The sequence below is a fragment of the Ipomoea nil genome, unplaced genomic scaffold (genome assembly GCF_001879475.1).
Source record: "Ipomoea nil cultivar Tokyo-kokei standard unplaced genomic scaffold, Asagao_1.1 scaffold0805, whole genome shotgun sequence".
Taxonomy (NCBI): Eukaryota; Viridiplantae; Streptophyta; class Magnoliopsida; order Solanales; family Convolvulaceae; genus Ipomoea; species Ipomoea nil.
This window is the reverse complement of record NW_017617233.1, coordinates 2,296,158-2,366,361: the sequence shown is the minus strand read 5'-3', so window position 1 is coordinate 2,366,361 and position 70,204 is coordinate 2,296,158. Positions and strand designations below refer to the sequence as shown.

Below are 70,204 nucleotides of genomic sequence, written 5' to 3'. Positions count from 1 at the left end.
AAAGCCTAATTAAATTTTAAATTTTAAAAATAAATTGAGTCAATATAGTTTTGAAATTCAATATTAAATTATACACTTATGTGTATAAAGAACTCATCATAAATCAAATTTCATCACACCGCTAAAAACAAATTTTAAGTTAGTGATGGATTATATTAAATTGATCCGACTCAAATAACCCAATAATCAAATTATAAATATTAAGGGATAAAGACAATGGTAGTGTAACGGAAAAGACAATGAATCACTAGTCACGCAGACAAATTAAAATTTGTATTAATGAATTGTGTCAAGCTATTACAAGAGATTTGAATGATATCTTAACGAGACAATTGAGCAGGAATATATACTAATCAGCTCCTAACCACCCTGTGAAAAGGGGGGCGGGAGATTGCAACCGTAACGGACCGTGCCCCGCCAACCGGAGACCAAGCACCCGGCCGCTGGGCTCAGCCTAACTGGCCGAGAGCTGGGCTCGGCCTAGCTGGCCGACTGATGGGCTCAGCCGAGGTCGGGCTCGGCTCTGAAGTCCCGTAGCTAGTTAATCGGGTCTGGTTTTCTCTGGGTTGATATGCTCCGGGTCTATTTGTAATATATCCATCAGTGAGATTTCTCATTCACTAGATCAATGTAGTGGAGCTTAATATAATAATATTATTTATATTTATATTGGAAGAAAATCAAATGTTGATTATGATTAGGAGCACCAGGCCAATTAACAAAGATTTAGTAATATAATAAGAGTGTTGGAACAAGCTTTGGTGGTTAAATTGGAGATAAGAATGATGGTAGGGCAGAACATCTATCACAATAATTTTGATGCATATCTTAGCTCTAACCAAGGTATATAGGGATACTTTTGATTCACTCTAGAAAAACATTACAACCTATGTAATCAATCGCCTAGGTATTAATTGCTATTGAGAGTTAATATATATTTAAAAAAATAGTCTAATTAATATATTAAAATTACTGATTTTCAATTTTTAATTGAATCAAGAAATGTTAATGTGAGAAGTTTAGATAGGAGGTATCAATATCTTCCACTTGACTTACCATACATTGAGTCGGTCAGCTATGATTAATCTAGATTGGTTTAATTCATTGTTATTTTTTACCAGCCAGGATAACAAGGCAGACTTCTTTTAGAATAATCAAAATGATAGTTGTACTATACGTTTTTTTGTTTTTTTGTTTTTTTTTTTTTTTCATTTTACTCTATATTCTTTAATATGTTAATTAATTTTGTGATAAGAAATAACATTTTTTCTCATTTATTTTCTTTTACTTTCACCCTATTAATATACGCCGCATGACAGAAGTATATACCCCTAAATAGTATTTTTAAATAAAAACTTACCGCATTAGATGAGAGTTTATATTTTAAATATTTTGTCTTCTAATCTCTTATCATCCCACCTTAAGTTTTTAATTAATAATTAATTAAAATGATCCAGTTGATAATAAGAACATTATATATTGAAGAAATGTTTCTACTTAATTAAGATGCTCCTTGTCGTCTGTTTACACAAGACATGCAACTGAGCGCCTTAGCTGCATTCGTTGTCTGATTTGTGTTTCCATAAGACAAAGATCTAGTGAATAGTGATCTACAAACCATCGTTTCCATAAATAAAGATATCATGAGGTTTGGAGAGTCAATCTAACATCTTGTCATCGAAATGTGACACTAACTGTTACATAAGTATAAATAAAAAAATCATGGCCCGACCTGTTTGGTAAAATATTAGTCTATCAGCCAATTTTAGTTTATTTGACCATTATTAATTGTTTAACTTGGTTAAAAAATCAACTTTAAAATGTTAAAATTCATAAAGATGCTCAAAGCAGCTTTTTCAATTAACTTTTTGAGAAAAGAAATTATACCAAAAAGCTATCAGCTAACAGTTAATTTACCAAATACTTTCCTACAATCAGTTAATGTTATCAACTAGCTAGTTATACCCTCTAATTAATCCAATCAGCTAACAACTAACAACTATCAGCTAACAGTCATTTACCAAATAAGACTTATATCTTCACTATTAGCTACATGTTTTTGTGTAGTGATAAACGCTTGATTTAACAATGTGTATCAAATTAAAGCAGATCATGGATTAAAAAAAAAAAAAAAAAAAACATGATTAGATCAATTGGGTTAAAAAAAAAAGCATCATTAGACTGCAGTCTTATTATTTAATGTACCACTGCACACGGTAGAGCAGCAAATGCATAGTACATGTTGTATACGTGAAATATTTTATACTTTATGATGCCAGAAATCATAGAAGTAAATAATTAAGGGGGCCACTGGATTCCTTCTTTAAAAAAATATTATCTTTTATTTCTTTCTAAAATTCCTGAAATAATAATTAAAAGAAAAAATGATAATAAACTGAGAAGAGATCGTATCTTTCTAAGCCCAGTTGGATATTTTCAATCAGAAATTAGGCACTTGGATTATTATATTGAACTTGGGCATATCTCAACATGTTACTTATATATGTGGGATGAATACTTCCTTTTAACTAAATCAATCAAATTAATAAGAAAAAAAGTCAAATAAATCATCAAATTTACACAAAAATACAATTAACTGTCTAAAAAAAAAAAAGAAAAAAAAGAGAAAAAAACAGTGTTCATGTAAGTCATTTGACCGGTAACTATCAAAGGCAACCAGCTTATTGCCGTAATTGCTTGATTTTAGCACGTTTGATAGATTAATTACTCTTTTCTTATATATGTGGGATGAATACTTCCTTTTAACTAAATCAATCAAATTAATAAGAAAAAAAGTCAAATAAATCATCAAATTTACACAAAAATACAATTAACTGTCTAAAAAAAAAAAGAAAAAAACAGTGTTCATGTAAGTCATTTGACCGGTAACTATCAAAGGCAACCAGCTTATTGCCGTAATTGCTTGATTTTAGCACGTTTGATAGATTAATTACTCTTTTCTTATATATGTGGGATGAATACTTCCTTTTAACTAAATCAATCAAATTAATAAGAAAAAAAGTCAAATAAATCATCAAATTTACACAAAAAATACAATTAACCGTCTAAAAAAAAAAAGAAAAAAACAGTGTTCATGTAAGTCATTTGACCGGTAACTATCAAAGGCAACCAGCTTATTGCCGTAATTGCTTGATTTTAGCACGTTTGATAGATTAATTACTCTTTTTTAGGTTTAATGGCTGAATTGTATTTTTGTGTTCAATGCAATAGGTTTAATGGATTATATTGACCTGGGTAGTACGATTCAAATAACTCAATAATTAAAGGACAATGATAAAATATAATATATAGTAAATGATAAAGATAAGGATGTTGATGGAAAAGGACAAGAATGTTGTATTTATGAATCATGTAATGCTATTACAAGTGGATTGAAGATACCCTAAGTTCCTAACTCCTAACAAGACAATGATGGCAACATTTATACTAACCCGCTCTCTAACCACATCCATGAGAATAGGGCGGGCGGTTGGAACCCCTTGATCGAGTCCACAGCCGCGGCCGGGCACTTAGATCGGCCTTGGCGCCCTGGACCGAGGCCGAGCGTTGGGCTTGGCCTTGGGCCTAGGGCCTAGGCCGAGCACTAGGCTCTACCTTGGCTGCCTGGGGTCCAGGCCGAGCGCTGGGTTCGACCTTATTGGTGACCTGAGGCCGAGCACGAGACATATATCCATTGGGTCAATTCACTCCGAGCCCAACTATAATATACCCATCACAACCTATAAAATAAGTGTATTTAAAGGAATATGGATATAAAATGTCAAACTTGTACCATCATTTTGTTAGGATATATTGATAGACAAGCATGTATGATCATTCATTACCAAAGTCCAAATGTAGTATAACTTCTATAACAACAAAAATAAAAATAAAAGTAAATCCTCCTTCATCACCACCCAAATATTGTCACTATGTTTTCCTAACCCTTGCTAGATCAAAGGATTCAGTCGGATTTGAACGCCATACTTAGGTTTGACACTGATGACAACCACCGGAGCATGACGATAATTGTCGGAGATGTCGAAGCTGAATCGGGAAATCAACATGGCCAGCACGATCTTAGCTTCCATCAACGCATAAGATTGGCCGACACAGTTCCGCGGCCCGGCGGCAAACGGAAGGAAAATCCGGCCAGGCGAGTAGGACCTTGAGATAAACCTTTCCGGCTTGAACTCGTTCACATCTTTTCCCCATATTTCTTCGCTGTGATGGATGGCAAGTACCGGAATCCATATTGCTAAACCCTTCGGAATGTGCAGATCCCCCAGCTTGAAGTCCTCAAACGCCATTCTCGGCAGCAGCGTCACCGGCGGATACAGCCGTAGCGCCTCGTTTATCACCGCACTCAACTGCAAATTAAAAAAAAAAAAGTTGGGAATTTTAACAAACAGTTGGTGTGCACTTAAGCAAATAAGAAAGCAAAAGTTGGGAATTTTGACAAACAGTTGGCGTGCACACACATAAATTGAGAATATCAATCAAAGCTTACTAAGGTTAGCTTGGAGAGTTGTTCAATGGAGGGAGGATCGCCATTGCAGACTTGCATCACTTCCTCGCGAACTTTCTCCTGCCAAGAAGGATTGGTAGCGAGAAGCATGACGGTCCAGGTGAGCAATAGCGCGGTAGTTTCATGGCCGGCGAAGAAGAAGGTCTTACATTCATCCATTATCAATGGCAGATTCAAACGAAATCCATTGCTATTCCCTTTATTCTCCTGCATCTCTTTCAGTAACAATCCCAGTAAATCATCCCCGTACGTGCTGATCCTCCCGATTTCTGCACAGTCTTTTCTGCTCTGTATGATCTCCATCAACAGCCTCTCCACCTCAATGTTTAACGTTTTTATCTCGCTGTTATATTTGCTTGGGTAAAACCTGTCGCCGTAAATAAGTAAATAAATTAAATTAAATTACTTACATAAAAATAGAGTTAATAATTTTAAGAGGTTAATGGGAAGAGAATAATTATTACCGGTTACCGGGATAACACAAGTGCCGTGTAGATTGAGAACAAAGGCGTTGTAAAACGGTCAGCAACTCAAAAATTCGCTTTCCCTTCTCGTAGCTACTGCCGAATTCCGTCCGGGATATGATGTCGGCGGCAAGCCGAGTCATGCAACTCTCTATGTCGAACTCGGTTTGACCCGTTTCCACTGCATTTTTCAGTGATCGGAGCATCTCCGTCGTACATTCTACCATGTACCGGGCGTAACTCTATAATTGTCATAGAATACAAATGTTTAGTATTAAATTATTAAAACTTAATAGGTTTTTGGGTGGTTAAGAAAAATTTGTTATCGCAATCTAAGAGTGTGCACGGGGTGGTTTTGTAATTTTGGTCGACAAAGGGTTACCAAAGATAAACTATTTTAGGTTGTCTATAATTGACGGACTCAAATCAAGAAAGTTAATAGGCTACTCCCACTGAAGAATTTGGAACTCTTTTAATTAGGGAAAAGGATCAAATAGGCTCTTAAACTATATTTGAAAGTGCAAGTAGGCCATTCAATTTCAAAAAAGGCACACTTAAACACTCAAATTTATCATTTTAGTAATCTAAACCCAATAATCAATAATTTTCCTGAAATAACCAGTCATCAAGATTTCGACGATAATTCCGGTGAAAAAATTCCGACGAGTGTTTGAATTAAAAAAATAAAATAAAATCCGGCGACGGTCGCCTTCTCCAGTGGAAGACGGCCGGAATTCGACGACCGTCGCCGGATTTTATTTTATTTTTTAATTCAAACACTCGTCGGAATTTTTTTCGCAGGAATTATCGTCGGAATCTTGATGACTCAGGTAAATTACCGATTATTGGGTTTAGATTCACTAAAATGATAAGTTTGAGTGCTTAATTGTACATTTTTGAACTCGGTTTGACCCGTTTCCACTGCATTTTTCAGTGATCGGAGCATCTCCGTCGTACATTCTACCATGTACCGGGCGTAACTCTATAATTGTCACAGAATACAAATGTTTAGTATTAAATTATTAAAACTTAATAGGTTTTTGGGTGATTAAGAAAAATTTGTTATCGCAATCTAAGAGTGTGCACGGGTGGTCTTGTAACTTTGGTCGACAAAGGGTTACCAAAGATAAATCAGCTTAAGTTGTCTAAGTGATGGACTCAAATCACAAAAATTAATAGGCTACTCCAACTGAAAGTTGAATTTGGAACCCTTTTAATTAGAGAAAATGATCAAATAGGCCCTTAAACTTTATTTGAAAGTGTAATTAGGCCCTTCAACTTCAAAAAGGCACAATTAAACACTCAAACTTATCATTTCAGTGCATCTAAACCCAATAATAAGTAATTTACTTGAAATAACCAGTCATCAAGATTCCGACAATAATTCCAGTGAAAAAATTCCGACAAGTATTTGAATTAAAAAATAAAATAAAATCCGGTGACGGTCGTCGGTCGTCTTCTCCAATGGAAGACGGCCGGAATTCGACGACCGCCGCTGGATTTTATGTTTTTAATTCTAACACTCGTCGAAATTTTTTTCGTCGAAATCATCGTCGGAATCTTGATGACGGGTTATTTCAGATAAATTACCGGTTATTAGGTTTATATTCACTAAAATGATAAGTTTAAGTGTTTAATTGAATATTTTTTAAGTTCAAGGGCCTAATTGCACTTTTAAATAAAATTTAAGGGTCTATTTGACCCTTTTTCCTTTTAATTATTCAAACTAACAACCCGACCAACTTTGCTAGGGTTGTACCATAAAATTTGAAAGTTTGAGGTTTAATTTTATAAATTTTGGGCTTGTTTTTTTTTTTACCTTGAGTTTATCACCCATGAAAGCTGGCGCGGCAATGTGACGCTGGTGATACCAATCCTCGCCGTTGGCCATCAACAGCCCCCGGCCGACGAAATGTTTGGACCCCTCCCGTTGCATCCATGATTTTCCGGTGACGGCGTTGTACTTGGAGAGAAGCTCCTTGATCAAATCGGTTTCCGTCAGGCACAGCCTGGGCTCCGCCCCATTCCAGTATATGAATCTCTTGCCGTAAATCTCCCTCCACGCGACGTAATGCGGCAGTAGCCTGGAAACGACGTCGTGGTGGACGGATTCCATGTCGCCGGCGGTGGATTTCGAGACCATCGACGCCACTTCGAAAACATTTCCGACCAGGAACCGAGGTTTCGGCCCACGCACTCCTTGTTTCTCCATCGCCTTTTTGATGCGTCTAGGAATCAGCCAGTAACATGAGATGGTTTCATAGGCAACTTTTAGCAACAACAAAAGACATGTTCCTAGGACTACCAGAGACGCCACCGGAAACCCTGCAGCCATGGTTTGTGATCGGAGAAGACGATGAAACTCTGCGGATTGACGTTAAAAGAGTCTGCTATTTATAGCTGACAAATATTCATTGTTTATGCATCATGTTGTTAAGCACTATATAGTAAAAACATAATTAAATGATTAATAAAGATACGCAATTGTTTAAGTATATAATTAAATTAAATAATTACAATTACAAATCGAGTCCTATACACGAATTAGCTGTAAATTAATCACGACCTTAAAAAGTTTGATGTATATACGCAGATATTTGGCAAGTAATTAAGTGGCAGTAAATGCTATTTACTAAAATAATCAGATTCTTTGATATATTTTCCAAGATCACACATGGACTGACGCGATTTGTTCACAGTTCTCACGCTGTTTGTTCTCATTTAAACAAGATTTCATATAAGTGAGAATTCATGTGAAAACATGTTCACAAATAAAAAGTGAAGACTGATATTGATCCCACCACTTGAGTAGCTCAACGATGGAGAGTTATTGAAAAATAAGAGAATAAATGAGCAAGTCAAGTTTTATAAAGATTATAAATTTAAAAGTTTACAATAATTATAAAATTAACTTTGAATTTTTTTATACTAAAATCATCAATCATTGATGAAACTTGATGAACGGTTATGATCAATCTCAACTTTAATTATAGGAAAACCATGTTCTATATATCACAATAATTTCAATGTAAATTGAATGCAATATTTCAGTAATATTTTTAATGAGAAAAAATATCAACAATTCCCTATTATGTAAATATATAAGTCAATACAATTTAAATAGATTTTGTTGGGATCAAATTAATTTTTTTACTAGAATTGCACCGGATTTTAAGTTTGGTATTAATTAGAATAATTGTAAGACAGGGAGGTTTGTTTTCTTTAATTAGATAGTATTTTATCCTTTGAAGGAAAAGAAAATATTATGATTTTTTTTTTTTGAAAAGAAAATGTTCCAATAACTCCATTATCATCAAATTAAGGAGTGAGAGTGAAATTATAACGAAAATAAAATGAATTGATTAAATTTTTGGTCCTAGATTTATAGGTAGCATTTCATTTTTAATTATCTTTATCGGAACATCGTCCTTTGGTCCTAGTACGTATTATTGTGGCATGACTATATAACATAGGGTTCAAGAATAGCACATCTGGTTCTAGAAATTGAGAGCTTTCTAGGTATGAGATGGTGATAGGAACATAGGGTTTTACCACAGGTCTACGATTCGACAATGTAACCGAGGGAGAGTCCAGGTGCTCAAAATTTATGGTGAGTGGATTTCCAATCCATCTTTTCTTAAGGATCACATATCTAATTTCTTTTCGAGTCTTTTTGATAGGGTGGCCACGATAAGGGGAGCCAGACGCTGACCCTGTGAGGGCAGGTTGTTTCCATGGGTGATGTTGAGAGGCTCAGCAGATACACTTGCATGGAAGAAGTTAGGAGGGTCATGTTTGGTATGAAAAGATTTGGGAGTTCAGGGATAGATGGGATTCAAGCAACCTTCTACCAAGATTTCATGGGGGTGGTCTCTCGAAACCCATTATAAACCTGATCAACATGGCTATTCACACGAGCATGGTTCCGATGAAGCTGCTCGAAACATTTATCACCTTTATCCCCAAGAAGGAGAGGCCGAAGAATAATGCGGGAGACTTCAAGCCCATCACGCTCTATAATGTCATCTACAAAATTGTGTCCAAGGTGTTGGTCAATATGATAAAACCAATCATAAAAAGGATCATAGGGCCTTATCAACATAGCTTCCTTTCGGGGAAGTACACTCTTTATAATGTGATCTTCTCCGAGGTAGTGCACACCGTGAATCGCAAGAAGGGGAATAAGGGTTTGATGCTTCTTAAGTTAGACCCTCATAAAGCTTAGAACAGTATTGATTGGGGTTCCAGGAATGCACTCTCCTCATCTTTGGTTTCTCAAGGTAGATTGTGAAGTTGATTATGTTTGCAGAATAAGATAACAATATTACCATCCTTTGGAATGGGGAGAAACGCCCACCTATCCAGCCTGGCTATGAGCTTAGGCAAGGTGACCCTCTTGCTTTTTACCTCTTCATTCTTGCCCTGGAATGGCTTTCCTGAGATCCAAGATGCAGTAAATCGAGGGGATCGAGTGGAGGTCCGTGAAGATAACTCATGGGTGCAGTGGGGTTTCTCACCTCTTATTTGCCAAAGACCTCATGCTAGAAGCTCCAGTTCATCAAATAAATCGAGTTATGCGAGTTTTGGAAGACTTCTAAGGTAAATTAAGTTTGCAAATTAATCTTAATAAATCCCAGCTCTTTTGTTTCCCTATATTGATTGCAAGCTAAAGAAAACCATTGGAGAGATAGCTAAGATTCTCATTACTTCTCAATTTGAGAAATATTTTGGGATTCCGATGTTGTAGAAATGAGTCACTAAAGACACATTCAATTACATTCTGGATAACATGTCGAAGACGCTCGCAAACTAGAAAGAGGAGTCTCTTAGCCTTGTAGGGAAACGTGTGTTGGTGCAGGCTTCCCTAGATAACATACATGTTTATTCTATACAAGTCATGGCTATTCTGGTAGGGGTCTATAAAGGCATCGACAGGATCTGTAGCAACTTCCTTAGGGGAGAAGCCAAGGAGAAAAAGAAAGTTCATTTGGTTAATTGGAATGAGGTCTACTCCCCCCAGGATAAGGGTGGGTTAGGGACTCGAAAAACCAGTGACATGAACACAACTTTGCTTTCCAAACTAGCTTAACGGGTAATTAAGTGTCCGGATAAGCCATGGGTTCGCTATGATGAATAAGTACATGAAGAATGGTAACCTCTTGGATGAAATGGTCCTTAAGGGAGCCTCATGGGGTTGGAAAAGCATTGTGAAGGGCATAATCGTCGTGGATCGGGAGGGCTAGTTGGAGAGTTGGTAATGTGCGGTCCCTGCACCTTTGGACGAACTAGCGGGTGGGTTAGACTCCCATCGTCTTCGACTTAGACGACGACATCGTGTCAAAGTTGGTGAGTATGAAGGTGAGCGAGGTTATCTTGGAAGGGGCGGGGGGGGGGGGGGGGCTGTGGGATATTCGGAAATTACATGAGATCTTGCTTCCCACGAAGATGAATGAGATTCGAGCCATCCTGCTTCTATTGAACGCAAGTATTGAAGATTCTCTAGCTTGGAATAGCTCCGGTACAGGTAAATTGTTTATTCCTCTCACCTTTAAAACCATTGCAGGTTATGACAAAGAAGGTGAAGATTTCTCATGGATTTGGCAGCTCAAGAGCATCGAAAGAGTTAAGATATTTCTCTGGATCGTCTTCAAAGGCAGGCTACTGGCGAATGTAGAGCACAAGCAGAGAGGGATGGTCGAAGAATGTAACACCCCCATTTTCCAAAACCAAAATAATTTATAAAAAGATAATGGTATCAGAGAGTTTAGATTATACACAAAAATTTTCATGTCAATCCAAGGTCTGGAAGTATTTTTCTCAAATTTTTTCCCAAAACTGCGCCAGACATAAATTTAACTGGCAGCACACTGCCAAAACTTTACGGAATTTTCTGGGATAACTGGAGCATATTTTCAACAAAAACTTTTTATAGACATCAAATATTTACAGGGATAAAGTAGGATTTTGGTTTGACATAAACACGTACTGGTTATGTGCATATTTTATATATTGAGTAATATGTGTATTCTTTAGAATTTGATTGTATTTGTAATTAATTGTAAGGAAAATTTGGTTATGGAAATGTGGGTGTTACAAAGAAGGCTCTTGTCCCAGATGTGGCATGGAGGAGGAAACTCTTTAGCATATCCTCGCAAATTGTTCTACATCTCGCGCGTGTTGGAGTAGATGTCTCAGTCCCGCCGCCTTCCAACTTACCCATCTAGAGGACGTGAAGGGATGGATAAAGTTCAATTACAACATAAATGAGAGGCTCTGAGATTGGTCTATTTGGGGTAATCAAATTCGATGAGTTACATGTTGTGGCTTATTTAGAAGAGGAGGAATGATTGAGGTTTTAAGGGAAATATGTGTTCAGTTGCCAAAATGGTTCGCAAGTCCACGATTTTGGGCCTTTGGCTAACGAGGCAGAGGATATTTTGGTTAGTAAGGGTGTGGTGGAAGGTTGTAGAACTCATTGGATTGGGTGGACCCTGCCTACAGGAGGTTAGGTCAAGCTTACTACTGATGGGGCTAGAAAAACGAACTCAGGTCTTGCAAGTGTGGGTGGGCTTGTAAGAGACCACAATGGGAACTGACTTGTAGGGTTTTTGTCGAAATGAATATTTACAGTGCGTTTGGTTGAAGGGAATTTAAATTCCCTTCCCACCTAATTCCAAAGGCCACAAAATTCCCTTGTTTGGTTGAAAGGAATTGCAATTCCCCCATTTTTATGGAATTAAAATCTCATGTCTCCCCCTGGGATTTTAATTCCTGGGATTTTAGGAAGAAAAAAAGATAGTGATGAGTCAAAATTACCCATTCATTTTTTAACCTAAAATTAATGCCTAACAACAACAATGGATATTTTTGACTTTATACTACTTATTCCCTTTTAATTCTCATGTATACCAAACATTGGAATTGAAATTCCAGGTAATTCTATTCCTGTAAACCAAACACTGGAATTTAAATTCTCACTCTATTCCCAGTAATTCATCTCCCATAGAATTACAATTCATTTCTCACGTAATTCCCCCTCTCCAACAAAACGCACTGTTAATGATTTTTGTTTTACAATCTATTTGGAAATGTGAACTTTTACAAGGCGTTTGGTTGGAGGGAATTTAAATTTCATCCCCACTTAATTCTCACCTAATTCCAGAGGCCACTAAATTCTTTAGTTTGGTTGGAAGGAATTGCAATTCCCTCATTTTCATGGAATTATAATCCCATGCCACCCCTTGAGATTTTAATTCTATGGATTTTAGGAAAAAAAAAAAGATAGTGATGAGACAAAATTACCCTTCCCCTTTTTAACCTAAAATTGATGTCTGACAACAACAATGGACATTTTTGACTTTATACTACTTATTCCCTTTCAATTCCCATGTATACCAAATATTGGAATTGAAATTCTCAGTAATTTTATTCCTGTAAACCAAACACTGAAATTTAAATTTTCACTTTATTCCCAGGAATTCATCTCCTATAAAATTGCAATTCATTTCCCACGTAATTCCCTCCCTCCAACCAAACGCCCCATTAGTGGTAGATGTAGTGGTAATAAGATTGAAACAGTTAAACCACTTCATTCCCACTGTTTCAACAAAAACCATACATCAAATAAAACTTTTATAGTTAAAGTGAAGAATTACTTAAATCATTCCAACTATAATTCATTTACTCTACTTTTTGAAAAATGAGTAAAACTTGGAACCATTTAACCGTTATTTAAAACGCATCCTTAAATCAAGAAAAAAGAGGAATGAAAACGTACCGTAGACTATTTTATTTGTTATTGTAAAAGCACCCTTAAATCTAGGATTTCTTTTCAATGACATATGGTAACGCATTTAATAGATATTGTCCGTATGATACAAATATAGTATACAATGGCAAATTATTGTGTGAACCGTAATCCACACAACTGTGTGGACGACGATTCAAAATGACATCGTGAATTTTATGAGTTAGAATAATGTATTTATGTATTAGAATATTGTACATTATGAATTATAAAAATGTATGTTGCAGTGGGTCACGTGACCACAATCCGGTTCCACCCAACTAATCCTTGTCCACTCTGAGAGTCGCTCCGAAAGGCCCCATGTTATCTCAAAAATTGTCTCCCCAAGGCCAAGAAGAAGCTCATTTGCCACTTGAGCTACTACCCTTTGGGTTCAGGTTCAAGTCAAATGTTATATGACTATAATTAATCGCCATTTAATTAGTACAAAAATCAATGCTCTATATATGCTTAATGAATTAATGTGAGTAATATACAAAGATATCCTATGTAATATGCCATGCCACTATTAACATACAGGCACATGGGCGGCACTTCTAGTTATGAGACATGTAATTGGTTACAGACTTTCTATTCACAATAAATAGTGTAAATTAAATTAACACATAGGCACATGGATCGGACTTATTGCGGTCTAGGGACCGTCTTTCACCAGCATTGAGGCCAGAGTTTACAGCGATCTAGGTATCGGAATTATTGTAGTCTAGAAACCGTATTTATCGATATTGAGATCGAATTTGACATCAATTTTTAATGGATTTAAGGCTTGACCCGGGGTGACGAACCCGATCTGAGACATATGATTAGAGGCTGCCCGGGGTCAAAATCGGGAGTGAAGGTCGAACGAACCATGATTGAAGTCTCTTCGCCTTTGGAATTTTGATGAGGATGCATGATCAGGGGCGCTGAGCCGATCCTGTGGCTAATAGTACCGGTCCCCACTGAAGACGCTAAAATGATGCGGTAAATATACTAGAAAATACAGTAGTATACGAGCTCGAGAATAATAGACAGTGGGTTAGAGGCTCTCGAGTTAATTTGAGGTAGGTGAAAAAAGTCCCCATGTCCCTCTTTCAAGCAATGAATGCACTATTTATAGGCCAGTAAAGCTAAGGATGGAGCACATGCCGGGAGTCTGGCATGGATGCCACGTGTTCTACATGCACAGGCGAGGTCGGTGGCCCTATCGATCTGAGTTTCGATTCCTAACAAACCTATTCATGGTGTGGTTGGGAGGAGCGATAAGCATAGAGATTTAATTTGCCTTTTAATTAATTTAAGATGTTGATTGGTGGGTCGGTCCGGTCATTATTTGGGCTTCGGGTTGGGACCGAGCTAAAAGGCATATTGCTTCCGGCTCGGGTCAGTATGATTCACAGATTGGGGTCGGTTCAAGTCCGGGAATCGTTCTTCTAATTACAAGGGACATAATCCGAGCAGGTGTGGGTATGTATGTCCGAGGTATATATCCTATCAGTCTAAGTTGCCTACTTGCCCATAGCTTACTGGCTTAAGCCAAGAAGTCCAATAATAGTCAACTCCACATGCTGGTGTTTAATTGATAGTTGTTAAAAAAAAAAAAAAACAAATTAGAAAAGAAATATAATTTATATATGGTATGAAAAACCTTATAAAAGTTATGAATAACCGACCAAAAATAATTGATTTGGACTATGGCTATAAATTATTGAAAGCCAGTATGAATATGAGATGAATATGCATGAACGTCACTGCGCCAGCATAAGTGCATGGAAGATTCGACTTACGTAGTAAAACATTCCATGCACAATCGAATTATTCCGACCGGCCGAACCCTAAGGGATCGGATCAAATTCCTGTGAATGTAAATTGCAATCTAGAAGAGGAACATAGGATATGTTCTGTCCATTGATGAAAGACAAAGATTAGATCAAGGCCGGCGCCAAAGAAGCCGCAGTTCATCTTTTATCTGATCTTTGTGGTCAAAGTACAAAGAATTGGAAGATACATTTTCTCATAATAAAAAGGTTGTTTGAATCAAACAGATTAAAAGTTGAAATTTATTCAAGTTTCACTCCCGGGAACTAATTATTCACTTTATTGGTTTGGGTTGGGCAACCTAAACTGCGGTTTGTGAGCGGGTTACTTTGGACAGGCAGCAACACGTGGAGATCCGAACCCATGACCTTTAGCATGGAGTTGGTAATGATACTAAATTGAAACATGTGTTTCATCTCAACTAAATGTCTACGCTGATAAATGGGATCAGCGGGTTGCACATTTATGTTTAATTGAAGAATGTGCTCCATCTCAACTAAAAACCTAAGTTGATAGTTGAATTGCACATGTATTTATGTTTAACTTATATATTATATGTTCAACACACCCCTCAAGTGTGCGAGCCAGTTACTTTTGACAAGCCCCAATTACAAGCGAGACGTGGACACATAGTCTCTTTATTTATCAGATAACACGGATATTCGAATCTATAAAATTTAATGTGGTTAGCTCTGATACCAAATTAAAGCATGCAGAATATCGTCCTTTTGCAAATGTCCGCGACTAGTTAGCCTGTGGTCCAACTGCATTTTTTTTCTCTAATGAATTTTAATTTTATAAATCTAAAAAACTTGTAAGAGTGAATCCCGGTTAGTATCCCTGATTTATGTCTATATTTTTATGTTTATTTAATTATATATAGCACTATAAATATTATACTATTATTTTTATTTGACAAATTTATCCTTACACCGTTAAACTTTCGTTAGTATATACGGAGTATTATTTTATAAAATCATTTCAATATAACTATAATTTTAATATTGAATACTAATATTAACATTTATTTTTTCACATTGCGTAGAAAAAACTAGTAGTGAAATAAATGTTAGAATAATCTTTTAATAATTTCGAAAAATAATTAATTGAAATTGAAAAAATGAAGATATCATGATTCTGCAAATTGCAAAAGATCCAAAAAAAAAAAAAAAAAAAAAAAAAAAAAACGGCTATCTTATAAGCATCACATGCTTTTCAAGTTTTGAATGAGGGTAAGGTTTTCGTTCATGTATGGCATGCAAAGTCCGTCACGGATAGTATTGATGCTTCCAGATTTTCCTTCTGATAGAGTTGACGACGACTAAGCTATCAAAGGATATTTCTAATTTCATCTCTGAATTTTGAGTTATGTTTAAATTTGAATTAAAAATCACTTTTATTTGGTCCTCTAATAATAATAATAATTCAAGAATACACCATTACTATTTTTAGTATTCTAGCCAGATACACTTGAAATTAGATTCGTTTGTATTGCCAACTACCATGTAGTGTGTGATGATATCCCAGTTATCATTCTAAATGGGTAGTTATATGTTCGAACTTCGATGGAAGCTTAGATTCTTTGTGTTGAGAATGTTTAAGAAAATAAAAAGTATAAAACACATACTACCTTGTAAAGAATCATGAGTATTTCAAATTTAAAAAAAAAAATCATTGGAATTGTAAACTGATTATGTTGGCTCAGTATTGTATTTTAATTTATTGAGTTATTTTATTATTAGATTATTACTAATGACTTGTTATTCGCGTCTCATTGATGAGGATTGAATTATCTAAATATCATTCACATGAAGGATACAGAATGTAAATATAAGTATAGTAGAAGAGTCCTACTAGAATACAAACAATATAGTCCTAACATCATTAACTTATTAAACAATTAAGTAATTTTTGAATATAGACATATCTACATATCTACAAACTTTACAATAACAAAGTTAATAAGAGCCAATAATGTTAGCTAGGTCCTTAACGGGAACTAAAAAATGTTGGTGTATTTGTTTGTTGGAATGAATGGTTTATGTTATTTTGATTTTAGTATTTTTAATTATTTTTTATATTTTACCTTCTATTATATCATTTATTTTTCCTAAATACCCTGCATTCTGTTAGTGTAAACTTTAATAACGGAATATTTCGTTAACTATTTATTATTGTTAACTTACTCATTGATTTTTATAAGGAAAGTCTTAGGTTCGAACCTCATCCCAATCAAAATTGACATAATTGTTAAACATATACTATGAATATGTTAGAATGTATTAATTAATTAGAATCACACATTAGGCATTGATGAAACGGTACACCTAATTTACAATATAATTCAACTTAGATGAGAAACTATGCTTATTTTCATTGTCTTTCTGGTGAAGGAGGATTTGGTTCTGTTTTTGAAGTGCATTGCCCCCAAGGCCCTAAAATTGCAGTGAAGCACATCAAGGGACTAGATCAAATCAAGAATTCATTTCTGGCGGAAGTGGCAACAAGAGAAAGCATGGATCACGCCAATTAATAGGGTTTTGTTTTGTAAAGAATATGCTTATGGTATTATCTAGTGAGGGTGCTTACTCCTAAAATTGCTATTGGATTATTTAATCCAACATTTCTGTCACATGTCATAGTTATGCATTCCTGAAATATTTATTTTTATAAAAAAATTGATAATCTTGTATTGATATACGTCGGGATACCGAAAGATACTTTTATAAATTTTAAAAAATTAATTTAATTTATACATTGGACATTAGACTATTCATACAATGCGTGTATGGTAAATAGTTTACATTCATGAAGTGACATTATTGTAGAAATACACACGTATTACTGCTTGTTTACAACTCTTCATATTATATTCTACTATTAAAGACTATCAGTGCCGATCTTGATCACGTGATGCAAGAGGCCAGAGCCCATGCATAGGGCCTCAAAAATTTGAAAGCCCATTTTCTTTTTTTTTTTTTTTTTTTGAGAACGGGAAGCCCATTTTCTAAAAATCTATATCTACTAATCTATCAATTGTTATATCGTGTCTCAAGGCACATAATGTATTACGTACCCTAGTCTAAAATGACGAAGTTTCTATAAGTTGGTGGGAAGTTGACGCAATGGACAATGTTTCGTCCGTCTAATTCTATTACAGTTTTTTTTTAACACTTGTGTTTATGTGTATTATGTTAAGAGTTTATGTGTATTATGTATTATGTTAGATTATGTATATTATATTAGGAGTTTATGTGCATTCTACTATACACATGTGTGACACTTTGTAGTTTTATAAAATAAAATTATTTCCCCAAAGCAAATATATAAAATGAACCCCGTCCACTCTTAAAAGTTTTTCAATAATTATAAAATTAATCTTATAACTTTTTACTAAAATAATTAACTATTGATGAATCATAGCGGACGTTTGAGATCATCCGTCTTCACTTTCTACAAGAAAACCATGCTCTCATTTAATCCCTCACACACACACACACACACACACACACACACACACACACACACACACACACACACACATATATATATATATATATATATATATATATATATATATATATCAGAGTGTGTGTGCCCACCCTTTAGGACGTCCTAGTTTTTTTACTCTTTCACTACAGCTATTGAGAGCATCTTATCTACTTTGTAAAAAATAAAAATAAAAATAAAAATTGATGATAGGCCAATTTTAGTCAAATTTATCGGACTTGAGTTGTCAGAAACCTTCAATTGAAGCACACTTCGATTTTATTTTCCTAAATAATATCCTTAATAAATTCCAGAAGACAATCCAAAGTCATCATGCCACGTTTATGGTAAAGGGAATAGCGCGCTAGTCTATTTGCCGTCCTATTATATTTCACGTAAAATACATATCACGTCTTTGAATTTATTTCCGATCTTTTATCTTGTTTTATTAGCTATAATTATTCTTCTACATTTATGAAGACTAAACCCAACTATATTAGACTTGGATAATAAACGACCCAATAATGTTGAATATAATTATTCAACCTAAATTTAATTAGTTAGCTATAGCTAGAAGACACGCACGGCATTTGTGGTTGACAATCTAAAACATCTTTCAATAACCTTATTATATGTTTTTTTTTTTTTTGGATGAATTTATATAGAGGCCCAGCCTATCATCATTGGCCAATGGCCACCTGTCACAATTGAATTTGGGTTTGGTTATTATCTGACAGTCAAACAAGTTAAATAGGACAACGATATTTATTATTGTAGTCCCTATTTTATTTTATAAACCAAGTTTCCAAATTTTATATTCCGTACTTATATTTTGGACACCAAAAAATAGGTAAATTTCGAGTTGTCAAATGATTTCAAATTCTTTTATTCATGTTGGTACACCTTACTAATAAATAGTACGGAGTATATCAAATAAAAAATAAAAGTTCAGTATACTAAAATTGAACTTATGTTAGTCGTTTATCGTATAAAGTGAAATATAGTTAATGATTGATTATTTTTAGTGGAGTGGTGAAATTGATAGGCTGATGGCCAACCTGAGGTTATGATCACTTTTACACATGCACGCATGCATGAAAGTTAAGTACAAGAGAAATATAGAAAAACAGCTGAATAGTGACTAAATACAATTTTACCCAGCATGTACATACGGACTTATTACAAGCAAACAGTAATTTTTTTTCTTAAAAAAGTACAAAAAGAAGTTGCAGCCTTTATATGTCACTGCAATAATAACCTTTTTTTTTTTTTTAACCGTACCCTGCAATAATAACGTGTTGATGACTAAATGCAGCTACCCAGAAATGTTACATACAGACACGTTTCACCGCACCCCATAGTACAAAACAAGCAGGTAAAAGTGAAAGAAACTCGCAAAAAAAGATAATACCCAAAATAATTAATCGACTATTCCATTACTTAATTATGCAAAAATTTATTCAATTTAGTTCTCAGAATAAGTAACGGAGAACTAAAATGAGTAAAATTTTGCATAATGAAGTGTTCATTTTGACTAATTTGAGAATTATGACATAGTTGATGGTTCATTTTGGGTATTAATTGTTTGCGAGAGACGATAGTAGATTAGAGCTTGACGATTTCGGGGATGTGCACTGGGTACCTATGAATGCAGTCTTGCCATGGACCATCAGTAATGGGAGCTTTAATGGTGCGATTACACTTCCAGACAGCACTGTTACACTTGAACCCACTGCCAAAAGCGATCTGCCAAACTCTGTCTCCCTTCTTCATCCTCCCTTTGGCTTCAATGTACCCTAGCTCATACCACAGCGAAGAAGACGATGTGTTCCCGAATCGGTGCAGCGTCATCCGCGACGCCTCCACGTGCTCCGCCGACAGCTGGAGGCTCTTCTGGAGCTCGTCGATCACCGCGCGGCCGCCGGCGTGGATGCAGAAGTGGTCGAAGGCTTGTTTGAAGTCCGGAATGTAGGGCTTCCACTTCGGATTGAAGATTTTCCGGCCGATTAGCGTGAAGAGGAAGAGGAGCTGCTCCGACGCCGGGAGAACCAGCGGGCCGATGGTGGTGATGTTGGATTTCAGCGCCTCGCCCGCAATCACCATTAGGTCTTTGGAGAGGTTTATCCCCACTTTCCCCTGCGGATCCTCCTGCTCGTACACGCAGCGGTAGGCTTTGTCGTCGGCACCCTTGTGCGTGCGGACCACGTGCATCAGCCGGTACTTGGACCGCCGCGAATCTCGGGGTTTGTTAGAGAGCAAGATTGCGGCGCCGCCCATCCGGAAGAGGCAGTTAGGGAGGAGCATGGCTCTCTCCGAGCCTTTGTAATAGTTAGGAGTGATAATCTCAGTACTCACCACCAAAGCGTAGGAGTTAGGGTGAACTTGAAGAAGATCACGAGCGAGATCAATGGAGATCAGGCCGGCGCTGCACCCCATGCCGGAGAGATTATAGCTCTTGATATTACTCCGGAGCTTATACTTATTCACAACCATGGCCGACAACGACGGAGTAGGAGAAAACAAACTGCAATTCACGATAAGAATATCGATGTCCTTCGCCTTCAGTCCGGTCGTCTTCATGAGCGAATCAATAGCGGAGAAGATGACCACCTCCGCCTCCTTTCGGGCGGTTTCCATGGTCGGCGTCGGAGGAATATAATGAATCGCCGGCGGGAGACAGGTCTCCTCCCCGAGCCCCGACCTTTCCAGAATCCGCATTTGGAACTCCACGCTCTTAGGATTATCTTTGAGAATCAGCCGGGAATGCTCCATGAAAGTGGAGAAGGGAACCCGGCAGGTCACCGGCGGCTTGTAGCAAGCATAGTCGACGAGGTAGATGGAGCGAGGTTTGGACATGAAATAGACAGTGGCGACGAAGACGACAAGGAAACAGGAACATAGGACTTTGAGGAGGTCTAACTGGAGCAAAGAATCCCAGACACCCATAATTTCTTCAGGTCCTAACCTCAGAACTTCAATGGCGACTCCCGCCATGACCGGGACCAGCAACAACGTTAGGAAATGGTTAACCAGGTACTGGTAACCAAGCTTCACGTATTTCAGCTTCACCGAGTTGGTGTATGGGGGAGTAGTGGGTTGCGCCATTGTTATACGTTCGATGATTCTTGTGGGAATGGAGAAACACAGTCACACAGAGAGAAAAAAGGATAAATTTTGGTTTACTAAGAAAGGAAGGGTGGAAGATGATTATTTAAAGAGTGGAACGACATTGCAGGGGAAAACGATGAATTGAATGGTAGGCAGATGGAGGGATTTAATGAACAAGTTATTGTGTGTCACACAACCCTCTCTTAGCTGGACGTTTCCCTTTGGATCCAACTCCCCACTCACAATTAATCTCTCGAGCCCGCATGGACAGCTGAATTGATAATAGGGATGAAGTTTGGAGACAATAACTCAAGATCGAGTCTCACCAGTAGCAATAAGAGTAAAAGCAGCATCTAAAAGTGAGGGCTCAGGTCTAGACTCTGTGTTCAGTTAAGTTACTGGCTAGTTCATGTATATTATGTATTATATGCTATCATTTCAAAAAAGATTATGTGTATTATGTTAAGAGTTATTCTATTATACAATTATGTACATACAGGTGATTTTTTTAAAAAAAAAAATTAAGAGTTTATGTATATTATGTATTATATATGTTAGATTATGTGTATATTCTTTCTAAAAAGATTATATGTATTATGTTAGGGGATTATGTGTATTCTATTATACAATTATGTACATTCGAAACATGAGTTTTTTTTTAGAAATTAACAGCAAAAACGAAAAACAAAATTTTCAAAAAAAAAAAAAAACAGATACAAAACGAAATCGTTTTGGGTCAGTTGTTCGCCTGTACACGATGTAATTTGCCTATTAAACAAATGTCTGACCAATTCTTCGCAGGGTGGCTCCCCAGTGTACTTAGTAACTGAAGCTTAAACCCACTGGAATTTCGATCATTTCTTTATTTTAACGTGTGTGTGTTACGTACGTAAACATGCTTTGAAGCTAGCTAATTAAATCACTCAAAGCTTTTATTAATGAAGTATTTAGCCATCAAATACGCTAGCTAAAGCAATCAACTTTGTTTTGAAAATTATATTGTATAATTAATATTGAGTGTGAATGAAATAGTAGGAGTCTCTTCTAATTTAATCAAAAATTTCCAGTTAGAGTTGTACCGAGCAATTACAATTATTTTAAAACCTACCCAGCACGATGACATAATTAGTTATAATTAGTTTCTACTACATTTGCTCAGACAAGAAAATTACATTAATATTATGGGCCATCTACTGCACGGAACAAATGAACAAATATAGCATACTGAATTTGACTTAAAGAAATCGAGATGGATGCTCTCATGACATTTTTCAAGCTAGCTATATAGGTTTTAGGCGGGCGCATATATATATATATATATATATATATATATATATATATATATATACGGGTCTGGTTTCCGTGCGAACAGACCTTCTTGTGTGAATGTGCAAGAATGTATCATCATGTATTTAAAAATTATCAGAGTGTGACGCATTTTTATGATATATTTGTTCATTTCACCCTGATACATTTTTGAATAGTGGTATATTTATATATTGTCCCAATTTATGTTTTGCATCCCACGAGCTACCAATGCCCTTTTACTAACATTGAAACTATCTAGACCAAGTTGTGAAAAGGAAAAGTCTTTGAATAATATTTTTTATTTACATTAGAATAGTTTTAATAAGTTACTATTTTATATACATTTGTTATTCTTTTAAACTAATTCGCTCATATTTTAGTCAAAATAATTGGTTTTCAAACTGGTCTCTTGAGTTGGAGGCCGGGGACCCTCTCATTTTTGTTCTCCACTTGCTAAATTAATAATATCGTTTCATTTTTTGTTCTAAAAACACCATTTTTAAAAATTTATATTTATATTTATATATTTCGTGCCATGAAAACATAGGTTGAGCTATGGAGCAGTAGTTTGGACAGCACATATAGTTGGTAGTTGCAAGTTACCCTCTCGTGGCCATTACTTATTCCTTTCGATTTTAATCCTGGACCCCACTTATGCGCCACCTCATTGTATTTTAATTCCAAATAAATAATTTTTGCGACGCCCAATAAATGTGTTCTAGTCGACTAGAGCTTAGATGTGAAATATTTTGAAATATGAAGATCTGAAAAATTTCTTGGTTTAGGTTTAGATTTAGATTAGGATGTTATTAAAAAAACTTTTAAAATAATAAATTAATGTGTAATTTGTTAAAAAAATTAGTAACATTTGATTTTTTTTAAGTGATTATTTTGAGTGTGGTCCATTTTAATTTAGGTGGAGTCAAAGTGGATTTGAATTTTCTTAGTTGAGATGATGAATTTGATATATTGTACATTCAGAATGGATAATGAGTGAATGCGTAATTGGTTTTCAAAGTATACTTAGAGTTGAAAAAAATGGAGTTTCTGAAAACATTTAAGTTGCTTTTGTCCCACGTAAAAAAAAAAAAAAAAAAAAAAAAAAAAAGAAGAAGGTTTCACTAGTATAAATACAATTCAACTTTTTAAGAAGTTTAAAATCTGTAGTGTAGATGTTCTCTTTCAGTTTTCAGATCGGCAACCGCGATGATGCTGGTGAGGGTGAGGAGGGAGAGAGTAGTGGTTTTTTTTTTTTTTTTTTTTTTTTTTTTTTTTTTTTTTTGAGTTTGAATGAGTCAACAATTAAACAAGTCATCAAATTATTTTTATTTAAATTCCATATATGTCCGCATTATGGAAGAGCTACCTGATGAAAACCTGGAGAAAATGCTAAGTGATCGAACATAATTTTCAAAGTAAATGTAACCAATTAGATTTTATTTTAGAACAAGAGGTTAATTGAGTACTTATGAATAGTAGATGGAACTATTTGACACTTCAGCTAAAAAAAATGTATAATGAGACTCTTAAACTAGTCACCCAATCAGTCATCAATTTTTACATTTGCAATAAGAGATTTCATCACCTCTGATCAATTTTTTGAACTTTAGATCTCCCGATGAACCACATGTTTTCAGTGGAAATTGAACCCTATCCTATCGTTGGAGTAAGGCTTTCAGAGTGATTACTTACATTAAACTGTTTACACACATCATTGTAATAAACCATTTGGGAAAATTAATTATTTTCTTTGAAAACTACAACTTCCTTCCTTGATGACAACTTTTATTACCACCAATCATCCTATATGGCTTCATCATGGTCTTAATTGATCATCGATAGCTACCACATTGTTCCACATCTTCTTGGTGTGGTCCTATTTGTGGGGCAAGACCTCACCATACATGTAGTTTATTTATTTGTGTCTACTTAGGAGAAAAATATTTTTTGATTCATTATAGTGACACTCAAAATTATTTTAATTAATTATAGCAAATATGTATTAATTAATAGCTAAAAGATAAAATTTATAATTGTGGTATATAGTTATTCATTTTAAATTTACTTACAGATTTTTTATATAAATCGTTTAAATGATCGATTATTTTTTGACTATTTTTTGGCGGTTGAGAATTTAAAGATTTTCGATAGAGATTATCAAAATATAATTTTTAAAATATATAAAGTATTAAAAACTTGTAAAAGAGAAAGTTGAAGATATTAATGCATTTAAAAATCATTTAACTCTGACCTTTCAGTGTGCCACAACTGTCAAAATGGGTGGCTTTAATCACCTTCTACCACGACAGTTCAGTCTCTTATGGCTCAATCTGCAGATGCCAAGTTTCATTTGTTGGGAGCTTTGGGAGCTCCAATGATGTAGGAAAAGAAAATTGTATTTTTTGGTCCTTTAGTTATACTTGTGATACAAATTTGATTTTTAAGTTATATATGTGATTATATTTAACATTATTAAGTTATGGGCGAAATAAAGATTTTAGTTTCTTGACACTTTTTTCTGTCACCAATATGTCTCTTAATAAAGTGGTGAATTTAGTCTTTTAAAGGCCAAACTCGTCACTTTGTCTATAATTTATGGGTTAAAAATAGTCACACATTTAACTCAATGGCTAAATATGTACAACGTGCAATGTATAATTGGATGACAAAAAGTGTAATTTTTCCTCTAGGAAATTAATTATTAGTACAATTAAACTAACACGTTTTTTGTGGAGTTGTACGTATCGCTCAATATTTTAGGTTCTGGTTGAAGAAAGTGAAGCCTCCCTTTGGGATTCATTCACCTTAATGTTCGTGCAACCGGTGGATGCATTCCTGAAAATGATCAAATTCATATTCTTGCCAACACTCTTTGTGTTGAACTTGTCACACCGGATTTTTCTAACGAGTTACTTCTCATGTGGTTTGTCATCAGTTATACATAAGAGATGAGTTTATCCATTGTATGTTGGAAAAAATAGCATAAATTGGCATGAAATGACAATTTTAGTAGCTATTTTGTGGTACAAATATCAGTGGGTCCACTTCCGATTTGGGTTGGGTCAAAGTGGATTCGGGTTCTTCATAGTGAGACGAAGAGATTGATATATTGTACGCTACTATGTTCAAAACGGATAATGGGTGAATGAGATATTGATTCTCAAAGTAAACCCATTTGAGTTGAAAAATGAAGGGAAAAATGTAGCTTTTGTCCCACACTGGTTTGGGAAGTAGACTTGCACCAGTATTTATACAAGAGCTCTTTTAAGACTTATTGAATTATATATAGTATAGAGGCTCTCTCTTGCGTGTAGGGGTGCAAAATGCTTGATTGCACGTAAGAAAGAAGTATCGTGCTAACCACTAACTGAATCATCCACCCTTTCCTTCCCAAATATTTGCTTATCTTTTAGTAGGATTATTAATTTTAGGATTTTCCACCTTATTACCCAATATTGTTCAGTAATGATTGTGGCTTTTCCTCGTCATCAAAATATTAGAAAGAAATTAATCAATGTAAAAAATATTAGAAAGAAATTAATCGATGTATAAAAACAAAATTACATAGCTTCATATTTCAAATATGTGTCAAAGCTTTATACTTTATTTTCTTTCTAACATAAATTCATTAACGTTATATATAAAAAGTGAATATACAATTTAGAAATCTAGTTAGTAATGGCTAAAAAATTAGAAACAATAATGTCTCTCTCACAAAACAAAAAATTTCAAACTAAAATTCTAAAAAAAAAAATGTATAAAATAATATTAGAACATTACATCAACCAACTTAAACCGTTTAAATAAGTTTTAGTGATGAGATAATATATAATTAGATATAATTGTTACATAATAATATTAATATAATTAATTGTCAAGTTTTAAATAATTAATTTTTTTCTTAAAAAAAAAACTTGACAATTAAATATAATTGTTAAAAATATAAATATTTATATATTTTTCACAAATAAACCCAATAATAATAGAGGGTTATGTGACCTCTAACTTTCAACTCCACCAATGAATTAAACCTAATAATAATAATAACAAATGATTATGACATATAACTTTCAACTCTTCCATAATTATGAAACTTTCCCAACCAAATTAAACCTAATAAGTAATAACAATAAAAGATTATGACGCGAGTAACTTTCAATTCTAATCATAATAAATATTTTTCTTAATCTTACTATCTTTAATAGAACTTTTATTTGACTTACTGAAATAATGATAGCTAACTGTATCATGAATGATACAAGATAGAAATTTACACATCATGTGTGTGTTTTTTAGTAATACTAACTTTATTAGAATATAGTATATGTTTATAACTACTTTCTCAACTTACTGAAACACAAAGAGGCAATATTGTCCCTTCTGGGGATCGAATCCATAATCTGTTATTTGGGAGAGGTACTTCGTGCTACTGGACTACATGATGTGTGTTTAGTACATCCATCTATCCTCAATTTTTATTTTATTTAAAAAAATAAAAAAGACACAACATCCTCTCAGACGAAAGTCAATCTAATCTAGAGCTCTTTGGCCTTATAATTATATTAGCAATTTGCTTACATCCATCCTTTTTTTTTTTTGTGTAAATCATACTAATTCCAATTTTACATTAAAAAATATTAAAATAGAAAGTATATAGTGTTTTGTGGAAAAAAAAAATTCATTCTATATTCTTTTTGTATAAAAATTGTTTTAAACTCATAGAAAATAATAAAATTAAATCAAAATGCTAACTGATTTCGTACTAAAATTGAATATATATTTGACTAGTCGATATTTCCAATTTAGCCAGTATTTTCTTTATATCCCTACTAAAGTGATCCCACTATAATAGCAACGGCAAATTATTCTGTGGACGCAGGTTTATCTTGCAAGGTGGATTTAGGTTCAAAAATACATAATTTATATATTGAATATTCATAATTTACATATTGAATGTTCATAATTTATATATTGAATGTTCACAACTTTATATACTAAATGTTCACAATTTACATACTGAATGTTCACAATTAATTTGAATTGTGAACATTCAGTATGTAAATTGTGTATTTTGACTCGTGTCCGCAAGGTGGACGGGGGTCCATGGCATAAACAACAACAACAACAAAAAATAATAATAGTAATGACTAGAATATTCGTGAATGTTTATGTCATGTATGAATGTTTTTCAACAAGAGAAGACTAAAATTATAAACATATCAAATTGTTCTAAAATTTAATATTAATTTAATTGTAATTAATAAGAAGACTAGATGTGGCAATGTAAGTAAAGTTGTAGATTAAGATTATCTTTATCATTGTAATCAAGGATGGAGCCAAAGGGGGGGCAGTTGGCCCCCTCACCCCACCCACATCCCATATATAACCTTTGTACGTATATATGCATATATAGTACAAGTTTTAGTATTAGTATAGAAAACAGATGAATGTTAATAAGAAGTGAGTTTGATTAGTTGATAAAGCATGTGTTTGGTTATAAAGGTCAGGAGTTTGAATCTTGGCTTCACACACACACAACATTCTTTAATATTAATAATGTGTTTTTTATTCAAATTAGGTAATATTTTTTTTTTCAAATTATATCTTTTGTTTTAACGTTTCGCCTTCACCGAAATTTTTTTTTGGATGCGTCCCTGCTTCTTCGCCCCTCAACGGAATTTCTGGCTCCGTCCCTGATTGTAATATTCTCTCATCTTCAAAAATGGACACTACTTTCACATCACCAAATTTGCAATTCATTTACTATTTTGCCTACATCCTGCAATATTCTCACTTTCAAAAGGGATCCAACATTTACATACATCAAAACAAAATTAAAATATTCAAAACTAAAACAAATAAATTAAATTAATACAAAAGGCTGCAATAGCCTTTTAACTCGGTTGTAAGCTTGCAACCCATGTCGTCATAAAAAAATTAAAAATATTTTTACAAAAGCCATGTCATCTTGCAATGGGTATAATTTTAGCCTAAATGTTGTCAAATTAAAAGTTGATGATTAAATATGATAATGTCACATATATGATTAAAAATGAAATTCAAGTTTGATATCAATTTTTTTTTTAAATATAATTATAACAAAGTATTACAAATTTTTAAAAATTTACAAGATATTTTATAGATCGTTACCGTACCATGAGTTGAACTAATATGTGTTGAAACAAGTAGGAAGTACAACAAGGGACAATTACATCCAACTTGGTCAGATTGTTTCTTATGGTCTTTTGCCGGCTAAGTTTTAAATTCAAATCTGTAATTTTTTTTTTTTTTTTTTTTGTCAAACCATAAGATGTCCTGATAATATCACTTCCTTTTTTTTTTTTCCTTTTTCAACAACACTCAATAGCTATCTATATAAATGAATAGATCATATCAGTCACCAATTTTTATATACTTGTTTTCACTTGAACCTCTACATACATACATACATACATACCTACATATATACATACATACATACATACATACACACACACACACACACACACACACACACACACATATATATATATATATATATATATATATATATATATATATATATATATATATATATATATATATATATATATAATTCAAACTCAAATTTAACTCAAGAATTATATTGAACTAGTTTCAAATTCAAATATATGTACTAGAATTTGTTTTATTAGAGCTCAATCGAATTGAATACTCTATTTTACCTCTTCATAATTTTACAAGGAATTTATAGAGTTCAGAATATAATGGAACGAATTTATATAGTTTAAAATATAATTTGATAGAGTAGTAGAACTTATCTTACCTAAGTAATTAAAAATATATAAAAATTAAATCAAGGACTCCACGTATTCCTTTGGAACCTTCATAGTACTAAATTTCGATGTAGTGCTACATGCCTACATGCGCACGTGGCTGTTTTACCTCAATACGAAAGTATTATTATTTTTTTAAAATGTTACTGGCTCTATTACAATGTAGTATCTGTTTATATACTTTCTCAACCTACTGAAACAAAAAGAATCAATAACACCTCCACTGAGGCTTGAACTCACAATCTTCTAAATGAAAGTCCAACTCGGGTACCATTAGACCACATAGTCTTGGTGAAAGTAATAACTAAAAAAAAAAAAAACAAAAAAAAAAAAAAAAAAACAAAAACAAAAAACTGCATATGATTACTTAATTACACAAGGTTAAGACTTAAGAGTCTAAATATACATTTTAATTTACTACAATGAGCTTTCTCCTTTTGGAAGTTAGCTCTTTCGTGTGGTTTTGATTTCTTTGTATGATATAAATTTGACAAAAAATTATATCACAATATTTATTTGTAAATTAAGAGTATGTTACATTCTTGTTTTAAATTTATCTTTTTAGTTCACTTCTTATAGCAATAAAAAAATTTATATTCATTGGTCACTCATGAACTTACCGACCTTATAATGAGTTTTTTCTTCTTAAATATACTTAGCAAACAAATAAAAAAATTATTAAATATTGTCACATAAATAATCAAAATGGCTTTAAAAATAAAATCTCGAATTTTTATTACTCCTATAATAAATATAGGTATGGTGTCTCTCTCAAGTATTCAACACAATGGAAGACATCTAAAACCTAATTCAACCCACACCTAGTTATGGCACATGCAAACATCTTGATCCATAATTGTGTTGAACAATTATAATTTTATCAAATTTTTCTGCCATTTGATGACAATGGACTTTCAACAACTAGTACTTATAAATTCTTTAATTCTTTACATTAATCCAATTAAGTTTCTAGATGGTCCTTTTTTTTCAATTTTCTAATTTTTTTTTCCATCCCCAACCACAAGCTTTGTTAGGAATCTGAATTGTACGGACCGAGTTGATTTATCAATTCTTATATTCTAAATTAGGGTTCATGTTACAATTATATGAACTCAGATTCGAAACACGCTATTTTACTAAAAAAATTATCTATTAAACTATTTATAACTTTCTCTTTACACTTCTTTTAACAAATTTATTATTTTATTTTTCTTGTTTAGAAATAAAATTAGTGTAGAATTATTAAAATTGATCTTCAACAATTTCACTGTAAAGTTTAATTTGAATTAGGAGGAACGAACTAGAGAGAGGGACAGAACGTGGAGTCGTAATAAAGAACTGATAGCTAGCTTCCATAAGTTTCCATTGTCAACCCTAATCAATGGTCAATTGATTAAAACCTTTAGATAATGATAAATTGCAACTTGCAAGCTTGAAATCCTATCTAATTTGATAATAGCTCGACCCTAAATTACATAAATGAATGTTTGGTAAATGATTGTTAGCTGATAGTTATTAGCTGATTGGGTTACTGAGTTTGAATAGTTGATAGCATTAACGGATTGTAAAAAGGTGTTTGGAAATTAGTTGCTAGCTGTAAGCAGATTACATATAAAATGATTTTCTCAAAAAGCTTATCGTAAAAGCTATTTTGAGCAATTTTTTGAATTTTAGCATTTTGGAGCAATAAGATGTTACAAAAAACTAATTAATCAGACACTTATATAATCATATTGATTGTTTAACCAAGTCAAACAGCTAATAATGATCAAATAAGTCAAAATTGACTGATAGATTAACTATTTTACCAAACAAGGCCAAAATCAAACGTGACTATTGATAGAATAATTATTACATTTGTCATATTTTACCAGTCATATTTACTAACCACTAGTCTCGTTTATTTTCTTTAATATTTTCTATTATTATAAGTGTCCAATAGTAATTTTAATATAGCTTTTAAATATATATTTTTTATGTATTAATACTAAATTAAATATTATAAAAGATCAAATTATAAATAATGAGTTAAACCTGATTAACTGAAATAAACGAATTAAATACTATTCTTGCAATTCAGGATTGTTAAATTTTCTTACTACAATAAAAACCAACCACTTACATCCTGTTTGGTTCATAAAAAATAATTGATGATGAATGAAATTTAAATTTCATGTAAAAAAAATTTTACTAGGAAAATTGGTTTTATTTTTTAGTTGGTAGAAAAGGAATTATTATGAATATTGATTCTATTGTTTGAATGGGTTTGGAATTGTAAAGAATAATGATTATAAAGACCAATATGACAAACACCTTGTGCTGAGATGGCATATAATGACCTCTCCGATGTGGAAGGTCATGAGATCGGCCTCAGTGGAGGCGTTGTTCACTCTTTATGCTTCATTAGGTTGAGAAAGTATGTTTGAACAGATACTACAATGTAATAGAGTCAATAGCATTCAAATATATATATATATATATATATATATATATATATATATATATATATATATATATATTATAAAAATATACGGAGTAATAAATATTATAGTAATATTTAAATACGCATTATTTAATAACTTTTATCCTCAAACTATGTTTGATGGGGCCATGGGGCCTAGGCCCAATGTTAATTGGGCTAGAGAGGGGAGACCGGGTCGTTATATCGTGGACCGCGGTGTACGTGCACTACGGTCAAAACGACGCCGTTTATTTAAATAAAGAAACAGCGCACTGTTAATTTTAACAGAGCGCGTATTTTTTATATGTTAATTACCAACTGACACTACAGTATATCTAAACCGACACTGCCTCACGTATTATTTTTATATTGTCAAATGAAACTGCATTTATATCAAAATGATACTGTAGTTGTGGTGAAATGAAACTGCAGTGTATATAAAATGAAACTGAATAATATTTCACATTTTTGAGTGTATATTGTACAATGAAGCTGTAGTTATATCAAAATGATCATGTAGTTGTGTTTTAATAAAATTATAGTGTATATAAAATAAAATTAAATAACATTTTCACATATTTGAGTCTATAAATATCGAATGAAACTGTAGTTATATCGAAATGAAACTGTAGTTGTGTTGAACCGAAACTGCAGTGTATACAAAATGAAACTGAATAACAGAGTTACTTTTTGTGGAAGGGTACGGGGCGGCGGGAAACGAATGTCGTTTCTTTTCATTAAACAAAACGACGTGGTTAATTATGTCAGAGATAATTGGAGCCCAATGGTATCGTTTTTGGGGCCTAAATCGTGTCAAGAAATAAAGTTTGGAGGGCCAAAGTAAGGTAAGGCATAAAGTGCACGGTTAGGAGCACAAAGACTAGAGGATTGGATTGTAAAGTGGAGAAGGGGAGAAAGTTTGGGGACCAAAGTATGGTAAAGCACAAAGTACAGGGAGTCATAGCGCAAAGTGTAGGGAAGGAGATAAGGGTGCGTTTAACAGTACTATATGAAGGCCAAGCACAAGGTGCTCAGATGGCATGTAGTGACCTCTCCCATGTGGGGAGGTCATGAGATCAAGCCTCAGTGGAGGCGTTGTTGACTCTTTGTGCTTCATTAGCATTAAAAATAGCGGTTCACTTGGGCCATAGGGGCGCCGACCGACGACCCTAGCGTTGGATCTTAGCTCACTGGCAAGTATAGAACCCCGTAGGGCCCGAGTAGACCACTGGTGGCCAACTAGCAAACTACTCCCAAATCCACAGTCGGTTGGACGTGGCCTCGGGGGGCCTTTCACCCATGTAAGGCCACCTTGGCCACCCATTGGCGTCTGGAGGGCTTTGGTCAGGGCGGACTGCTCGGACGAACCGCTCAACGTACAGTGAGGTGGCAAGGTGGGGGGTACGTGCATGATCTTCGAGCAATTGGCCGAGACCGAGACCCTGAGCATGCTCTATGACATGACGTGCAAGGAAGCGTTTGGCAAGAAAGCACAACACCGCGCATTAGAGGTAGTATAAAAATTAAAAAGGCAAGGGTAGTGTCCGTTCCATACTATCATCATCATTCTTCTTCTCTTTCAACTCTTCTACGGTCTATTAGTTAGCAGTAGTAGCATACCCACCTATTACCCAATTTTACGATGAGTCCGATCCATTAAAAAGCATTAATGTTCATTACAATTAAGTTATATGATAATAATTTGGTGATGTGAACTTTGTTCTCAAATAACAAGAAAGAAGAAAAAAAAAAAAAAAAAAAAAAAAAAAAAAAAACCTAAAATGACCAAAGAAAATATTTTCTTTATATTTGAAAATTCAAATTCCTTCGAAAAAAAATAATGAACCAAACAAAGTATAATTCAATTTTTTTCCTCAAACAAAGTCTTCCGGCGAATCAAACGCCGTTATGGTTCAATCAATAGCAGTGTTTGTAGTTTGTAAACACTGCACATTCCACGTGTAACAAGCAAAAGGGAGGAAGCATAAATACTTGCGGTTCTGGTAGTTGAAGACAAGTAGGCAACTAGACAAGGAATGCCAATCCACGAACAGAAATGACAGGTTGAGAATGCACGCAATTTATTAAGGTTTCAACAAATGTATGTATACTCTGTCAACACCTACACACAAGTCATACAAACAAAAAAACACCCAAAATTTTTAAGAGTAAAATAACGTTTACTCTGACCTTTTGTTTTTATTCCACTGCTGTATGGCATGGATGGGCGGGCTGCAGGCTGCTACAATAGGTCAAAACAACACCCATGTCAACACAACATTAAATGTGGTGCATCATCATAATATAAAGAGTACAAAACTGCATCATCATCATCAACTGTTCAACCCCCAACCACTAAAACGTGATCTTCGTGGTGGGTTTGCATCCCTCTCACCTCCATTATGTGATTCAAGCTCTTCTGCTACGTTGTTCGTTGTGCTTTTCATACAAAACTTCACATGATTTAAGCAAACATTTCCTGTCACACAGACTAGAATGGAGCATGATACATGTTTAGGCAGAGTACGGTACTAAAACAAGAATCACAAGTCCCTTCACTGTATCAAACTACCTGGTAGCTAGCCAGTCAGATCTAATAATCAAGTGTGTATCACAAGATACATCATAAGTGTGTATCACAAGATACATCATTAGTGTGTATCACAAGATACGTCATTAGTGATGATCAGGATTTGAATGGCTATTCATCTACAAAGAAATATGTACCGAATCTCACATACTCCCTCTCCCACGATATCCATCATGCTATCTGTAAAGCTGTCTAGAATCGCTCCCCGACTACCCTAACGGAGCGTTTGGTTGGAAGGAGGGAAATAGGGGGAAAATAATTGTAATACTGTGGGAAAAGAATAAAGTAGGAATTCAAATTCTGCTGTTTGGTACGCAAGAATTAAAATTACTAAGAATTGAAAGAGAAAAAGTGATATAAAGACTAAAAATGTCCTTGTGTAATAATAAAAGGTAAGAAGGAACAAGGGCAAATTTGTCCACAATGGTTCTTTTATTCCCACCTTCCATGGAATTTCAATTTCTAGGGGAGGGGTTAGGAATTCAATTCCATGGTTGGAGGGAATTGCAATTCCCTCCAACCAAACAATGGAATTTTGGTTGCTAAAGAATAAGGTGGGAAAAGAATTACAATTCATGTGTACCAAACATGCCATTAAGTAATCAAAGTTCACCATGTGATATGCACATTTATTTCCTTGCCGGAGTGTGTAAACCACTCCTCAAACATTTATGTCCTGAATAAAATTCTTACAGTAGTCCAAAAGAAAGAATAAATCCACCATTTTCTTCCCATTTACCTCCTTTGTGGCGCTTTAACTACTATCTCGACAGAGAACCCTATAACTCACCAAAGAATGTTGGCTCAAGTGAAAGGAGTCCAAGTGCATAAGACCTTGCACTTGTTTCGTTCACTGTCTTTCTTGCAACATCCGTATTAGTTTTAAATTACCCATGAACTGCATAACAACCAACAGATTTGGGGAAAATAACACTTTCCTATGGTAAATGCTAACAACTAGTGAAGTGCATTAAATGTGTTCACAGGTAGCAGATACAAAGATCAAATTAAATAGGAAAAAGACCTGAACCAACCAAACTGGACCCTAGATAGTAACCAATTTAGTTTTGTCTTTATACTCCGTTCATGCTCGTACCTGATTAATGTCACAATCAGAACAAACTAGATAAAAAGCAGAGTATAATTATCCTATTCTTCCAACTTCATCTCTTCCTACAGGTTACATCATCTTCTTTTCCCTAAATTGGACCATTTCAAGCTGACCTCAACCGACTCCATTAATATGAAAATACAGATTCCTGTAATTCTCAGTTCCCTAGGCTCCCAAACTGTGTTTTTTTTTTCTAACAAAAATTTCTCCCATAAAATACAAATGTTCAAAAAGCACATGATACTCTAAAAACACGTAATATTGAACCATAACAAATACAATTCAACAAATCTAAAAGTCTAAAACCTGTTGGGGCTGGAGATCAAGAGTCAAGACTGCCCAGAGTTGCTAGGCTGGAGACCTAGAGGTGAGAATTGCGAGCTGCAATGGTGCTGAGACTGTTGCAGTCATGTGGCATTGGATCATTGGGAAAGAGGTGTCAACACTGCTGCGAGGAAGTATGCTGGGTGACTGTTGGCCTACGGCAAATAAAGCACGATGGACTGTTGTGAAGATTAGGTTTGTTTTGCTCAGAGCTATATTGTGCATCTACATAAATGCACACAAACTATTCCAGGGGTAGATTGTGTGCATTGTGCGCACTGGAATATGAGATTGTGTGCATTTATGTAGACACTTATATGCATTGCATTTATGTACAAGTTCTCACAGGCGGAGGGGTTCTCATTTGATCATTAATCTATATATATATATATATATATATATATATATATATATATATATATATATAGATTAATGATTAAATGAGAACCCCTCCTCTCGTGAGAACCTGCGAACCAACATGAATGCACATAATCCTCTGCACAAGTGTACACAAACTATTCTAGGGAAGATTGTGTGCATTGTGCACTAGAATATGAGGTTGGGCATAAAAGACCAACATTCTATTCTTCCAATCAGCCTATGGGTGCCTAGCACCTCAGTTTTTACAACACTGGGCATCGCCGCATCGGCATATCACAGATCAAGTAAATGCAGCTAATAACATGGTAGGAACACACAATATCAGAACCCTCAATCCTCCAACTCAAATGTAAACGACTTTGACATCATGTGTAGAATGGAATGTATTGAAGCTATATCAGTGCTGAAATTTGCCTGTATTGAAACTTCTTTAGTACAGAATATGTTTTAGCAGCTAAGCAACAAAAAAATACAGACTAGTTATATGATGATCTACAATCCTAGACCAAAAAGTGAGTAGGAACAAGCCCTGATGGTATCATTTGGTGGGATGTCAAATACTGTGGCCGGAAGGCTGGAAATATTTCTGTAATCGGTATAACATTTTCTCAAACTAAAGACTTCAACTGAAGTACAATAATTTACAGAAGCAGGCCAGCAGGGGCAAATATCTGCAACCGTCTATGAATTTTCACTTTTTCATTTTATTTGTTATATATATACACAGTTACACACACACAGTTTTGCACCACCAAAACATGACCATTTTCTATTATTATGCAAACTATTCAAAAATCTGCAGTTTTTTAGCTAACCATGCCCACTCGCTAATTTCAATATAAACTATCAAATATACAACTGCTTGCATATACAATCAAGCATAAATAAAATCCAAAATAGGAATGAACCGTGTTGGGTGGGAGGTAGGGTGGCGCTGAAACTAAACAGTGTTAGGAAGAAAGAACTATACGTCAAGTATGCACTCAACAGATTGAGCAAGAAAATGGTTATAAATAACAAAGAATGATAAAACAATGGTATAAATTGTAATAGTGAGATCACTGAAAGAAAGAAAAGAAATTAATGGACTTGATCCAAATTGTGCTTCTTAACTCAGCCAAACGAGAACACTATCTTGCCATTTCAAAATGTACATCTCAAAAAAAAACAATGTCCTAATAAAACTCAGGATAAGCAATAAAAAATTACAAATACAAAAGCCCAACAAGATCATAGATTTTTCTTATCATTATCTAGCTGACTATTAAGCTTCAACATTGTATACTGTATTGTATTGGAGTATACAAAAATGAATACAAACTGAGAAAAGCAAAGAAGCATAATTATAGCTTCAAATAGGAAAGGGTAGCGGTTTGGAGGAGTTACCATTAAGTAGACAATGTGAAGAATAAGAGAGCAGGCCAAAAGAAGTGACTTTAAAGTGGCGTAAAAAGTATTTGCCTCACTTCTGTGTAGTTTTCCACCAGGTGCATAGTAAAGAATGACAAAAAGTCCATAGAGAGCCCCATATGGCAAAATCAACTGGTCACGCCTCAAAAGTGGGAACATAGAGACCATGGCAAAACTTGTGAGCCAATGGAATATAAAAGGCTTTTCCCAGGCCAAGATGCTTGCTGGAAGAAGAGGCAAGAGAATAGATTTCTCGTGCACTGTCAATGAAACCACACAGCACAAATCATGATGTAGTAGTGGCACTTGTATGTGTGAGTGCACATGCAAAGTAACAAACTAGGGGAGAAAGCACAAAGTGATACATACCTTGAAATGAGAATAAGTAGAACGACAAAGCACTACTGAGCAGCCCATATAAGAAATTTTGTTTGCTAGGCACCAATATTAGCATCATCATTGAAGGAATACAAGAAGATATAGTTGCTGCAAGACTAATAAGCCTCAGTGCTTGGGAACTGAACAATATCTTCCATTTCACAAGAACAGATGATGTGCACCAAAAATTAGCCACATAATCCTCATATATTCCCCTCTCAAATGGAGCTAGGCGTGAGAGAACCTGTAACAAGCATCAAGTTAGTTAACAAATTAGTAAACAGATCCAAATGGGTTGAAAGCATGATGGGAAGTTTTTAAAAAAGGAACTAATTTGCCAAAGTTATACTCCAAAGGAGAATGGGTCTGCAAGAATGTAGTGCATCAAAGATCTCCTACCGTTATTGATTGTATAATGAAAGAGTAGCATCTTTGTATATGCAACCAGCACCTGAGACCCCCATCTATTATATAACATGGGAAAATCCTTTCCCTATTATAATCATAATCTACATCTCCTCCTTCAGACAGATTTGCTTAGTAGACATATTTTCTTATATAATATTATTGTCTACCTTCTTACTAGGTCATATACTCTTTCTTCACTTGCATGTGAGTTATAGTATTATCCATTGTAGCTAATGAGGATGTCATCGAGCTTTACATGCCATAATGTATTTTTGACTGATTAACCAACTCTCCTAGAACAAGCACAAGGGAGCATCAATGCTTGTTTTTCATGTCAGAACAGGCACAAATAGTGATACATGGCTTAAGGATGGGTGTTACCTCTACTCTCATAGAGACTGCTACTAGGGTTAAATGATGCACAACCTTCAAAGAACTTAAATACACAAATAACAACATAATAAAATTATTAATAGTTTACAAGCTATTAAAAAAAAAAAAAAAAAAAAAAAAAAACTTATTAAAAATAAACTACAATCAAAAAGATGTTTGAAGATTGCATTAGGTGCACATTCTAGTCAGAAGGAAAATATAAACTTTCACTGATAAATGAGAACAATGCTCATAATATTCCCAGGAAAGAAAAGAGGTCTATAAGCAAAAGTAGCAAAGGAAGGTAAGCGAAGGTCACGCATCAATTTTCTGATCATTAGACAACAAAGTTCAACTAGTAAAAAAGATCATAACCAAGGATATGATGAGATATCCATACCTCTAAAGATGCTTCCTTTGAATAAAGATATGGCCACCAAATCACAGCCATAGTCCCTAATACTACTAAGCCCAACTTTGAGATTTCAAGAAGTGGATTTCTCTGCCTTAGACATTTACCGAAGAGGTAGCTGAAAAATGCAGGTGCAAAATAGGCGCTCATCTGCAGAAGTCCAGTCAATCATTAAGCATATTTAATGAGCCACAATAACAAAATAACAGAATCGATATCAGTGCAACATGAAGTTTAAACAATTTCGTAGTCATGTAGTGTTGGGTTTTGAGCAAAACTTTAAAAATGGAATGGTCAGGCACCTGTTTATGGTTAAGAGCGAGAATGAACAACACTGAACTGACAAGGTCTCTATCAGAAAATATTGCAGAAATAGCAGCCATTGTAAGGCCCAAGCTAATACAGTTGTACTGCAAAACAAATGAATGAAAATAGGAAAACAATCAACCCTAAAATTTTAAAATAGAGAAACAAAGTCACATAAGTTAGGGAGCAAACAATCCGGAATATAAAACAGACCTGAAAATGACCGTGATCAATCAAAATTAAACACGGATTCAACAAAAGCATCGCAATGTGCCATGCCAAACTACTCTTCCGTCGAACAGGTTTGCCATAATAATACACATTAATAAAATATAGAACTGCAGGAAAGAATATCAGAGCATCAGATGATAAAACCGTCCACCGCATTAACAGTTTCCTGCAATCGAGAAAAAACACAGCCTAAACAAACAAACTTCGATGTTTTTAGATAAATTTCATCGAAATAATCGGGAGAAATGGAACTCTCTCGGGAATATATTCAAACACGTTGTATGCATATTAAAATACCCGATGTAAGACTCGTAGCCCCGAGAAGTGTAGAGAGCAACTGACTGGGGATCGAAGAATCTGAGGAAAAGTCCATGAATGTAGCTCTGATAGGCAGTGAGAGGGGGGTAGTCGAGTCCCCAGTACATGAGATCATTCATCGTGCTATTACGGTACCATTCTTTTACTGGGAGATTGATTGTGATCTCCATCCAGTGCCGCTGGGCCTCGTAGTCTCCATACCTCGGCGGAGTTCCGGCGCCGGAGTATGAGTGGAGAGACACGGCAATTCTTACTAAGAGAGCGAAAAGACTGATGCAGAGAAACGAAGCTGCGGTACCTTTCAACACAATCCATCCCCAGATGCTGCTGTCGGAGTCTGAATCGTCGCTCGACGGCTTCTTCTCCATTTGAATCCGTTATAGGAAAAATGATCCGACTGAACCTCACCGGAGTGATTGCTCCGATAAGAAAGACCGTCTTCAATTTCCATTGTACCATTAAACTTTATGTGTAATTACACTTTGGCCCATGAAGTTTTGTAAATAATGAGTTTTCCCTTTCTATTTTCACATTAAATTTATGTCATTGATATCACTAAATTGTTCCAATTACAACTTTTATATAATTTTAATTTAGTTTTTAATATTTATACTAAATTTTTGTTGTATTTAAATACAAGGTGAATTTAACTTTTTTTTTAAATGATGTAATTGATTTTTTTTTTGGGAAGAAAATGATGTAATTGATTAATTCATTAATAGTCAACGAATATAAATAATTATATTATTATGTTAAATAAAAATATTATGAGATAAATCCAATAAAGAAAAATAGCATGATCAACTTAACATTACTTGTAGTTTAAATTTTCATAAATAGTCATTTTGATATAATCTCAAAACATGTGTCAATTGAGTATATGTTTGGGAACAGAAGAAAAAAAAAAAAAAAAAAAAAAAAAAAAACTTCAGATTAACGCGTCCGGCTGGGCGCTAGTTTTGACGTGTCCGACTGGGCACTTGTTTTACCTCTCACAGTCTCACGCGATCAAGGCACATCTTTTTTTCTGCTTGGTGGGTCCCACTATAGTGACAAAACTCAGCTTCTTATGTAATGAAAAACCACCAAAAAATTCCTTCCCCATTTGTTGAAAATCATCTTCAAGTTTTTAAGCATGTAAAAACCTCTCCAAAAATCACTATTGTGATTGTCTTAAGAGGGGTCAGGCTGTGGAGGGTGCCAAGTCTGCGAGTGACTTGGCACATAGGTTTTTAATCTTCCCTCCTCATCCCCAAAAAAATGCATGAGTTACCATTTTCATTATGTCCTACTTTATTTTTGCCTATTTTAATCCATTTATAGGACATCATTTCTAGTTGTTTACAAAACCAAAAACCAAAACACTTGATTTAGCATTTATAAAGCAAATTTCTCTTCTCTTGTATTCTTTCTGGCTAGCCTATACATACATACATACACAAAAAGAGCATGTTTTGAAAAAGAGAATGAAAGTTGCATCAACCCTCAGTCTACTATACATTTGTACAGAATGCCAAATCCATTTCCTTCATAAATCAAGCTGGAGCAAACTCTCTAAAGCTACTACATCTTCAGATCAATGGATTCAATGCCACAACAAAAAAGTTGCACGAAAACTGTTCGCCCTGGAGAGCATCCATCCGGTATTGATATATTACAGCCAGATCTTCATACTCGAGACAAACCTTTACGGATAGACAATGGCTAATGTTGTCATCTCGGTGATGGCAAATACAACTTAGCCATTTAAAACATCAGATTCACAGAATACGAGGTGGTGTTTTCAGACCTGCACTTGATCTAAAACATCAAGAACAGGCAGTAGATGAATTATGTGAAGGAAATATATCACTTCGAATCTGCAATTCCTAAAACATCATAAACAACTACACTCCCAACCTCCAATTACCATATGCCTGCATTTTTTTCCATTACGACAGTTTCATATATCCATCGACACAAATACAGAATGATAATGTAACCAAAATCGGTTAAAAGGGATCACTCGAGACACCAGATACTGTTGCATAGATTCTTGAAATTATGACAAAACATACTGTTCAATTCAAATGTCTTAAAAACTCAAACCGAATAAAATTTGCAACTTTGATAAAACGAAACATCCTTCTCTCACTGAAACATCAAAACAACATCTACAAGGGTATTACAAATGTCAGATTGAGCACAATGATGGCCTCACAAAATGGGGGATTACAGCGAAAACTATACCTAGTAGCTGCACAAGAAAAGCTAAGATTATGCAAAGTTGCCACCACTCTGTTGCCATAGATTGATAATATCAGTGGCCTGATTAAGCAGAATAACCATCTGTTTCTGGGATATCCAAGGCTTACTCTCCAGCATCACCTTTAGCTCCTCCCAGGCATCTTTCCTAGGCCAAAAATAGTAAGGGCTTATAGGGATTGTGCCATGCCCGGGTATCACTTGGTCCAGTGAAATCCCAATGTTCTTCTCCAACCATATGAACTTCAAAACTAGTCTAGGTTTCTCCATTGGCTTTACCACCACTCCAAGCTTCTACATTTTCCATAATTTCTTGAATTTAATAAAAAAGAAAAAAAAAAAAAAACACCTTTTTTAATGAACAGGGAAAAATAATCGAAATTATTTACCTCCTTGTGAAGGGGAGTTGAAGAGAACGAACCCTTTGCGGAGGTTTCTTGGGATAGAGCATCAACAGCGGCGGATGAAGATGCGGAGACGTAGAGCTTTCTTGAGAGAAGGGATGGTTGAGAAGCGGCAGTTGGTGGTTGGGGAAAGAAGAGTTTGTTTGGCAGAAAGGGTTTGTGAGAAGAAAATGAAGAAGCCGGCGATTCAAGAATACAGTTCACCGCCGGCCGTGCTGCCGCCGACAACATCATACCGTGTTATAGACGGGAGTTGTATGGGAGAGTCTATTACGAGCTCTGGATAAGAGGCAGATAGGCAGTCGAGTCGTTTATGGCACTTGCGACTTGCTGAACCCCAAAGCCCCAACCACGGCCTGAAAAGTTCTCCACATTCGGGTCTTGGGTTTCGTCCTAACGTGGATCTTAATCCTATACGATGTCATTTTGAATTTTAATTAATTTTAACGAGGCGGTTTGTTTTTCAATTCGCGTTACATAATTTTTTTTTACTATAAAACATATTTGTTACGAAATTCTGTATATTAAAATGAAAATTCTGTACATAAAATTGATTAGTAGTTGTATAACACAAAATAAATTGTATGTCTTATTTTACAAAGTTATGTCTTATATTATGCAATTATGTGCCTATAAGACATAAATTATTTACACAAATCAGATATGATAATAAGTAAAATAGAAAACATGTGTATGTATATCGTGTTATACGTTTCTGTGTATCATGTTATGTATTTCTATACATTAAGCGTAAGAATTCTATGCATAGAATAAATTAAAATTTTGTGTCGAAACATGAGAAAAGAAGTTACGAGATATGTTAAAACTTACATATCAAATAATGTCGTGTTGATTCAGAGTCTACAACGTTGTGTGTGAACCTTGGTCCGCGATATAAATTGCCGGTTTCGTCGAGTCATGTCGGGATGCCCGGGGATCGATCTGCCTTTAAAAACCCCAAAGCCGTATAATGAATTAATGACAATAGAATATTAGTATACAAGGTAGGGATGTCAATGGGGCGAGGTGGGGGTGGGAGACATACCCACATCCCTGCCCTCGACTTTCTTCCCATTCCCCGTCCCCGACGGGGAAAGGAAAAATCCCCCATTCTCATCCCTACAGAGATTATTCAGGGACGGGGGATCCCAGCATTATTAATAAGTTATAAAAAAAATTAAACATTAAAAAACATTTAAATAAATAAGCATATATATTCATCCCCAACTTAATGTAGTACATATATCTATCACTAGCTTGCATTCACGCTTTACATTTCAAGTTCAGGTATAGTTTCAATGATTCAGTTCAGGAAACTAGAATATTTGTCCAGCTCAGTTTTCTGCAAAGGGTAGAATTAAGGCATAGTGTTCTAAATTTTCTTTTATTGAATGTGAAATTGGGGATTCTTCCTTTTGGCTTGTGCATAGTCTAAGGTCATGCCATTTCATTTGTTTCCTAAATTAGATGGATAGCACCATGTATCAACTTAGTGCTGGTTTGCATTAGAAGAAATCAATAATGTTTGCTGGAGATGTTTGTAATCAGACTTTTATGCTTCCTGCTAACTTGGGTCGCATGATACTAAAGTTTCAGCTGAAGAAAAACACTTTTGCCAAATGGTCTCCATTGTACTCCATTGTATTCCCAAATGGTCTTTAGCTCTACTCTCTTTTGCCAAGATGTACAACTAATTCTTCTATACCAAACTAGCCAACTAGGTGTAGCCTTGTTAAACTACTGCTCCAAATTGTAGCAGACTAGCAGTGTTATATTGTAATTGTGAGTTTTTTCAAATATAATAAAAAAAAAAACAATAAAATATATTATATATAATTGTTAGATGGAGGAGGGTAAATGCAAATGATGAGAAAAATAATACTAAAGGGAGACTTTGAGAGTGAAGAGGATGGTATTTAATTTAATTTTTTTTTTTTAAGAAAAGGTATTTACTTATTTTTTTAAATGTTAATTAAGATAGTTTAAAATAAGAATTAGATTTTTAAATAGGTTATGCTAAAATACTAAATCATTAATCTCTTGAAATGTAACTCAACTTGAGTAAACCAAAAATGATAAATATCCAATGTGTATATTTCTTTTGTTAAGCATCGTGTGAATTGGCGCGGGGCCATAGTCTTGCTCGGGCGTCCGTTTCTAAGTCAAGATGCAAGGAGTGGTTTGATAGCATTTTTAAGTAAAATAAAGGGTAAAATTTAATTTATGTCCATTCATAATATGTTAATTTATCTAATTATCAATGTCACTCATGAATTATTAGTCGTGTAAATGTTGCTTTTCAAATTTCAAAACGGTATATATATTACCCATTCCGTACCATGTTGGAGGAAATTTGAGGGGTTACATTTACACTACGGGATGATAATATATGTAATATTTTGAAAATTGAAGGGCAACATTTACACCACTAATAATTCAGGAGTAACATTGATAATTGACAAGGGACATAAATTACAATTTTTTGAAAACTAAATTTTAAAAATATTTTTAAAAAAAATATTAACGAACATAAGAAATAAGAAATACTCAATAAAAGACAGTAAAGTTTAGACAGAGATGTACTCCGTAATAAATATTGTCTGGGAATTTTTATCACGAATAATGGTTTAGTAAATGCAGTGATAAACAGGTGAAGAGAGAAGTGCATTCGGTAACCTAATCCATCAACAAATACTCGAAACTGCTGCTGTGCAGGTTCCTTCCAGCAGAGACACACTTCATGGGATTAGCGCAAGAAGAGGGTGGTGGTAGGACGAAGCTTGAACGAGGTACTCGCACATGTACATCTATTTTCAAACTATCCCTAAATTCGTAAATCTGTCAATGCTTCGCGATTACTATGAAATGGCTTTGAGAAGTTTTGTTGTTTTGCAATTACCCAATTTAGGATGCTTGCTTTTTTAAGTATTGGTTTCTGTTATTTAAGAATCAATGAACAAATTGCGTTGACTTAAAGTCTGGGAGATCATCTTTAGGGTTGCAATTTGTTCTGCCAATCTTTGTGGTTTTTATGCGAGAAGTGTTGTATTTGAAACCTCAAGAATTAGCTGGCTTCATGGATCGTTTGCTTCTCCTGGGACTTTGTAGAGTTGGGAAATCTCATGTGCTGAACCTTATCATATGAAATTATGAACAAATTTCTCTTATATTTGACCAGTTCGAACCGAGAGGGCCAATAGGCCGCTCTCATAGGGAGTTGAATTTGTAACCTTGCAGTTAACAAGCCGACTGTCTGACCAACTTGGCTGGGGTTGGGGTTGGGGTTGCCCCCTTCAAATAAATTCTGAATATAAATATATGTGATTGGACCAAATGTGCTCAAAAGCCAGTAGGTTTTTCTACATCATTGTGTGATATGCACATTTTGACTTGTAGTCAACTCTTGTGAAAGCTGTTTCTTTAACCTATGATTTTTAGATACTCACTTGTGACTTAACATGATGAACCTTGTTTGTTATTCCTGGTTTTTCCCTGGTCATCTGGCATAAGCTCGGTATTTTTGACATGCAAATGTTTCAAAATTTCAGCTTTGCACAGCAAAATGGAGCAGGATGCGCAAAAGAAATGTTCTGAATATTTGGATAAGTATTCTGAATGTTCTGAAAAAAAATTATTATTTGCGAGTCGGAGGTGCAGCAAACAGTTTAAAGAATACAATGATTGCATGCGCCAGTAGTAAGTTTGGTTATATTATGTTCAAAGATTGATTGTTGATGTTTCTTAACAAAGGTATATAGAGTTTTATTAACTTTAAAAGAACTGGTTTTACATACGTGTTCTGCGTTTCTGTTATTGCCTTCTCTTGGATATAGAAGGCGTCATCATTGTTATTGTTAGAATCTAAGATTGGGCCAAGGTCACACAACTGGACTATAATGCACATGGGACGAACCACACTAAAAGAATCCAATCAAATCAACTAGCTAGTATAACCATGACCTTATAAACCCATATGTTCTTTCTTATATTTTCAATGTAGGACTCTTAACAATTATGAACTATCTTGCAATGGCATTACCTTGGTGTAATGCCATTTTGATGCCTGAAAGCCTCGGCCCTTGGTTTATACATGGTATAATCATCCTTGCCATAGTTCACTCTGTCAGCATGCATATTTGTTTGCCATCTATGTGATATGCCCCTCTCCAAACAATAAACCTCGAGTTGAATCCTATCTCCCCTTTTGGTCAAACATACCAAACAAATCTATCTGATACTACTGTGGTATTCGAAAATGCTATTGACATTAGAAAATTGTCTTGATTCAATTGATGGATAATTGGCAATGTGAAATAAGCTCCGCTTACTCATGTCTTGCTCAAAATTCAGTATGAAAATCTAACATAACTGCATGTGTAGTTCCAGTTATTTGAAAATTTAAGGAAGACTAGACATGTTTTATTATGTTCTCTCCATGCAGTTGCAATGACTCGGTCTTGGAAGAAATGAAGCACAAGTACTCACTTTAGCAGGACTGTAAGTCGGTAAGGGGCCGATGAGAGTATAAGCTGTGCAGTTGGAATATTTCTAAGGTGTATCGGTTCCCAGTCTGTAAGGTCTTGTAAAACTCGATGGTGTACTCTGGCATTGTGCCTCGGTGCTTATTGGTGTTGTTTGTGTGTGTACAAATAAGGCAATCGAGATCCAATCTCGATGCGTCTAATATTGAGTCTCACATCCATACCACTGAACTACAAGGTCAGTGGCATTGTTGTTGTGTTGTATTTTATGACTAAACATTGTACAAGCTTAACAATTTTCACCTCTGTTAGCTTTTCAACTTTTCACTTATTTTCAATTTTCAAACTAATTGTTTAACTAGTCATGCCAATAAGCAACAGTGAATGTGTTATTATTATAAAGGAATAAGGTCCAAATTAGGCCATTGAACGAAAAAAGTACAATTAGGTCACTAAACACCTTAAATATATGCAATTTCACTTGATCACAGATTATCACTCATTTCTTTCGATTGTCTGTTTACATTGTTGGTGAGTTGTTATTTTTTTAAAATAATTTTTAATAAAAAACTTTATTAAAAAAAAACATCGGGGTGGCTAGTAGTTACTCTGGCGGTTTTGTTTTGTTTTGTTTTGTTTTTTTTTTTGTTTTTTTTTTTTTTAAATTTATTAAAAATTATTTTGAAAATGGCAACTCACCATCCACGTAAACATGCAATCGGAAGAAATGGTGATAACCTGTTATCAAGTGAAATTGCATATATACTTGAGATGCTCAGTGGTCTAATTGTATTTTTTTTTTGTCAGTGGCTTAAATTACGTTTAGTGGTCAATATGGATCTTATCCTATTATAATATAAAGAGTTAATACCCAAAATAGTCCCTCGACTATGTTGTAATTACCAATTTAGTCCTCGACTATCATTCTTACCCAATTAAGTTCTCAACTATACAATTTTTACCCAATTTAGTCCTTTGTCAATTTGACTGTTTGTTGACTGTCAAAAGTGAAAATAAAGTTGTAATTTTACAAGTTTTCTCCTTCCTCCTCATTTAGCAGCGCTAAACCATGTAGCAATAAGCTCCGGTTGGGTTCTAAACCTGTCAGTATCAAAGTACTGGTTATGCATCGGATAGCCCATGAATTTGATTTCCAACGATTGAAATCTGATCGGAGTGTATTGCTGCATGGTTTGACGCTGCTAAATGGAGAGGAAGGAGAAATCTTGTAAAATTATAATTTTATCCCGACTTTTGACAGTCAACAAACAGTCAAATTAATACAGAGGACTAAATTGGGTAAGAATTGTATAGTTGAGGACTAAATTGGGTAAGAATTGTATAGTTGAAGACTTAATTGAGTAAAAGTTACATAGTTGAGGACTTAATTGGGTAAGAATGGTAGTTGAGGATCAAATTGGTAATTATGGCATAATTGAGGGACCATTTTAGGTATTAACTCTAATATAAATTAGGAATTGATACTTTTATTTAAATTTTTATCTGATACTCCGTAAGTTTTTTTTTTTTTTTTTTTTTTTTTATGAAAGATTACATAAAGGATGAAGAAACAATTGAACATGAATAATGTTAGTAACAGAATTGTACCTAGTATTTCTACTCTTCATCCACAATCGCATTCCAACTTGAGTTAGAAATGTAAAAGCATAGACCATTGACATGTAAAATTTTATTAATAATCTTGACCGATTAAAATTTTTAAAGTCATATAATACAAAGATTTTAAATCCAAAAAGAAAATGGAAGTAAATTAATTTTTATTTAATTTTTTAGATTAAATAGATTTAATCTAATAACCTCCCCCCAAAAACAACTGTAAAGTAAATTATATTTTAGTATTATTATTTAGATTTGTCAAACACAACTATCTTAAATTTTGTCACAAATGATTTTTTTTTTCTTTTTCTTTTTCTTTTTCACGTGGTATAATATAAGGATTGCGTTCATAAAACATAGAAGAAAGGTAGAATTATTCCAAAATATATCAGTCAAATATTTCAAAAACGTTTTAATATTAGTCTAATCGTGATATTGTGTATATTTTGAATTTGGAATAAGGTATAAATTGGCTAAACTTGAAAATGCAATTAGACCACTGAATGGAAAAAAAAAAAAGTGCAATTAGGTCATTGAACACTCCAAATGTATGTAATTTTACCGGATAGCTGGTTACTATCAATTTTAACAAATTACCTGCTTACGTGGCAGTTGAGTTGACATTTTCAAATAATCTTTAATAAATTTTAATAATAAATTTAGAAACAAAATTGAAAAAAATGAAATAAAAAAAATAAAAAAATAAAAATAAAATGACGGCCACTCCGTTGTTTTGTAATTTTTTTTAAAAAAATTATTATTAAAATTATTTAAAAATTATTAAAAATGCCAACTAAGCTGTAACGTAAGCAGGTAACCTGCTAAAATTGATGGTAACATGCTATCAGGTGAAATTGCATACATTTGGAGTGTTCAATAGCCTAATTGTATTTTTTTTTTGTTCGGTGACCTAATTACATGTTTAAGTTACGTTCAGTGGCCAATTTGAACCTTATTTCTTTTGAATTTTGAGTCACAAACTCACAATGTAACCGTCGTGAGGCGGATCATGTCGGGGTTGATGTGAAAATGCAATATTAATCATTTATAAAATATTTGTTACTTATAAAAAATTGTGTAATACTTTTGAAAAAAAATGTAATAATTTTATATTTTAATGTAAAAATATTATATTTTTTATCACAAATATTATATTTTTTTACATAAATATTCATGATTAGTATTATATTTTTTAGGAAAAATGTTATGAATTATTTCCATCTTGATTCAACATAGACAAAAAAGCGAAAATCCGTAAAATGGTCAGACACGAAATAGAGCATTTAATCCAAAATTTTGTTACGCAAGATTTGGCGTGACGCCCGTGACTACGTGAAGACCGCGACAGACCATACATACATGTGACCCCCCGAAAGGTCGAAGCCGCCACGCGCCGCCCCCAACTTTCTCCACCCTAACGCGTTTTCTTTATAAACCGCCTTTCTTCTGTCAGTTCCTCTATTGCATTTCAGTGTCGGAAAAACGCAGCGGTTGCTGCTTCAGTTTAAGGTAATTTACCCATACCCATCTTTCTCCTCCGTTCCCAAAGGTAGTAGTGTTCTTAGATCTCCAATTTATTTGAATACTTTTGAGTTATCGCTGCAAGTTACAGATCGGAAATCCTTGATCATTAGATCCTTTTACTTGAGTTTAATTTTTTGAATCAGTTTCTGTTTCTTGGTAGAATTGTTTGCTGTTTGTTACTTTGTTTAGTTTATTGTAGTTATCATTGAGTAATAATCTATTCTAGGCGTCTTAGTTTCTTCTTGTGTGGATTTTTGATGTGTTTAAATGGTCTTATAATGTTGTATTAGGTTAAACAGATTAGTTTTTTAGATCAAGAGTTTGGTTGTTGAACTTCTGAAAGGTCTATATAGGGATTAAGAGCCAAGATTTGAGCACTCTTACAATCTCATCTATAAGTCTAAGTTAATAGTTGGAATGCACATTATATAAAACTATGTTTGCTCAACATTCGAACTCGTGATGTTTTGTGCTCTATCTCAACTAAAAGCCTAAGTTAATAGTTGGAATGCAGATTTTATATATTATATGCTCAACAAACTCAAAATGTGATGATAATATTATGGATTTTATGATCACTATATGAACATGGATACAGGGATGTATGTTTTGATTTTAGTATATTGCTCTAAGTTGACTAGAATCTTTGCAGAATTAGGTATTAATTGAGTATAGCAAAGATGGTGTCAACTGAGTCATCTCGTGAAGAGAATGTGTACATGGCCAAGTTGGCCGAGCAGGCTGAGAGGTATGAGGAAATGGTGGAGTTCATGGAGAAGGTTGCCAAGACGGTGGATGTGGATGAGCTAACCGTGGAGGAAAGGAACCTTCTCTCGGTGGCGTACAAGAATGTGATTGGTGCGAGGAGGGCCTCGTGGAGAATCATATCTTCTATTGAGCAAAAGGAGGAGAGCCGTGGGAATGAGGAGCTTGTTAAGACCATTAAGGAATATAGGGGTAGAATTGAGGCAGAGCTGAGCAAGATATGCGATGGCATATTGAGCCTTCTCGAGTCCCACCTGGTTCCCTCGGCTTCCACTGCTGAGTCCAAGGTGTTTTACTTGAAGATGAAAGGCGATTACCATAGGTACCTTGCTGAGTTTAAGACCGGGGCTGAGAGGAAAGAAGCTGCCGAGAGCACTTTGTTGGCATATAAGTCCGCTCAGGTCGGTGATTTTTCTAGATATGCTGATTCGTTTAGTTTAATTTATTGATATGCTTTGTGGTTAATTTTTATTCTCGGTGATGTAGGATATTGCATTGGGTGAACTGGCTCCAACCCACCCTATTAGGCTCGGACTTGCCCTTAACTTTTCTGTGTTCTATTACGAAATCCTTAACTCACCTGACCGTGCCTGCAACCTTGCCAAGCAGGTACATTAGCTTCTCTCTTTCTTCCATGAACTGTGCTCGCTTCAATCATAGCTTTTTGGTGTTCAGTTTATCTTCATAACATTGAGCGTTGGCTGTGCAAAGTATGAAAATACTATGGCCCTGTTTGGTAAATGGCTGTTAGCTGATTGAGTTAATTAGAGGGTATAACTAGTTGATAACATTAGCTGATTGTGGAAAGGTGTTTGGTAAATTAGCTGTTTGGTATAATTTGGATACCACTGTTTTTTTGAGTTCGAGTTATTGTGAAGTGAATCAAGATATTATTAAGGATGTTCAATTATCGGAGTGTTATTGAAAAATGGATGCAATAGAACAATAGCGTCTCCCTTGTGTATCTTTTGTAGGCCTAAAGGTACTTAAACTCCGAGCTTGGTTCAATTGTTTGATTGTTTCATGAATCATGATAAGTATTGGTGTGTTTGTGAATTCAACAATATCGACACGTATGAAACATGTAAAATTCTTTCGTTATCTCGATAGGCCTTTGATGAAGCCATCTCGGAGCTAGACACACTTGGTGAAGAATCTTACAAGGACAGCACATTGATCATGCAACTTCTCAGAGACAACTTAACTCTGTGGACTTCTGATACCGCGGTCTCTCTCTCTCTCTCTCTCTCTATATATATATATATATATATATATATATATATATATATATATATATATATATATATTCCTTATATTCCTTTATCGTGTTTGGTTAACGCCACGCGTAGATTAAATTGCATACTAAATGAGGAATGTGGGTGTGATTTCAGGATGATGGCGGGGACGAGATCAAGGAAGCATCAAAGCGGGAATCAGGCGAGGGGCCGCAGTAATATTTAGCGCCATTCTTTTGCACTCCCACAATCTCTCTACGTTTAATGTTATGAATTTAAGAATGAATGATGGTTTGGGTACTTCTCTATAGTGTTGTGTTTTTAATACGATACAGTCAGTAATATTCCTATTATCAGTTGGTTGGGTTGATGAAGTAGATTATATGTTAGTGGTTTAGCCTTGTGTCTGTTACAATGATGATGGTAATACCAATGTTTTTTCAAATGTTCTTCCCTCCTATGTTGGGGATTTGTGACTATTATTGAAAAATTTTACAGTTTCAAAAGTAATATTTATGAAGAATAATTCTTGTACTTAGAAGATTACGAGTTTGATTCGCATCTTTTTTAATGTGGTTTACCTCACAAAGATTGTTGGTGATAGGTATACAAAATTCGTTTAGGAGTTGGATAAAACATTGTAGTTACTATCACATGAGAAAAAAACTAAGGAAACAGAGATTTTGTTGATAAAGAAACATAAATGCCTTAAAACAACACAGATTCCATGGCACATTTAGGAAGGGTGGAGCTGGGTTCACAATCTTGGCGGCCGGAGATGGTTCCGTGGTGGAGAACGGCGGAAGAGCTTCTCGCAAATTTGCAATGCGCTTAAAATAAACAACAAAAGATATAGGATGGAAGCTGACATAGAGACATTTTCATCTACAATCTTATTAGTAATAACACATGTCATCCTCTGATAAGAAGGTACAACCATAATAGAACTTCAACTTTATGAAGTTGATTGAGTGTAGATTGGAGATGCGGGGGAAATAATGAGTCTTTGGTCCCGTTGGGTAACATAGTTAGCTTATTTGTTAATTTCAAGTTATTTGATCACTTTAGCTTGTCTGCCGATATCACTTGAAGCTCAAATCCACAACTTTTCCTATGAGAAAACAATTTGGTGTCATTGGATCACAAGATCCTTGGTGTTGTTTGATTTAGTTAAACAATTAATATAAGTGTTTAGTTAATCAGCTTTTTGCTCCAAAATGTTAAAATTCAAAAAGTTGCTTTGAGCAGCTTTTTGAGAAAATAAATTATATTTTTAAAAGAGTATTTTGCATGTAATCAACTATTAATTAATTTATCAAACATTTTTCTGCAACCAACTAATATTATCAATTTGTCAAACCCGCTAACAGCTATTTGCCAAACACTTCATAAATAAATGTTTTGTTTGTTTAGAATTCGTATGTGCGAAGAATCTCATGTAATTATGACTATACATTCATTTAAGATCTGTTTACATAAAGTCGTCTAAGAGGACCAACGAGTCGTTGTAGTATAGTGGTAAGTATTCCCGCCTGTCACGCGGGTGACCCGGGTTCGATCCCCGGCAACGGCGAGATTATCTTTTATGCATTCCCTTGCTCAGGATTTCTCTGTAAAGATCAAAGAATAGATTAAAAATCGACCAAATATATCAACAAGTCGTTGTAGTATAGTGGTGAGTATTTCTGCTTGTCACATAGGTGACCCGGGTTCAATCCTCGGCAATGGCGATGTTGAACCTTTTTCCGCAAGTCAGGAGCTCAGGATTTCTCTGTTCATCTCATATTTTTGTTACAGGCTTTTCTGAATTGTTGTAAACCAAACTCGTGTTTGAAAGTGATAAGCTACTATATCCATCCATCTGATTCTGCGTTTCTGCCAGTGAAGTCTATATGTAAATTTTGGTTCGCCATTTTTATCTCAGTGTAATCGTTGAGAGGTCAATGTGTGATAGATAAAAAAAACTACTTGAAAAAAATTATTTAGTGTTAGATAAGGTTCAAAAAGAATCGATAAGAGTTTGAAATTAAAGCTATTCAGAATGAAGCCTTCGTCCTCCACTTGTCCAGTGTTTGTCTAGCAAAGAAGGCGACCTAGAAAAGAGTTACCTAATATTTAATAAGGTTTACAGTAAAACCGTTCAATGGGAAAAAGAACTACTTGGTGTCAAAAAGAGTTCGGAGTATGAATTGTCTTAGAATGAGCGTTGCAAATGTTGGCCTTTCAAAAGAGTTAAATCTCGATTCATAAGCTAACTTTGATGATGTAATCAATGAACTGGTTCGAATGTCAATAAAAAAATGTAAATTACACCATTTTTATTTATTAAATATAATTACACATATTTTTAACCTAGTGATATGCATTTTTAAGTCTTTTTTTTTTTTTTAAAGGAAAAATGGGAATTATTGAGATAAAATAAAATAAAAATATATAAAAAGAAGAAAAAAAAAAAAGCGTAATAAATAAGCTTTCTCTCATTTCTTACAATCTTTGTATTTGAGTAGAAATCTGATAGCACCGTATTGGAATCCGGCCGAATCGCTAAACAATCTACGTTATCGTGAACAGCTCTCCAGCCTCAGAACTAATCACAATTTCGAGTTTAAGCCCTTTTCCGAGAAGGTAACTCCGATAATTCTTCTTTGTTTTGGTGCAATTAATCGATTCTATTTGTCTGATTCCTTTGTTTTTAATATGTTTGCTATATATTCGAGCAGAATGTTTTAATCCGTGAGCTGAAAACTGTTGTTTCTTCATAGATTACGGGCTTAGGGCTTTTGAGCAAGTTTTTTTTCATGCTTAGATAGTCAATCTGTGAGATTTCCCCTGCCCCTGTGGATAAAATCGGAATTTAGTTCGTGAAATTACAGAATCTTTCCATTGTGTCTGTTTATGGTGATTTCATTTCAAGCATAAGCATTTGGGCTTCATTGGTGTGAGGTGTATGGTTAAAGACTATAACCCTTGAAAACTTGCTATGCTTTGCTAATGGTTTAGTGGGCAGGAAAGCTTTCTTGATGTTTTTGTGCTTCCCTGCAAGGAAACAATGAGGGGAAATATGTATGATATTTTGCAATTATGGTGTTTGTTAAATGGTTTGAGTGAGAATTTCACAGTTGAAAGAATGCTAGGGATTTAATATTTTATGTTTCTACAAGAATACTCTACATCATTCGGTCTGGTGAAATGTGTGTTGTAAATCAGCTTGGTAGTAAAATTTGCTCGTCTGTTATACTCTGATAGTAAGTTTGTGTTTTTCTGCTGCACAATTTTACAATATTTATGAAAATACGATTGATATTCTTGAATGTATCCAATTTCTTTTTCCCTCGTTTAGGTACAATGATCAAATTGTTCAAAGTAAAGCAGCAACAAAAAGCTAATGAAAATGCAAGTGGGAATGGCCCTGTTAACAGACAGAGTGCTGGGGAACTACGCTTGCGCAAAGGTCTTGATTCTATTCCAATATTTTTTTTACTGTTGCCTTTCTGAATCCTTTTGGCAGAAACAGTTATTTTGCTTTGTATGATATCTTGCAGTTGTATTTTAATTATTTATGGAGTTTCAAAACTTGGGGCTCTGAGTGGCCTTCTTGTTTGGAGTCTCGGTGTGTGTTGATACATGACTGATTTGAAAATTTTGCTTTGATATATTCTCATAAGAAATTTTTAGTTTTTTCCCTTGTAAAATTAAAGAATCACTTTATAATCTCTTATGATTTACAGACATCACTGAGCTGAACCTACCCAAATCTTGTACAATTGCCTTCCCCAATGGGAGTGACAATCTGATGAACTTTGAAATCACCATTAAACCAGATGATGGATATTATCAGTAAGTAATTTAATTGTTCAGTATTATATTTTCTTCCGTTTGGGTGGGTATGGGTATCTTCATAGTATTTTGGATGTAGGACTGTATGAGGTTAGAAACTTCTTCTGGCAGCCTAAATACTTCTGTGTCTCTTCATGAAATAGAAAACTCAACTGAATAGTATTGATTTGAATTTCACAGAGGTGGGAAATTTTTATTCTCGTTCCAAGTTTCTCCTATCTATCCACATGAGCCGCCAAAAGTCAAGTGCAAGACAAAGGTTAAGTGTCTTTCTTTTCATGTTAGCATGTTGTAAGCCAATAGTTAATGGCATTCTTTTAGCACGTATACATGGTGAAACTATGTTTTCTCATGTCTCATGTAAAATACAGGTGTACCATCCTAATATTGATTTGGAAGGGAATGTTTGCCTCAATATTCTCAGAGAAGATTGGAAACCCGTCCTCAACATTAATACTGTTGTTTATGGCTTATATCATCTTTTCACGGTATCACTTGAATAATTGAACATCTAGGATTTATATTTGCTTTTTTCCCTAACTACGGTATAATCAGACTCTGTCCCTATCCTCATGCAGGATCCGAATCACGAGGATCCACTCAACCACGAAGCAGCTGCGGTGTTGAGAGACAACCCAAAGTTATTTCAATCAAACGTGAGAAGGGCTATGAGTGGGGGATATGTGGACCAGACATACTTTCCTCGATGCACATAACCATGGTGGGTTTGGAAGTGTTCTGTAAGTTGGTTGTAAATCTAGTCAGCAACTACTTTTACTTTTGGTCATCCACTCATCTTAGTACCAGTGTACAATTTATGGCATTGCTGCTGAAGGTGATGCCCTTTTTAAACAAGTACATGATGCCTGCTGCTTCTCTCTGGTCCTTTATCATTGTGTTTCTTATGTGTGCCTATGGAAGGACTCATTTCTTCACTTTATGGGTTGTGGATTGTGAATTGTGATACCCTAAAATGGTTTCTTTTTCATTTTGAAGTTTCTTTAGTTTCTGACTTTGAGAGCTGATATGAAATATAGAAAAATTCTCCTCCTTTGATGAAAACTTGGGTGTCCAAACTCAGTATTCGGCTGGGGGCAAATTATACTATGGACCATGGTCCACATTGCAATGTGGACTATAGATAAATATTCATTTTTAATATACTTAAGACTCATTTTTTGTATACTGAAGATTCATTATTTGGTATACTACCAAATAATGGACTTCCGGTAAACAAAAAATGAACCTTCAAAAAAAGTGCATTCAATATATTAAAAATGAACATTATAAAAATGTGGACCATGTATAATGATTGTCGGTTGGGTCATTCTTTCATTTTAAGGTAAGTAGTGTTGTCCTATAATCCTATTACTATTGTATTATAATTTCATTTTAACTTGTAATATATTAAAAATAAACATGTAGTATATTGCACTAAAAATAAATGTGTATCAAAATGATATTAAAAAATAACTTGTATCAAGAGGTGCATAGTATATTTTGTCTAGAAGCTCAAGACTACTTTAAAGGTCCACTTGTGTAAAGCTTTGATTGTTTTTTTTCTTTTTAAATAATTTTTTTAACAAATAAGTCTACTTCAAATTTTAAGAAGAAAGAGAAAGGGAGGAAAACCCCCCAAAAAAAAAGTGAAGGTAATTTATTTGGATGCCATCAAAAAAGAAAAAATGGCATAAAAGAAAAAGATATAAAAAGCCCCACGTGGTGGTTTAGAGGGCAACCGGCAACCAAACCACATGATCACACTGCCACACGGGCGGAGATATCCAGCTGTTCTTGCCTGTGACATCCACTCTCACCCAATTATTAGTGTGTGGACCATGATCCACACAATTATGTAGATTATACTATCAAATAATGTATATTTAATACATAAATATTGTATTTGTAATATATTAAAATTGTACATTATATTTTAAAAAAATATTATTTGAGTATTAAAAGTATATTATTTCGTATATACATTTAATACATCAATAATGTACTTTTTGTTATGGTCTATACAATAATTTGCCCATCACACCCCCCTGTTCCATTACTACAACTTTTTTCACCACCACACAAATTTCTGTGACAAAAATATATACTTTTATCGCGCTTTTTGTTTTAATTCGATATAAATGAACAAAATTATCTTCTTTTTTTTTTAATAATTAATAATATGGAGGAAAATGAGAGTTATCTCTTTTTATGAGTTGTTTGAATGCTTTGGTGGCCAATTTGTCTCATCTCCTCACGCTTAGCTGTTGGTTGTTTGCTTCATCTCACCGCTTCCTTCCCTAATACTTAATCCACAATTCATACTTTCCGTCTTTTTCTCCCCCACACGAAACACATTTAATATTCAAAAAACAGAATCTCTTATTTCTTCAATGTAAAAAAAAAAAAAAAAAATGCTCTGTTGAATCGAAAATCATTAAGCCAATCTCTCTTTTTTTTTTTTTTTTTTTAAAGAATAAAATAAAAAGGGAGCGGAATTTTAAAAATATGAAAGAAAAAAAAAAATAAGAAGAAGAAAGAGAGTGGAGGGCAGGGAGCAGGTTGACGTGTCCCCTGCCCCGGCGACATGTGAAATGTGGAAAGTGGTATCCTTTTTGGATAGTGTCTGTGTCGCACGTGCGCAGCCGACTGTGCGAGTATGGTTTTTCTTCCATGTCGGCCCCACCCTTATCTTAGACCCGTTCAAACCTCCCCCATATGCCGTAATGTAACGCATGCATCACCATCTTCTTTCTTTCTTCACGCTCCTCCAACTCTTCATATTATTATTCCCACCCCCAACTTCCTTCTCTAAACCTTTTTCATCCTTCTTATGTATATTGAATATACAATAATAATAACAATAATAACTTGGGGTGTTGCTGAGTGGAATAGATTCATCCATCATTAATCAACGATCAAGAGGGTCAGTCACCATTATGCAATGACTTTTCAGAATACGAGATTTACTCACCCACTATTAGGCAACGACTATCAAAATGAAATTACAATACATTAAAATGAGCATAGATTAGTCTTTCTGGGCTAATTCAATTAAACTAACACAATTTGTTCAACTGATTATCTTAAAGTTTTATTCTTGTGATAATTTCAATTAAACTAGCACGATTGGCTCAACTGATTACTTCAAAGTTTTACTATCGTGATAATGTGAAGATTCACAATTTATTTCTTTTAACACGATATAAATACAATTAACAATTCACTTACCCACACGCATGAACAGCTCAATTGGTTACATAACTAAAGTTTGAAAATAATTACTCACAATCCAAGCTTTTAAAGTTGAGGATTTACCCATGTCATACGTATATATTTGTTGGGAGTTAATGAGTTATGGCTTAAGGAACATTTTCTCATATTAACATATTTTGCCCTGCAGAATACCCAAATTGTATAACCTCCATCTTGAACTGGCAGGAAGCTCCATTCGGTACGGTTTTAGGGCAGAATTATCGGCTAACTTTTTCTGTGAGGAGAGGATCTAATCTGCCAGTACTATACTCTGCAATTCTTTCCAGTAGACTCTGTACTTGGTACTAGCCCTTCATCTTCTTCCTTCTCAAGAATGACGGCGCCCGGCGAGGGGTCATCCGGACGGCTTCCGACGTGGAAGGAGAGAGAGAACAACAAGCGGAGAGAGAGGAGGAGGCGAGCCATAGCCGCCAAGATTTTCGCAGGGCTTAGAGCTCAGGGCAACTATAAACTCCCCAAACACTGCGACAATAACGAGGTCTTGAAGGCTTTGTGTGCTGAAGCTGGTTGGGTTGTCGGTGAAGATGGCACTACCTATCGCAAGGTAACAGCTTTACTATCTTCTCCTTAATTTTTTTTTTTTTTTTTTGTTTTTGTTTTTTGTTTTGTTTTTCATTTCTGATCATAGATCTAGATCTGGGGAGCAACCTAAACTTAAGCTTAATGCGCAAAGTTTTATAATGATTTTGATTTGGAGCTGTACTGGTCTGCTTGTTGTCGCTTGGATCTTGCATATTGCCTGTGTAGTGTTTGATTAAAGTCCTGTGAGAATAATCTGTAAGATGTAAGATTGGAGCTTGGTTAAGCGTTAATTTAGTTGCAAGCTTCTGACTGGTCTTTTTATGATGATAATCTACCATGATTTTTACAATTGGGTTCATTGTCTACCAAATCTCCTTGCTCCAATAAGAGGGCTGCACTTTTGGTATTGATTTTTGGACCTAAGTGTCAAAGAGGTAACTGAACTTATTGTTCTGTACAATTGGGTCTTGAGCTGAAAAAGTATGCGATCGAACCACCAAACAAGCAAAATATGTACAATTGTGACGTTTTTATGATTTTTAATGCAATTTAAGTTGAAAGCATTTTAATCTTTCATCCCAACTAGTATGGCAGATGAAAAGGCGATTTTTAGTACATATCAGTTCCAGTAATATGATCGCATTCTACCAGAAAAAATAGGAAAAATGTCTCAACTGCATATATTTTACTTATTTAATGGTTTAATTGCACACTTTTTAAGTTCAGTGACCTAATTGCACAGAAATGATAAGTTTAGTGGCCTATTTGACATTTTTTTCTTGATTTTTTAGTTCACTGAAGAGGTTGTTTTGTCTTATTCCTGGTAGATTGCCAACAGTGTTGTTACTTTGATGGTTATGTATTTAAATTTGTTGCATTCTTGAGGTGAATGAATGTGTGATTGGTAGTTGTGTTTTGTCATTCAGTCTAGGAAATGCTAACTCTTTTTATGATGTTTGACACACAGGGGCACAGACCACCCCCGACTGAGACCATGGGTGTTTCGGCAAATATAAGTGCATGCTCTTCGGTCCAGCCAAGCCCAATGTCATCGTGCTTTCCCAGTCCAGCACCTTCTTACCATGCCAGCCCCGTGTCATCTTCATTCCCTAGCCCTTCCAGAGGTGATGCAAATCCCCCGTCGTATATCCTCCCTTTCATCCATAACCTGGCGTCTGTTCAATCTTCTTTACCTCCTCTACGTATATCAAATAGTGCCCCTGTAACTCCTCCGCTTTCTTCTCCTACCAAAAGCTCAAAGCGAAAACCTTTTTTGGAGTCTCTCTCCAATAGTTCATTCTACCCTTCCCACCATGCGCTCTTTATTTCTTCTGCACCATCAAGCCCTACTCGACGCCAACATTGTAAACCCGCTACAATTCCAGAATGCGATGAGTCTGATGCCTCTACAATTGATTCTGTTCGTTGGGTCAGCTCCCAGACAGGGATCCCTCTGGTAGCTCCAACATCTCCTACTTTTAATCTCGTGCAGCCGTTTTCTCAGCAGACCACTCCTCTAATTGGCGTTAATGTCCATAGAGACTTTGATTGGGCAGGAGCAGCTAAAAGGACACGTTGTTCTGAATTTGATTTTGAAAACGCCAAAGTGATGGCATGGGAGGGTGAGAGAATACATGACATTGGTATGGATGATTTAGAGCTTAAACTCGGGAGCGGAAAAGCTCATGCTTAAGCCTCATTTAGATTCTCTATGAAAGAAAATGAATCTGAAGGTGGTTTTTATGCTGTAACACTCCCTTTTAGCACAATATACTCACTTGCAGTCACCCATTATTGCTTCCACTTAGGTGGTCTACATCCTCTCTATTGTACAGTTACTGTGCTCAGAAAGTCACTCTGTGCTACCAAAATTGTTCACTTACTTTACTGTGAGGACTGAGGAGCATATGTCTGGTCAGGGTTAGAGTTCTATTACAGTTTGTGTGATTCTATATTAATGAATGAATTGTGATGCTAATAGCATTTGACTATTTTGCTTTCCCTTCTTCATCAATTATGTTTAGATATTCTCTTCATACTTGTAGCTGCTTGAAGGCCTAAGTTGTATATGGCTTAGCCAATAGAATGACCACAATGAGGTAAACTAACTTAGGTTGTTCATAGTTGATCGGCTTAAACCAGGAAGGTTAATAGACCTTCACTCACTGGGAGTCGAATTTGTTACTTTGTGGTTGCCAAGTTAACCGCCTGACCAACTCTGCTGCTGTTGCAATTTTTTCTTTTTGGTCAATACAATGGAGAAGAAAACTAAAGCAAAAACACACCACAAATTGTGGCCATCAACCCTATCAACCATTAACAATTCATAAAGTAATAGCCTAATAGGTTTTAGATTCTGAAGTAGAAAAGCCAACCAGTTTCGCATAGTCATTTTCCGAACTTTGAATTCATTTCCATTTGTAACTTTGAAGGCTCTGAGCCTCTTAAAGCTCATTCCTCTATTTTATACACTGTCTATTACGTTTACCTATATAAATCAATCCAAATTCAACCTATGATTACAACATTTTAGGCCTGTAATGTTTAGATTAACCAGTTCAATCAAATGTACATGTAAATTGTAATGAGTTTGGACTTTGAATTAAAAAGGCAAAAATGCTTGGGAACGTTAAAAACCAAACATTTTGTGATGCATTCCCTTCAAAAAAAAATTTTGGGGTGTACCCAGAGTTTTCAACGTCGAACACAGTGACTAATTCCCTCACTGAATCACTGCATTCCCTTCAAAATTTGATATTGAAGATATGGTACATTTCTTGAAAAAATTTAATATAACCTGAACCAATCATAAGAATCTAAGTTTCAATACTCACAATCCCTTCGACTAAACACCCCTAAAGGATTGCACCACAAAGTAGAACCAAACAACTCTGGGAATCACATATACTGCAATAAATTGTGTCCAGCAAAGAATGAATTAACAGATTACAACCTTTTAGACACAGGATGAAAAGATGGAAAATATACATTTTGTTTTCAAGAGAGAGAGAGAGAGAGAGATCTGCATCTTAATGGACAATCATTAAATTGGACTATAAGCATCAACAAAAGCAAGGCACATCTCACCTATAGGGAAAAGAGATCGAGATGTATATATGTGGTGTAACTTTTAAGTTTAAGTGAACACAATTGCATGGCATCAACCATGAGCCAGCCTCTTAGTAACAGCAGCCATATACCTTCCTTGATGTTCCGCAAGTGCAAGCTCAGTTTCTGTTGCTTCCCTTGACCCATCGCCAGCGAAAACTCCAGCCCCATATGGAGTCCCGCCTCGGATCGAGTCCATTTTGAACATACCAGCCCCAAATGTGTACCCGATTGGAACAAACAGCATCCCGTGATGGGCTAACTGGGTGATTGCGGTCCAACTGCAATTACAAATCCAAGTAAATAGTGAAACAGCATTACGTTCTCGACCTTCAAACAAGTGAAAAGAATGAACCCAGTACTCTCTGCTTCATAAACAAGACAATGAATACGACACATGTTTCATTTCAAACGACCAGAACTACCCTGCTGACCCAAACACATACTAACCATAGTAATCAGCATTGATTTGGAAAATAACACAAAACCCCTAGAAATCAATGTTATCACGGCCCTCAATAATCATAGTGAAATGAGAAATCAATGTCGAAAATAACAGGCCGGAAGTTCAAGACACTGTACAGTATTGAAACTATATGCTATATGATTCACCTCCCAAAAACCCCATGTCCCTAGCTCTTGAGGTCACTCTTCTAACAACTAATTCTCGTTTAGCCATTTTGGGATTCTTCTCTAACCCACAGCTCAAAAAAAGAAAAAAAAAAACAAACTGGACTGTTTTCTCACAGCTTCCTATTCTTCTAAGACCTCTGTTTTGTTCCACCAAGAAAACATTTTCACGCTCACCAATTAGGCTTGCTTCATAATTCCCACCTCTCATAAGTGATATCCAGGCATACAAATCAGATGCTTTACATATTTGAAACTCCATCAAGAAAACACCTAAATTACTTCTAATAATGATTGCATCCGTTTTTTTCAGAAGAAAAATAGCATCTCAAGTTTCAGTTTTCTACTGCAAAACTTCACTTTCTGTTACAATAAAGTTCATCCTTTGATATTCCTGTTGAAGGTTAGATAATAGACATTTTCATAAAGTTCATTCTTTCATTTAGAATACACACTTGAACTTAACCAGTATACACGATAGTGTCTAGACTTTTATGGAAATCACCAAAGCAAAACAACAATTGAGGACCCAATAAATGGGGCAACATGGGCAACCCACAACATTACAAGTTCGACTCTGGGAGTGGCCAATTGACCTTCTTGGTTCGAGCCAATCAACTATGGGAAACCTAGATTTGTTTACCTACTTGTGATTCTTTATCAGCTATGGTCACAAGACGAGGTTTACCTAGTAAGCAGACTCGGGTAGTGGCTGCAGGTTTCCTTCTCCATTACAACATTATGCATTTTATCATAGGGTTCAATAGTTGGATGAAGAAAAGGCAAACAATAACTATTCAAATGGGATCAAGAAAATTAACATTGAAGGGATCATACAAAAAGCTCCCTACCCAAACAAAAAGTAGCAAAATTGAGCAAATTGGTTCCTAGAGATAATGAAAGATTAAGGACTAATCATCAAAGAAACGAACTTTAAATGAAAAAGAGCTTACGCAGTTGTTTCTTGTCCACCTCCTTGAGTCCCAGTACTGACAAAGAACCCGGCAGGTTTTCCGGCGAGCTTCTGCTCCCTCCATAACTGCCCGGTAGAGTCAAAGAACGCCTTCATTTGGGCAGCCATGCACCCATACCTCGTGGGGAACCCAAACAACAACCCGTCGGCGGCAGGCAGCTCCGCGGCGGAGGCAATCTCCGGGATATCGTCATCCTTGGGCGGGGCCCGCATTTGGCGGAGCACCTCATCGGAAAGGGTCTCGGGGACGCGGTAAAGCACGGCCTCCACGCCGTCCACGGCGTCCACCCCCTTCTTCATTCTCCTCGCCAAGTCCTCCACGTGGCCGTACATTGAGTAGAAGACGATGAAGATTTTGAGGGTCTGAACGGCCGCGGTGGACTCCGTCGCCAAATTAGCATCCCTGTCGGCGGTGGCGCCGGAGTTGGGCTCGCCGGAAATAACGGGCTCCGGCGCTTTCGATCGGTTGTTGGAGTTGGTTCTCTGGAGCTTGTTCTTGCTGGGAACACAGCCTCCCCCTTTCCCCATTAGCCCCCAACCCGCTTCTCAATCCGATCCAATGTGAAACTCAAGAAGAGCTGAGTTGAAGTTGGTGAAGACGCGTCTGGTTCTTCACGCCCATTTTATACGGCTATACAATATAGATGGGTGAAGAAGAAGATCCACATGCTTCCAATCGGAGCTCCATTTCTCCGGGTCCTCACCACTATACATTTTTTTTTTTTTCCTTAAATGTTATAAATGTGTATTAAAAATGAAATCAATTTTTTCCCCAAAAAAAAAAAATGAAATCATTTTTTTTCCAAAAAAAAAAAAATGTAATCAAATGTCTGTGTTACAAATAGAATTTACAATAATAAGTACAAATTCTATATGAAAAAAAAGGAAAAATTATATTCTACCAGTTGAAAAAGATTAAATTCAATCGAAACACAAATTATTTATCATTTATTCATGTTATAACATTTTTATACTTTATTATAAACTATACACATTTATATACTTTATTATAAGTTTTATTTACAATTTACAATTTATTTCAATTTATTAGCTTAAAAATTAGTTGCAATTTTTATATATAACTTAGTTCCTTATATATATATATATATATATATATATATATATATATATATATATATATATATATATATATATATATATATATATATATATATATATATATATATAGTGATTGTATAATGGAAATTGACATTTATTATAACGTGATTAATTTTTTTTAATTATTAGTGTCAATAAAATTAAAATGAATATTATGTAATTATGTGAATAAAAATTAGTAATATACCAATTTGAGTATAGAATGGTTGTTGAGAATGGGGGATGGGGTAGGGGTGAGCTGTAGCCCAACTGTCATATGATTGAATTCAACAATTTTAACATCATGCTGCTAAAGTGGCAATTGATTAAAGGAGTATATTGTAAGGTAATTTGGGGGATATATCTAGCAATCATTAATTAATTAATTTTTTTTTTTTTTACTAAATAGCACCAAATATATTAGGAAACTATTTGATTTTAAAGATTACAATTAATTTGGAAACATTTAACTATAGAAATATAATTGATTTATTAGTAAATTAATCAAATGCATTCTTTTTTCCCCTAAAAAAAATCAAATGCATTCTTAATTAACAATATCATTAGTGTCTCCTAAATGGCCAATTTGCACAGAAAGAGGTGCTCAAGTGAGTAGAGTATCGTTCTCGTACCAGAAGATCATGACTTTAATTTTTGCCAGTATCATCTTAATCGATCACATCGCACAAGGTTTTCCTAAGCGTTTTTTTTTTTTTTTTTTTTTTTTTTTTTTTTTTTTTTTTTGGTGATTTGCAAGGTATTATGCATGGGTGTTGTTTATCTAGAAAAAAAAAATGACAATTTAAATTTGATTTCATATTCAAATTAAAAGTCATACTTGATAATGTTATTATTGATATTAACTAATTTTGTCTATCACTCATGTTTATGATAATGATTATTTTTGTCGTGTTTTGGTTTTGTTATTCCAATGTTTTGACAAAAGGTTAATTCAGGAGGTGTTAGTCATACTTCCACTTCTTTTTGTTTGTTTGTTTTTTTTTTTTCCTTTAATTTGTTTTGTTCAGAAATGTTTATACAAAATTCCGTGGTAGCAATTGAATACAATGCTTACACTTGTACCATGTGTATCACGTAATATTATTTTAAAAAAAAAATTATTAAAATTGAAACTAAATATTAATTATTTTGACTACGAACACCCTTTCAGTTCATATATAATAAATAATATTAAGAATTAGATATAAATCCAAACTCACTAGGGTTATATATAACAATCAGATTAACTAGACAAGCTACTGAAATTAGAAGAAGACAAAGATAAATCAATTGAAGTTTGATGTTAATGGTGAAGATAGTATCTATATTATTTCATTGCTCAAAAAAAAAAAAAAAATTGCTTAAGCTCCTTAGTATTAACAAAAGTATATTTTAGTTCAGCCCATAAAGACACATGTTGGATATAGTTTAATCCATCAAAGGCCCAGGCTTGCCAATTTAGGGGTTCCAATCCAATATGATTCCTACCAACAGCCCATATTAGTATGGGTAGCAACAAATTTAAATGTGGTATGAATGAAATAACGCGAGTCTCTTTGAGTTTGAGCTTCGAACAGGATTCATGAACAAGATTAGTCTTTGTGTCGGCCAAGGAAACTTGTAGTTAGACAATTTTATTATTTTTTTTTAAAGAAGGGATTTTTGGGGGTTTAAGTGGGTGACCAATGTTGTTTTCTGGTGTTTGGTTCATGAAATTGGAAAATGAATTTTTCAAATTTGAGTAAAACAAAATTCTTGATTGGATCAAGGATTTTGTTTTCCATGAAAGATGGGAAGAAAAAGTGATATGATTTGACTATTATACCCTTATTTTCTTTCTTAATTATATTACTTCCTTGACACCATAAAATTTATCTATAAAACTAATGAAAAGATGCTAAATTTTACAAGAATTGAAGTTAGAGAAGATAAGAGATTTGCAGAAAATGGGAAGTTTGTAATGTGGGATCCAAAAAAGAAGGCTATAGCAAAATGGGCTCTCATACTAATAATAGGAGAAAAAAGCCAATTAGGAGTAAGGTTAGAAGGAAACATGAAAAACTGGAAAGAGATTGTATAGTGTTCGGCATTTTGCAACACCGCCCAGCCTGGCCTGCGATCCATATCTTATCCAAACACACAAACATATGTACACAAATAGAAACCCAATCCTTAAACCTTTTGAAACGATTTTTGCTTTTGTTCTCAATTGTAGAAATTATCAAATGCAATGCACATACAATAGAGATACTTTGGAGATAAAGAAAATCCTAGCACAAAAGTGTTCAATTCCTCAAGACTTGTCAAAATCCAAAGTTATGAAAGAGGACGAGGTTCTCGGAATTTGGTCTCACATTGTAATCTAGCAATGAAAAGGGCATTGTCTTTTTTTGGGGTCTCTCTCATTTGTGTCCAAAAAAAAATTAATGATAGATAATAATTTTTTGTTTGTTTTCTAATAAAATAAATTACTCTCTTTAATTGATTTTTTTTTTTCAGATATGAATATTGAGTTGCTATTAGCTAAAATGTTACTCATAAATCTTAAATAACCATCTAGTCGAGTAGCTCAAGACCTGGAAGTCCCATATAAGTCCAGCACACAACTTTGACAGATGTGAATAACAATCATCACATTCACATTAGAGCACTCTAGACAAGAAATCAGTACCACGTTTTTTCTCCCAACACCTGTTTATTCTCCCTCCCAACAACCTATAACATGATATGATGTCAATTGGCAGGGTTAAGCACTTACTACTAACCAAAAATTATAATTAATAACGAATTAAAGCATAATTTATTTTTATACTTGCATAACAGTCAACACCATGTTTCAATGGTAAGATGTTAGACTCGAGCCTCTAAACCTCTGCCCAACACACATTCATAATTACTTTATTATCGTCAGAAATTGACTAGACTAGACTAAGAGAAAATGTCAAATAAACACTACTAAAATAAGATTAGATAATAAAAAACAAGAGGACAATTTGATCCAAAACACAACACATATAGTAATTATATATTGGTTAGCATGTGCTAAAGCTGCTTGTGAGCTTGTGATGGGGCAATAAACATTTGCAGAAAGAAACTAAAGAAAAGAGTAAAAAGGATTTGGAAAACACAGACAGCTAGCATCTTCCCAGAATGAAGAATACTAATTGAAATAATGTAGGAACCTTAGAGTGCCACATACCCACTTGCTTTTGTCTACTATATATTACCTCTTTCTCGTACACTAATCTTATATTAAAAGCGGTAATTAATTAATTTAATTAAGAATGGATTGTACTAAATCTTTGAATGATTCACTTTGCACATCATTATCCCCATGAAAATTGTTATTAGGATAAAATTTTTGTATTAAATACTACTGTATCAAATGATGAGGTTTATAGAATCTTTCATATTTATTGTTTATTCATAAATTGTCAGACTTAAAACTCATCACATATTGGTGGAACTTTTCTAGATACATCTATTGGAAACATTTGAATTTAAAATTGTATGGCGTGTTTGGTAAATAGTTGTTAATTAGTTGCTAGCGGTTACCTGATTGAGTTAGTGTGTTTGACTAGTTGATAGCATTAGCTGATTGCAGAAAAGTGTTTGACAAATTAACTATTAGCTGATAGCTAATTACATGCAAAATAACTTTCTCAAAAAGCTGATTGAAAAAGTTAGTTTGAACATCTTTTTGAATTTTAACATTTTGGAGCAATAAGTTGTTACAAAAAGCTAATAATTAATTAGTTAAACACTCATATTGATTGTTTCATATTTTTCAAATAAACAAGTAAATGTATTTTCAGAAAAATGAAGAATTTCTCACACTAGTAAATGCAAACTAAGTCTATTACCTAGAAGATATATAACTTAATGCATGCAAGACTACCGTTAGGCGAAGATCTGGTGGGCCAAGTCCAACATTATCCAACATTTTACCATTGAAAGCTATTACTAAACATAAGAAAATAAAATTATGCATTTGCTACTAGTTATCTCTTTTGACTTAGTAGTAATCGTTTGATTTTGACCGACTATATCTTGAACCTCATTTGCATAATAAATTAATAAAATAAAATATTTGATATATGTAACATTATCCGGATGTGTCATTTTTTCTAAAATGCCTTGTTTTGTAAGTATTTTGAGTAATCTTGATTACTTTATGTGTGTATGTTTAGGTGTAGTGTAGACTTTTTACCTTTAATCAAAGTGACCATAAACTATGGCTTGCCTTCCAATCCCCACCCTCCCTTCTCCTTCAATTCATGGATGTCTCTTTTGAAACATTGACGATGTATGCAATACTAGGAATTAATTATTGTTTTTAATTAATCAACAACCAAAAGATGATGTTTCATGTTGAGTGTTGACGACGACTTCACTTGTTAATTAGGCAATATTATCCCACTCACGCACCAATGCACCATGCATGTAGACGCTACCATATGATACCTTGAATTATT

The 70,204-nt window shown here is 34.6% G+C and overlaps 8 protein-coding genes, 1 long non-coding RNA gene and 1 other non-coding gene across 14 annotated transcripts; 5 read left to right on the top strand and 5 right to left on the bottom strand.

Annotated features, from left to right (window-relative positions):
• Nucleotides 1-3,771: 3,771 nt before the first annotated feature.
• Nucleotides 3,772-7,349, bottom strand: LOC109177522 (cytokinin hydroxylase-like). The gene is made up of 4 exons (XM_019326893.1): nt 6,812-7,349; nt 4,993-5,234; nt 4,511-4,895; nt 3,772-4,370 (listed from the first exon to the last, which is right to left on the bottom strand). The coding sequence occupies exons 1-4, from the start codon at nt 7,325-7,327 to the stop codon at nt 3,951-3,953; spliced, it is 1,563 nt and encodes a 520-aa protein (XP_019182438.1). The 5' UTR covers nt 7,328-7,349; the 3' UTR covers nt 3,772-3,950.
• An 11,837-nt stretch (nt 7,350-19,186) lies between these two features.
• Nucleotides 19,187-21,342, bottom strand: LOC109177925 (3-ketoacyl-CoA synthase 5-like). Its single transcript, XM_019327423.1, has 2 exons — nt 19,381-21,342; nt 19,187-19,343 (listed from the first exon to the last, which is right to left on the bottom strand). Exon 1 carries the CDS (start codon nt 21,188-21,190, stop codon nt 19,691-19,693), a length of 1,500 nt encoding a protein of 499 aa, XP_019182968.1. The 5' UTR covers nt 21,191-21,342; the 3' UTR covers nt 19,187-19,343; nt 19,381-19,690.
• Nucleotides 21,343-37,249: 15,907 nt separating this feature from the next.
• Nucleotides 37,250-40,498, bottom strand: LOC109177503 (probable dolichyl pyrophosphate Man9GlcNAc2 alpha-1,3-glucosyltransferase). Its single transcript, XM_019326870.1, has 6 exons — nt 39,998-40,498; nt 39,683-39,866; nt 39,466-39,573; nt 39,152-39,313; nt 37,963-38,215; nt 37,250-37,853 (listed from the first exon to the last, which is right to left on the bottom strand). Exons 1-6 carry the CDS (start codon nt 40,384-40,386, stop codon nt 37,414-37,416), a joined length of 1,536 nt encoding a protein of 511 aa, XP_019182415.1. The 5' UTR covers nt 40,387-40,498; the 3' UTR covers nt 37,250-37,413.
• Nucleotides 40,499-41,991: 1,493 nt separating this feature from the next.
• LOC109177945 (30S ribosomal protein 3, chloroplastic-like) lies at nt 41,992-43,032 on the bottom strand. 2 transcript variants are annotated; one of them, XM_019327454.1, is made up of 3 exons: nt 42,718-43,032; nt 42,652-42,684; nt 41,992-42,556 (listed from the first exon to the last, which is right to left on the bottom strand). In XM_019327454.1, the coding sequence occupies exons 1-3, from the start codon at nt 42,898-42,900 to the stop codon at nt 42,275-42,277; spliced, it is 498 nt and encodes a 165-aa protein (XP_019182999.1). In that variant the 5' UTR covers nt 42,901-43,032; the 3' UTR covers nt 41,992-42,274. The 2 variants fall into 2 exon arrangements, with proteins under 2 accessions (XP_019182999.1, XP_019182997.1); XM_019327452.1 differs by having other exon boundaries at nt 42,652-43,032.
• Nucleotides 43,033-45,279: 2,247 nt separating this feature from the next.
• On the top strand, nt 45,280-47,478 carry LOC109177946. Its single transcript, XR_002053652.1, has 3 exons — nt 45,280-45,455; nt 46,215-46,362; nt 47,108-47,478. It is a non-coding gene; the product is annotated as an uncharacterized LOC109177946 (long non-coding RNA).
• Nucleotides 47,479-50,154: 2,676 nt separating this feature from the next.
• LOC109177787 (14-3-3 protein 4) lies at nt 50,155-52,822 on the top strand. 3 transcript variants are annotated; one of them, XM_019327241.1, is made up of 5 exons: nt 50,155-50,273; nt 50,941-51,454; nt 51,540-51,662; nt 52,164-52,280; nt 52,445-52,822. In XM_019327241.1, exons 2-5 carry the CDS (start codon nt 50,969-50,971, stop codon nt 52,505-52,507), a joined length of 789 nt encoding a protein of 262 aa, XP_019182786.1. In that variant the 5' UTR covers nt 50,155-50,273; nt 50,941-50,968; the 3' UTR covers nt 52,508-52,822. The 3 variants fall into 3 exon arrangements, with proteins under 3 accessions (XP_019182786.1, XP_019182785.1, XP_019182788.1); XM_019327240.1 differs by having other exon boundaries at nt 50,263-50,313; XM_019327243.1 differs by having other exon boundaries at nt 50,265-50,313; nt 50,947-51,454.
• Nucleotides 52,823-53,789: 967 nt separating this feature from the next.
• TRNAD-GUC lies at nt 53,790-53,861 on the top strand. The gene has a single exon. It is a non-coding gene; the product is annotated as a tRNA-Asp (tRNA).
• A 905-nt stretch (nt 53,862-54,766) lies between these two features.
• On the top strand, nt 54,767-57,120 carry LOC109177789 (NEDD8-conjugating enzyme Ubc12-like). 2 transcript variants are annotated; one of them, XM_019327246.1, is made up of 6 exons: nt 54,767-54,913; nt 55,629-55,739; nt 56,017-56,125; nt 56,306-56,384; nt 56,497-56,613; nt 56,704-57,120. In XM_019327246.1, exons 2-6 carry the CDS (start codon nt 55,634-55,636, stop codon nt 56,839-56,841), a joined length of 549 nt encoding a protein of 182 aa, XP_019182791.1. In that variant the 5' UTR covers nt 54,767-54,913; nt 55,629-55,633; the 3' UTR covers nt 56,842-57,120. The 2 variants fall into 2 exon arrangements, with proteins under 2 accessions (XP_019182791.1, XP_019182790.1); XM_019327245.1 differs by having other exon boundaries at nt 54,767-54,918; nt 55,624-55,739.
• Nucleotides 57,121-59,491: 2,371 nt separating this feature from the next.
• On the top strand, nt 59,492-61,930 carry LOC109177786 (BES1/BZR1 homolog protein 2-like). Its single transcript, XM_019327239.1, has 2 exons — nt 59,492-59,942; nt 60,888-61,930. The coding sequence occupies exons 1-2, from the start codon at nt 59,712-59,714 to the stop codon at nt 61,611-61,613; spliced, it is 957 nt and encodes a 318-aa protein (XP_019182784.1). The 5' UTR covers nt 59,492-59,711; the 3' UTR covers nt 61,614-61,930.
• An 866-nt stretch (nt 61,931-62,796) lies between these two features.
• Nucleotides 62,797-65,258, bottom strand: LOC109177788 (probable NAD(P)H dehydrogenase (quinone) FQR1-like 2). The gene is made up of 2 exons (XM_019327244.1): nt 64,612-65,258; nt 62,797-63,309 (listed from the first exon to the last, which is right to left on the bottom strand). Exons 1-2 carry the CDS (start codon nt 65,157-65,159, stop codon nt 63,081-63,083), a joined length of 777 nt encoding a protein of 258 aa, XP_019182789.1. The 5' UTR covers nt 65,160-65,258; the 3' UTR covers nt 62,797-63,080.
• Nucleotides 65,259-70,204: the final 4,946 nt, after the last annotated feature.

Excerpts from the sequence above, each read along its gene's own strand:
- LOC109177522 (XM_019326893.1), bottom strand. The coding sequence starts at position 7,327 with ATGGCTGCAGGGTTTCCGGTGGCGTCTCTGGTAGTCCTAGGAACATGT. Across the intron at positions 5,235-6,811 it reads TCATGGGTGATAAACTCAAG|AGTTACGCCCGGTACATGGT; the intron begins GTAAAAAAAAAA and ends TGACAATTATAG. Across the intron at positions 4,371-4,510 it reads AACTCTCCAAGCTAACCTTA|TTGAGTGCGGTGATAAACGA; the intron begins GTAAGCTTTGAT and ends TTTAATTTGCAG.
- LOC109177925 (XM_019327423.1), bottom strand. The coding sequence starts at position 21,190 with ATGGCGCAACCCACTACTCCCCCATACACCAACTCGGTGAAGCTGAAA.
- LOC109177503 (XM_019326870.1), bottom strand. The coding sequence starts at position 40,386 with ATGGAGAAGAAGCCGTCGAGCGACGATTCAGACTCCGACAGCAGCATC. Across the intron at positions 39,574-39,682 it reads TTGATCACGGTCATTTTCAG|TACAACTGTATTAGCTTGGG; the intron begins GTCTGTTTTATA and ends TTTGTTTTGCAG. Across the intron at positions 39,314-39,465 it reads TCGCTCTTAACCATAAACAG|ATGAGCGCCTATTTTGCACC; the intron begins GTGCCTGACCAT and ends GGACTTCTGCAG.
- LOC109177945 (XM_019327452.1), bottom strand. The coding sequence starts at position 42,900 with ATGATGTTGTCGGCGGCAGCACGGCCGGCGGTGAACTGTATTCTTGAA. Across the intron at positions 42,557-42,651 it reads CAACTCCCCTTCACAAGGAG|AAGCTTGGAGTGGTGGTAAA; the intron begins GTAAATAATTTC and ends TGGAAAATGTAG.
- LOC109177787 (XM_019327241.1), top strand. The coding sequence starts at position 50,969 with ATGGTGTCAACTGAGTCATCTCGTGAAGAGAATGTGTACATGGCCAAG. Across the intron at positions 51,663-52,163 it reads CCTGCAACCTTGCCAAGCAG|GCCTTTGATGAAGCCATCTC; the intron begins GTACATTAGCTT and ends TTATCTCGATAG. Across the intron at positions 52,281-52,444 it reads TGTGGACTTCTGATACCGCG|GATGATGGCGGGGACGAGAT; the intron begins GTCTCTCTCTCT and ends GTGTGATTTCAG.
- LOC109177789 (XM_019327246.1), top strand. The coding sequence starts at position 55,634 with ATGATCAAATTGTTCAAAGTAAAGCAGCAACAAAAAGCTAATGAAAAT. Across the intron at positions 56,385-56,496 it reads AAGTCAAGTGCAAGACAAAG|GTGTACCATCCTAATATTGA; the intron begins GTTAAGTGTCTT and ends TGTAAAATACAG. Across the intron at positions 56,614-56,703 it reads GCTTATATCATCTTTTCACG|GATCCGAATCACGAGGATCC; the intron begins GTATCACTTGAA and ends ATCCTCATGCAG.
- LOC109177786 (XM_019327239.1), top strand. The coding sequence starts at position 59,712 with ATGACGGCGCCCGGCGAGGGGTCATCCGGACGGCTTCCGACGTGGAAG. Across the intron at positions 59,943-60,887 it reads ATGGCACTACCTATCGCAAG|GGGCACAGACCACCCCCGAC; the intron begins GTAACAGCTTTA and ends TTTGACACACAG.
- LOC109177788 (XM_019327244.1), bottom strand. The coding sequence starts at position 65,159 with ATGGGGAAAGGGGGAGGCTGTGTTCCCAGCAAGAACAAGCTCCAGAGA. Across the intron at positions 63,310-64,611 it reads GGTGGACAAGAAACAACTGC|TTGGACCGCAATCACCCAGT; the intron begins GTAAGCTCTTTT and ends TTGTAATTGCAG.